The 72089-nt window shown below is 43.7% G+C and overlaps 1 protein-coding gene across 3 annotated transcripts; it reads left to right on the forward strand.

Annotated features, from left to right (window-relative positions):
* The first annotated feature begins 20547 nt into the window (after positions 1-20547).
* On the forward strand, positions 20548-52863 carry LRRC38 (leucine rich repeat containing 38). Of its 3 annotated transcripts, none has more exons than XM_074933847.1 (4): positions 20548-21172; positions 45220-45844; positions 47993-48235; positions 52711-52863. In XM_074933847.1, the coding sequence occupies exons 1-2, from the start codon at positions 20548-20550 to the stop codon at positions 45468-45470; spliced, it is 876 nt and encodes a 291-aa protein (XP_074789948.1). In that variant the 3' UTR covers positions 45471-45844; positions 47993-48235; positions 52711-52863. The 3 variants fall into 3 exon arrangements, with proteins under 3 accessions (XP_074789948.1, XP_074789947.1, XP_074789949.1); XM_074933848.1 differs by having other exon boundaries at positions 20554-21172; positions 45220-45287; positions 46138-48235; XM_074933846.1 differs by having other exon boundaries at positions 45220-48235.
* Positions 52864-72089: the final 19226 nt, after the last annotated feature.

A 72089-nucleotide genomic window follows, 5' to 3' on the forward strand; every position in this document is an offset into this window, starting at 1 on the left:
TGTGTATTCACCCTCATCAGATCTATGATGTATGGAATGGATCTGTCGGAGCTTGTTCTTGTTTTTATGCAGTTTCGGTGTTTTAAAGTGAGTAGAATGTATTAAAGCAAAGGTCTGTCATTGGGACTTCTGGCATTTTCATGCTTTCATTTCATACGCCTTGAATATGAATTTGTGTGTGCTGAGCGCTGACAGTATATCGACAGAGATTATAACTTACAGAGGCAAATAGGAAACCGTTCAGATATAAATCACTGGGGTTGAAATTCATCCCTGTGCAGAGTCAGCACAAGGCCTATGCACCATTTAAGTTCTACTATCTCCCCTGCACAGGTGCTTTCTGTTTCTTCTGCGTGGGGTAAAATTCACGCAGGGTCGCTAGGAGATGGTGCATAGTGATGCAGCTGCTTTCTTTTTGTAAATAAGCACTAGTGCCTCTTTGGGCAGAAGACGGATGTGTGTGAAATTCTGGCCGCACAGAAGGCAATGGTAAAACTCCCATTGGCTTCAGCCTGGTGTTTCTAATGCAGGATATGATACAGAGATAGTGGATTCTTCTACTTCCAGGATACAGAAAATGTTCCAGGGATAAGGGATGGCATAGAAGAAGGTGCAACGATGAACGTGAAAAGTGGGTGAAAAAGGAGCAACTGGGTGTAAAAGGTGGCTGGAACAAATGTGAGAGGGAAGGATGACATGACAGCCAAGATGTACGCAGGACCAGAGAGCTGCAAAACTTTGAAAGTAAAGAAAGGGCACCCACAGATTGGTAATTCCGGTGTCTTTCCTTGGTTCTGCAACACACTCCATACCAGTAGGATATGACTGACTCTGCTATATATTTCGTTTTTCAAGAGTTCGAGCAACAAGGGAGCCTACACATTTTATAGTCTTTCTGTGACCACTAGAGGGAGTCGTATGTTTACTGATATTGTACTTTTTAAAATTCAGTCACTATTTATATGTTGGATTCCACTGTTTCCTCAACCCCCGCCAAGAAACTCTAGCAGACAAATACACTCTAAACAAACCAGACGCATGGGCTGCAGCTTCTGTGCCACATCTTCAGATACCAGTGTTCCCCCCGCCCCCAAGAAATATTTTGGAATGGGAATGAAACACCACATGCCTCAATGAGAAGTAAATAAAAGGCAACAGTGGAAACAATTGTATTTTTCTGAAATGACAACTGCGGTAGTGATGCTGGGTGAATGGGGCCTTGCAACAAATTCAACAGTTAATAGCAATCTGAAGGTTTTTGAGAGGCAAAGCATGCCTCAAATCAAACCACAACCAGTCTGAAAACTTGAAAATTACAACAACAACAAGATCACAAATATTTGCAAGATCCAGATGTATTCACAAATTATATGCCCAGTTTTCTAATCACATCAAATAAAATACAGTAGTATTATTTTAAATCACTAAGGGCTTGCTTCCAGCCGTGAGTGCTAGTTCTTTGTCTGGGAGAAGATATTAGAATCAGACTTCTTTTTTTTTTTCCAAATAATTCATTTTTAATGGGATTTGTGAATGCTTCATTATTCTGATTTGGACTTTACTTTTCTCTTGAAATGTAATTTGATTTGATTTTTCAAATAAAACAAGAGGAGAGAAAAAAGCATCAATACGTACCTTTGACACATGGCTAGAAAGGGTTAAACATCCTGCAAAATAAATAACCCTCAAAAGACATGTGGGGAGATAATGTTTGTGTTTTTGTGTATTTACATAGGTGTGAGTAGGGTCGACAATGTAATCAACAGTCCCTGTCTATGGTGCATTCTGATAATTCAGAGGTCAAAAGAAGATCCTAGCATTTAAATGAATTGTAAACACGGCATATCTCAGTATTCATCTCTCTTTGAAATGTATAGCAAATAATCTGTGAATGGTGGAGGAACAAGCAAATTGCCTTATGTTAATTCTGTAGCTAAGTACGGGTGATGGACCTCCTTCAAAGTCCTAATTACCTTTTGTTCCCGGAGGAACTCCTAACTTGTCAAAGAAGACATGAAATTGTATAAAAGATTCTTGGGTCCTGATTCTGTCATCTCAGATCTGCTTAGGCTTTATCAGGGGAAGTTTGAGTCGCAAGACTGAGGTCCCAATTATGCTGGTGCGCCCTGAATATGAGATTTGGACATTGGACTATAACTTATGAACTATTTCTAAAAGAATTCTTTGCAACTACAAAGCTCACCATCTCTGCTATGAATCTGAATTTTAAGAATTGAACTCATGTCTGTATGTATATTTATCTTTTAACCATACTCTCTCTTTTTTTAAAAAAATAAATTTTAGTTTAGTTAATAAGAATTGGCTGTAGCGTTTATTTGGGAAAGATCTGGAATAGTCATTAACCTGGGAGGTAATGTGTCCAATCCTTTGGGATTGGTAGAAATTTTCTTTTATATGATGAAAAATGATTTTCAGAAATCATCATATTTGACTTAGGTATCTGGATGGAGTTTTGGGGCTGGATCAATTTAAGGGAACTCTGATTTAAGAGAACTGCATTGTTTGGACTTCTGAGTAACCAGTAAGGTATTGTAGAAGCTGTTTTATGCTGGCTTGGTGAATCTAAGTATTGGACTACCCACCAGCTTTCTGGGGATTGTCTGCCCCATTCTTTGCAGTTCACCCTAATTGAGTGATCATAGCTGGCCCCTACTGGGACCCCGGTCACAGTATCATAATAAGTAAACATATAGCAAACGACATCATCATCTAATGAATATTCTGAAGGGGCCAGAGTGAAAGTTGGAGAGTCAGGGCCTGATTGGTCACCACCTTGCACCTTCTGTCATCATCTGCACCTGTACAACATGAGTCCGAAGTGGGTGTGAAATGCTATCATTTTTGTTTGTTGCATTTTACATCCACGTAGCACTCATGGAAGGTGCAGAGCAGCAGAGACTTGGTCTTTAGGTGGAGGGTGGATGTGGGGTGGCACAATTAGGCTCGATGGCATATTCACTAGAGAGACCTCGTTGCACTAGCAAAGTATTTTGCTGTGATCATTTAATATGATAATATCTTGTCAGCAGTAACTTGAGGGAGGGATGGGAGCGCAGTTCAAATGCAGGATTTCTATAGCTATGGGGTAAGTGAAGTCAAGCTTTAAATTAGCGGATAAATGCTTTGTGCTTTGCTCTGTATTTACAAGTGAGACCTGTCTTGTGGAAACCAATTCAAGGACGCTAAGGAGAGCCAGTCAGCTGCTCCCTTTGAGAGTCGTGCAGCTTTAATAGCCCATGCCGCACAAAATCGCCTTAAGATCCAGGCACCGTTACAATGACAAAGTGTAAATATTTGAGTCTATGAATTTCAAAATGGAAATACTGATAACTACATGAAAACAGGTTTCATCTAAACTTAGGGCTCATGTCATAGGGCTCATAGGCCCTATGTCAATATCCTATTTCCTGCTGACCTCTGTGGGGCAGATGGGCAAAATTGGGCCCTATAGCCTATTAATAATAATACTTAGCTCAGGGATTGGCAACCTTTGGCACGCAGCCCATCAGGGAAATCCGCTGACAAATATTAGCGTAGCACTACTAACAAGTGCTAATTTAGTGTCACCAAGTGCATGTGTAATATTACTGTAGAAGACATTGTGTAAAATCACTGAGTACAAGCATGCTACCACTGATTACTAAATACTGGGTTAAGAACTTTCTGTAACAATTATGAAAACTGGTAATTTTAACAGTTAGGAATGGGTAACAACTTGTTTTAAAAAGCAAATCCAGAGGAAGTATTAGAACTCCAAATATTCCCCTTTTGGGGGATTGCTGCACTCACTGATTTAATTTCTCCTGACATTTCACCCATCTTATTAAGAAGGCGAGTGAAATGTCAGAAAACATTAAGTCAAAATACATTGCATTCCCTGAGGGGTACAATATTTTTGTGGAGCCTGAGAAACTTGTTCAGAGCATGGAAGGATCATCTTTGTGTGAACATACTTGAGTGACCGGTGCTTGCCATGCACAGGACTGCAGATAAATTTCAAACTAACCCAGAGAATAGTAACTGAACTAATTAATCAATATGGCCCGCACCCAGCAAACACTCAGGTCCCTGTCCCTACACTGGCTATAGTCCCTTTGGCTTCCATAAGACTCTGCTCCTGTGAGTAAAGGCTGTTTGTGTGACTATGGATTTATAGAAGCAGGTCCTATATAGAGCTAAGCGAGTAATTGATTTTTTGGTTTGGTGACACGAAAATTTGGTTTGTTTCAAAGTGAAACTGATTTTCCCCCCTGCTTTTTCTAACTGAAATAAAAAACAGATAGTTTTGTTCGGCTCAAACGAATGATAGTTTTAAAATGAAATGTAGACTCAAAATGACATTTTGAAATAAAACAGTTCGTTCTGAAACAAAATGTCAAAACGGTACATTTCCAAAAGTCAAAACAAACCATTTTGACTTTTTGGAAGTTTTTTCTTACCTTTTTATTTGGCTGAAGCTATTTGCTGAATTCAGCCTGAATTAGCAAATAGTTTCAGTTGCCCCGAAACTCCATTTTTCAATTAAGTTTACTATTTTGCCAAAAATTTACTTCCAACTCTTGTCCAATCAGTGACCCATCACTCAAAAAATTGGGCACTCCTTGGCTCCTGAAGTGTGATGCTGAAGGAAATGATGCAAAGAGAAGGGAGTGCTGAAAAAGAAGTGATCCTGGAAGTTCCCCTCAGGTTGGCAGTCCCAAATCCTCTGATCAAATCAATCCAGCCTTAATTCACCATGAGGAGAAATTCATCCCTTTGTAGAATACACAGGCGTAGCCATCACTTAACTCCCACTAACATTGTAAAAAACAGGGCTGAATTTCACCCACTGACCCCAAGATCTTTACGCAGCCATTTTGTTTTGGTCTCTGGTCATTATGTGTGTGTGAAAGAACAGCGGTTTTACAAGTTTACAAAAGTCTTTAGTAAAACTTTGGGGAGGATATATTTTTTAGAATGTTCTAAGTAGCATTAAAAAGTTTGAAGGGTCAGATGATAGAAAGGGCTCCCTACAGTTAGCGGACAAAACACTTAGGCCCAGATATTTAAAGGCATTTATGGGTTGCTGTGCTCAGTATTGCAAATGCCCACTGATTTAAAATCCTAAATCTCATTTTCAATAGGGATTTAGGAGCCAGAATCCCATTGACAGTCCTTAGGTTTGTTTATTAGAAATAGATTACTATTTAATTCACGATAACCTGTTAAAATTCAAAATAGAGCCACTTCACTTTTCCTCTCGGGGTCTTGGATTATAGCAACATTTGCAACTATTGGGCAACCTTCATGGAATTTTCCCCCTTCTTTTCATGTGCCTGCAGTTCTTGCAATTCTTTCCTTAGCTCACTTTTGATTAAGTGTTTAAATTCCAGTTTGCTTAAGGGGCTAGGTCAACTTGTTTGTGTTTAAGAGCATTTTTTGTCTCTTTATCTATCAATTCATTGCCAGCTCTCCCTACGTGTGCCGGGATCCGTGCCACTACTACGGCCACATTCAATTGCGCAAATTCAGTGATTGGCAGTAATATTTTCTTAAATATATTGTTTCTGCTGTCAGACTTGCTTTTGCATAGCACCTGCAGCTCTGATAAGGAATCAGACAGGATGGCCACAGCAGCTGGCCACAAATCTAAGGCCCAAGTTAGTGCCAGCAATATCCCTGTTAGCTCGGCTGTGAAGGCGGAGATAAAGTTAGATAGTCTTTCGGCTTTCCTGAGTCCGAATGAGGGCACAGAGAAAGCTGTTCCCACTCTACCTGTTCCTTCCTCTTTGGAGCTGTCAGTATACATTTGTCAGTATGCATTTGTCGTCACCATAACTATTTCACATTTGGGGACAATGTGTACCTTCAAATCAGCGGCACTGCTATGGGTACCCGCATGGCCCCACAGTATGCCAACATTTTTATGGCTGACTTAGGACAACGCTTCCTCAGCTCTCGTCCCCTAACGCCCCTACTCTACTTGTGCTACACTGATGATATCTTCATCATCTGGACCCATGGAAAAGAAGCCCTTGAGGAATTCCACCATGATTTCAACAATTTCCATCCCACCATCAACCTCAGCCTGGACCAGTCCACACTAGAGATCCACTTCCTGGACACTATGGTGCTAATAAGCGATGGTCACATAAACACCACCCTATATCGGAAACCTACTGACTGCTATTCCTACCTACATGCCTCCAGCTTTCACCCTGACCACACCACACGATCCATCGTCTACAGCCAAGCTCTACAATACAACCGCATTTGCTCCAACCCCTCAGACAGAGACAAACACCTACAAGATCTCTATCAAGCATTCTTACAACTACAATACCCACCTGCTGAAGTGAAGAAACAGATTGACAGAGCCAGAAGAGTTCCCAGAAGTCACCTACGACAGGACAGCCCCAACAAAGAAAATAACAGAACGCCACTAGCCATCACTTTCAGCCCCCGACTAAAACCTCTCCAACGCATCATCAAGGATTTACAACCTATCCTGAAGGACGACCCATCACTCTCACAGATCTTGGGAGACAGGCCAGTCCTTGCTTACAGACAGCCCCCCAACCTGAAGTAAATACTCACCAGCAACCACACCCCACACAACAGAACCACTAACCCAGGAACCTATCCTTGCAACAAAGCCCACTGCCAACTGTGTCCACATGTCTATTCAGGGGACACCATCATAGGGCCTAATCACATCAGCCACACTATCAGAGGCTCGTTCACCTGCATATCTACTAATGTTATATATGCCATCATGTGCCAGCAATGCCCCTCTGCCATGTACATTGGTCAAACTGGACAGTTTCTACGTAAAAGAATAAATGGACACAAATCAGACGTCAAGAATTATAACATTCAAAAACCAGTTGGAGAACACTTCAGTCTCTTTGGTCACTCGATTATAGATCTAAAAGTTGCAATTCTTCAACAAAAAAACTTCAAAAACAGACTCCAGTGAGAGACTGCTGAATTGGAATTAATTTGCACACTGGATACAATCAATTTAGGCTTGAATAGAGATTGGGAGTGGATGGGTCATTACACAAAGTAAACTCTTTCCCCATGTTTATTTCCACCCACCCCCCCACTGTTCCTCAGACGTTCTTGTCAACTGCTGGAAATGGCCCACCTTGATTATCACTACAAAAGGTTCCCTCCCTGCCCCCCTGCTCTCCTGCTGGTAATAGCTCACCTTTCCTGATCACTCTCGTTACAGTGTGTATGGTAACATCCATTATTTCATGTTCTCTGTGTATATACATCTCCCCGCTGTATTTTCCACTGAATGCATCTGATGAAGTGAGCTGTAGCTCACGAAAGCTTATGCTCAGATAAATTTGTTAGTCTCTAAGGTGCCACAAGTACTTCTTTTCCATTTGATAATAGTATCCCAACTTATCATAGAGATATTGATTTGCTATATCTTGTATATTTATCATTCTTCTCCTTTTGTTTATTTTATTATATAATTCCATGTCTATCTCGGGGGGGACAGGGGATGGTTTTCAAGTGATAAAGTGCTTTCCCTCTTTTAAGCCTTTCTTTTCATTGAGATCTTTAATCCGTTTCTTTACCCTAATTGCATGAGGAATTTTGAGGTTTTTTCCTACCTGGTCTCCACTTAATTTTCAACAATCAGTCTATATTAGCATAATGTTAGCATCTTCGCTATTACCTCTACTTTGGCCCAAAAAGTTAAGTCTAAGTCTAAGTCTAGGAGGGTCATTCGAAGAGTGACAGGCATTTCTCTGGCTGGTGTCCGCATTACAGACGGACACATAGTAATGAAGGAACCACATGCAATATGCAATGCCTGTACTTGGATACAGTCTAGTTTTGTCACATTTGTTTTCAATACTGGCCTAAGAGCCTGGCAGCCATACTCAATAAAAGATCTGATTAGTACACTGTATAAATCACCATTTCTTATCCGCTCCCTGGGACGTTCCATATATACTCTTGAGTCAGATGATTCTTCCTTTGCACTTACCTATAATATTTTCAATATGGTCCCTCCAGGTGAGCTTGTTATCAAATAGAACACCTAAGAATTTGTACTTTTTCACTATACTTATCTGCTGTTCATATAGAGATCTGTAGATATATAGATAGTTTTCCCTCTTTTTTGAATCTTCCGTGTTGTGAAGATCATTCCCTTCTTTTTGTCAATGGAGAACTTGAAGCTCCACCTTTGTTTCCCCGTTCTGTACTCTTCTGAAGTGATTCTTTTGTGGGCACGTTCAAGGTTTCTGCTTTCGGGCCATATAGAACAGTCATCAGCAAATAACGTGATGCCTGTTCTTGCATTCGTCTCCTTTGGAAGTTGATTTCATCATGATGTTAAAAATCATTGGGCTAAAGCCACTCCCCTTGGGAGTTCCATTTGTAATGGAATATATGGTAAAAGAGGCTTCCCCTACCCTTTTGCCTAGGAAATCCTTTATTCATCTGCACATTCTTCCTACAGTATCCATGGTTGCCACTTTACATAATGGTCCCTTTCTCCATAGCACATTGTAGGCTTTTGCTATGTCCAGGAAGATTACTTTGGTTCTTTGGTTGTCAAGCTTTTTTGTGCTTCTGTCTCTATATATACACAACATGGTCAGGTCAGTCACACTCCTGCCTCTTCTGAACCCACTTTGTGTTCCATCTATGAACTGTTTCTTTCCAAGTGTTCTACCAACTTCTCTGTCACCAGGTTTTCCATAGTTTTATCTAAACATGGTGTGAGGGCAATTGGTCTGTATGCCTCAGGCCTAGAGTGAATCTTGCCTGGTTTCCTCCTTGGGCCAATAATCACATGTTGTCAGCCCTTAGGCATTTCCCCCTTTCTCCATATGCTATTGTATAATTTTAATATTACCCTCAGGCTTTCGTCACTTAGGTGTCTGAGCATTTCAAAGCATTGTTTTGTCTTTGTCTGTTGCCTGATTATCACTATCTGGAGTTCACTTATACTGAAGAGCAGCCCCTTTCTGCTCTCAGCTTCCTCTGTTTATTGTCCTGTTCCAGAGCTTCCCCAGATGAGCTTCATCTTCAGTCAACCCTGGCTCCCCCTCCAGGTGCAGCCTGGTATATTAATTGGCCTCTTAAGCCAATATTAATCCTTTTGGAACCTATGTGGGGAATATACTCCACCATACTGCTCTAAATTATTATGCAGTGTCACTTTGCACCATTAAACAGCTGCTGTGTTCCACCTCAGACATGGATGCATTTTGGTGATGGATAAAGCTACTGTCTATATACAGGGCCAAAGTTTCAAAAATGACCTGCGAGGTGGCAGATGCCCGAGGGAACTGTACGCCTGCCTTACTGGTGTGTGCAAACTGATGAGGGTGCAATCCTGAGGGTGCAATTTCAGAGACCAAGTTTGCAAATGTGGCCTTCATTTTGATACTCTCTTAGGCCTGGTCTACACCTAAAACGTCAGCCCTTGAGTTAAGCCACCCTAAGTCCCAGTATAGACATTGCTACCGAAGAATTATTCTGTTGATTAAGCTACCCCCTTTCGAGGGGGTGGATTTACTACAACTACAGAAAAACCCCATCTGTCACTGCAGGTAGTGTCTATACTACAGCGGCATAGGTGCAGCACTGCAGCTGTCCACTTGTCGTGTAGACACAGCCTTAGTGACGCTTGTGACGTGCCTCTGGGTGAAAGACACCGGAGAAACGTAAGAGGATTATTCTCATTCCGTCTCTCGCTCATCTCGTGCGTGGAATCCCAGTTGACACAAACAAGCGCTGTGCACACAGAGTCAGTGAAGGGTATGCAGTAGTGATCCGGATGGTGGATGGGAGAAGAGACTCAAGCTCACAGATTGCTGTGTTGGTTTCTATTTACTGGAAAAACCAAGCTGTTTTCTTCCATTGTGATTAGGTTGTATCACATCAAATAGGGGGATTTAACACAGCAAAATGTGGTGACTCAGAACATCTTGTGTTAAATAAACCCCTTTCTTGCAGTAGAGAGAAATGCCCAGGAACAGCTATAAAGACCGCAGCTACCCATTAACTTCCCTGTGTCCTCATTTGCCTGCAAAGAATTTTTTTTCTAGCTCGGTATGTAATGCGGCACACAGTTGCACAAAGCCACAACCATAGTGCACGATCTCCTTCAGTCTCCACAAGACATTTCAGTCCATTAAAATTACAGCATTAATGGCAAAGTGAATTCAAGCCCTTCGGAAATAAATGGGAGCTTCTCTTTTAGTGCTCTGCTGATGTAAAGGGCTGTGTGTCCTTGGTGATCGCAAAGTATAAAGGACGTGCATGTAACCCCAGCAGTCACAACATCCACAATCCCCATTCAACTCAGGGTCGGGGAAGGGGGCTGCACTGCAACCATTTTGCATTGCTCCTCCCTGTGTCATTTATGCAACTGGATCTGCATAGTTGTGGATCCACTAGCCACTCGCTGGTCTGCCTCCAACATTATCCTCTCTGTAGGCCTTTTCAGGGCCAGGAAGAATCCCGCCTTGCATGCACAGGAGGTGAACAGAACCTCCCATGAGGGTGCACTGCACACCACAGCCCCCTCTCCAGAAGTCAAGATTTGTTAACTTCTGGATATGCTGCAAGTCCCATCTTTTCCCCAAGTCGTATGTGGAGGGGGCGGTGGGCACTGGAGAAGTTTATTTTCTGTGGGGAGCTCTAGGGTGGGAAGGGTTAGCTGCTTCATTGCCTGGGCTGGAATGAGCAGCCTGTTCTTTTCCTGTTTGTGGATGAGGCTGAATGTTCCTGTTCAATGTTAAAGAGACAAGGTGGGTGAGGGAATCTCTTTTATTGGACCAACTTCTGTTGGTGAGAGAGACAAGCTTTTGAGCTACACAGAGCCCTTCCTCAGGTCTGGGGAAGGTGTTCAGGCCATGTCTACGTGACAAAATTATGTCAACCTAACTTACCTCAGCATCCAGCCACCGCAGTTATTAAATTGCTTGTGCATGTGCACACTTGTCTCCTTGTGTCAGCAGTGTGCATCCTCACCAGGAGCTCTTGTATCGATTGTATTGTCAGTGTGGGGCATTGTGGGATGGCTCCTGGAGGTCAGTAACAGTTGACATAAGCAACGCAGTGTCTACACTGACACTACATTGACCTAATTACATCAACCGTGACTCTACACTGCATGGGGAGGTGGTGTTACTAAATCGGCATAGAGAGGCACTTAGGTGCAAGCCAGATTTAAGCGAAGATACTTCCACACCCAGGTCAACACTAGGTAGCTTACATTGACCTAACCACGTAGTGTAGACCAGGCCTCAGTGTCACAGCTAAATCCGAGGTCAAACAATTTAGCATAAGTAGTTAGCACATATTTAAGATGAAGTGGTCCATTAACACCCCTGTTGTCACAGGACAAAAGAGAAGGTTAGTGGGTTAGAGATTGTCGTAATAAACCATAAATCCCATGTCTTTATTAAGACAGGTTTCAGAGTAGCAGCCGTGTTAGTCTGTATCCGCAAAAAGAAAAGGAGGACTTGTGCCACAAGTACTCTTTTTATTAAGACAATGATTTTTAGTGTCTAGCAAAGTTATGAATTTAAGTTCCCAGGCTTGTCTTTTGGAAGTGCTGTGCAGGTTTCCTTTGAGGATGAAAACCTATAGATCAGATATAAAGTGATCGCTTTGTAAGTGTTCATCCATAGGTGACAGGGTGGTTTTTGTCTCATCATTTTCCTGTGTGATTTCCTTTGTGAGTGCAGTGATTGCCTGGTTTCACGCACATCGTTGTTATTGGGGCAGTCAGCGGATGTTCAGTGTTGTTCCGCAGCACGGAATGGGTGCCTGTTAGCAGAAAAACACCTTTCCATAAATCAAAATAAATAAATCCCATTGCTCTGCTGCTTATGTATTTCAGTCTGGGTTGGGCTTAGTCCCCATGGAGTCAGGGCACAGGGGCCTATCCAGAATGTTTCATAAATTGCTCAGAGAGGTAATAAAAATGAGATATCACCCCCCTTGAACAACACAAATTAATCTCCAGGCTCTTCCAGATTAATTTCTTGTTTTCCCTTCTCCAAGAGCTTTTTTGCTCACTCTGCTTCCCAGAACATACACAATTTGTCATACTCTATTACTCTCAGCTTAGCCAGATCACAGAGTGACACGGTCAGACTCTGAATGCTTCTATAAAGTATTTGGAGATTGCTCTCTATAGAAAGGTTAGGCAGAATGAATGTGGAGGGTAGGGGTTACACTCGGATAAGATCAGTTGCACAAAGTCCTTAGAATCCTGTTACTTGGAGCAAACATGACATCTTTATATTGGCAACAATGGGTTCAGATCCCTTTCTTATTATAACTTTTAACTAAAGCTGCAAGAAACTCTGTGGTTTCAATTCCGAGAGGTTCAGTCAGACTTTTTTTCTTTTCCATTTTACTTCTCATGAGCTCTCTCCACTTGAGCTTCATTTTGAGTTTCAGGTTCAAACAAGCCTCAGAACTCAAAGCAACACTCGACCCAAGCTGCTGTTTAAAAACCAGTGAGTTTCATATGTTTTCCAATGAAAATAATAATGTCACATGAAGTTTACTCAAAAATTTATCTCCAGACTGCGGAGCAAGCTCAGACCCCAGGTTCACTCCAGATTTTTCAAATCTTTATGAGCCCTTCAATGAACCTGGCTAGAGATTTGCAGAAATTGGGTCAGACAAAATAGACCTTCCTTGCCACTCTAACCTTTCAGCTGTTCTGAGAACTGAGCCCAAACCTTAAACCTTTTTGAAGGTTCTAAAATATTTAATCTTTTATCCCCTCTTGTTCCATTATGTTGAATAATCATGATTCTCTGCATATCCAGGACTACACCGGGATGCACCATGATCCTCCAAGAAGTGCCATATTCCCAGCTTGACCAGATGCAGTGTGCTGCAAATCTCATGAGAAGGCCTGTTCTTGTGAGAGTCCTGGCCAATTATGCAGACCCCAGACACGGTCCAAACTGCTTATCCAAACCAATCCTGGAAGTGAGCACTCCTTTTAAAGCAGGAATTCTCATATTTTCTCATAGGGGGGAGCACCTTTTAATGGAGAGAGAGTGTCACATAGATACCTCCCCAGAGGTACTGGAACAATGTGTATAGTGGGGGTAGGGAGAGCCATTGAACCAAACTGTAAACCCTGTATATGATGGAAACCACTTCAAGCTAGGGGGTGTGGTAGCACCCCGAGTTCCAGCACCTATGCTCCCCTCTCACTTGGTATCATGCGGGTCCTGTCCTCTGTCTGTCACAGTTGCATAACATCTCTGTGGCAACTACAGAGGAAAGTAACAGTAGGGAAGTATTTAATGTATTTTTAGCTGTCTTCTAATGCAGTTGAGTACCTGGAAATAAGAAAGAAAGCCCGTCAGCTTTCTCCAACCACTAGTAGTCCACGGACCACATTTTGAGAACTAGTACTTTAAAATTCGTGCAATCTTTGGGGACCCCACACCGGGTTTTTCATTAAGCTATGGGCATGCCGGGACTGGACTTTGGAAGCTTAGGCAGTGCTGTATGGACACCTGTGTAGCACATCGTGAGCAGTAAAGCTCACAATCCTGTACCTCACTGATTTAAGGAACTCCCAGTAACCAGAGACACAACAGTTCACTCATCACAGTGCAGTGGGGACACACATTTATTCCTGTTAGGTAACAAGACAGTGTTTCCTATGAGTGGGCAAGGTGCCACTTTTAGTTGCTTATAATTCCCCTTGACACCCTGGTAATACTGGGCCAGCATGTCAAATGACCTGCTACTGCATGTGACAGAGGCTGGGCATCTAACTACATGTTGGAAGTTGTGTACCAACACCTTTTTGGGGTAGGGAAACAGAACGTACAGGGTCCTTTGGTCCATGAATGGTTATGTTGTTTTTAAAGGACTTGCTAATAACATCGTTACCATATGTCTGTCTAACCCACGTTCCCCGTGGAGCAAATGATGGAATCATTCTGATGTAGATTGCTGGACTCGTTTGGCTGCTGAACGGTGGTGTCTAAAGTTTTCAAATTCAATCATTGCCACTGTGAAGTTGATTAATTTTGAGATGTTTTGTCTCCCAATGGAGCAGCAGTCTCTGGCAGCAATGAAGGACTCTGAGCAGGTATAACACAAGCTTCAGTTCCCTTCACAGTTCCCAACATTCCTTAGGAATTAAACAAGACAAAGAAGTTTCCCTTTTCTTCCTTTTTTTCTTTTGACCTTACATCTAAGAAAGAGTGAAAGAAAAACTGTCCAATGGTGTTCATACTAACATCAAGCATCCCTGCCCAGAATGATTGCAAATATTTGTCATCAGAAGAAAGAATCTGCATCAAAATGTTAGGCAACTAAATAAGAGATTTTCAGAGGCGTTGAACACTTGCAAATACCATTCATTTCAGTGTGTAATGAATTAATTGATTTAAGTGAGGTTCTTAACTTTGCCCATCCACGCTTGAACATTTGGGCCCCAGCATGCATTGCTGATGGATGACAGTGAAGAGGAAGGGAGCTGGTGATCATCAAATGCACCTAGTACAGCAGCCCCAAGGCATGACCCATACCTTAACCCAGTAAAGCGTAAGCCTGGAATAACAACATCCTTTAAAAAAGATTGGTCTGTTAACTTTTCACAGACTTCAGTTAGGATGGGCAGCTCCTTGCTTCAGTCTGTTGTACGTAATGGTCTCTTGGTTGAAATATCTGTGTCCCTCAGGCATTTCCGAGACATGGCTGCACCGGCTCTTCTAGTTACTGAAATTGGTTGCGGTTATCCTGTACCTTTAAGGCATAGTCAGTTGTTGAAGGCAGTGAAGCAGGAGAAACACAGAAATTGGGCCACCTTCCCCAAGGGTGCAGAATCCACTCCTCTCTCTGGTGGCCAGTGAAGAAAGGGTGTAACATTAGCAGTATCCAGATGGATATTTGCTATTGATTTTATGTGGGAGGCAGTGAGATACTATGGTGATGGACAGGAGTATAAAACTCCAAGACAGACCAACAGATGGATGGCCTCACCCCTCCCTGGTTCAGTTTGGAATAGGCTGCTGCTGACAGTCCCTTGCACGGAAAGCAGATTTGCACTCAAGTCCTTGCACAAGGCCTGCCATTGTGCCCAGCCAGTGCAAGTAGGTGGTGAGGGGAGCTCTTCATTCTTCCTTTTGTCCACACAGGGGCTAGGCACAATATCCCCCTTAGTTATTTTGGAATACTTGCATGGAGCAATGCTGGTTTATCATAGGCTGGTGTGCTTTACAATGATTAGTTATATGACAGTAGTGCTTAGAGGTCCCAGCTGGGGATCATTGTGCTAAGTGATGTACAAATGAGTAAAACAAAGACGATCTCTGGCTCAGAGAGCTCAAAATATAGGACATTGACAAGGAAATTGTGACTGTAGTAACCTTCCAGGCACACTGCAAAACCCGTCTTTCCCCCCTGGCCTTCGGGGAGCTTGGAAGCGGGTGTTATGGCTGAAGATTGAAAGATGATTTGGGGCAAGAGGTGTCTCACCATGTGCTCGAGTGGGAGCAGCTTTGGTTCTTGCATGGCATGTACCTAATTGGAAAAGTTGTGATTTTTCAAAATTGGATGAATGTAAGTTTGGCCCTGGAAATGTGCGATTCCTGTGGGTGTGGCTTTACCTGTTGGGAGGTGCTGGATGGGCCCGAGAGAAATGGAAAATATAACTGAACACTGTATACTCTGAAAAATCACGTAATATTCATGGATGGAGCAGTTTTGTTTTCTAGCTCTTTGGTCTCTGGGGCCAAAGGAAAAGTGCTGAGGTTTTGCTTTACCCAGCATCAGATGCCTCTACATTTACCTGAAATCTCCATATCTGCCAGATGACGTCAAAACCTAAGCCCACCGGTCCTAATTACTGGAAGAAATGCCCAAGAGAGTTATTGAACTACCCACAGTGGGCCAAACTGAGACCTACTGTGATTCCAACGCCATTGGCTTCAGGGACTGGAGTTGCATTGTTTTGCAGTGGGCTTGAATTTTGGTTCCTTGTACTTAGAGCCAGGGCTGCTGGCAGGGAAATAGAAGCTGTAGTATATAGGAGAACTTTATTCACCCATTCTGGACAAGTCTGTAAGTGTGATCTTGCCAGTGCATAGGCCACATAGCTGGAGGAATTACCCTTGGGCAGCATAGTTATTTCAGTCTGTGCTTCTATCTGATTATAGCTCCTTAAAAATAGCCAACTGAAAGGGAGACAGCATGAATTAAATCCTGTAGTTTCATTTTGTAGTGTGTTTTCGGAAGGGGGAGGAAGAAACGGAGCTCCGAATGTAAACTGCGCATTAGAATCGGTAATAGGTGTAATATAGTGATATAACGAACTATATAATGGCCACTGACATGTAGGTAACAAGAGGGTGCTATATACTTAGCAGAACATTGGCTATGTAAATAGCACAGGGCAACTATGTCTGTGTGATGCAAATAAAGGACCAGACCAGTCACTATAGTAACTGTGTCTTACTGGATTATTAGTTCGATAATTCTGCTGCATCTCTGTCCCCATAGCAGAATTTCTGGAAATGTCTTGAATGTTTAAAATATTAATGAACGAAGTTTCAAAAGGAGGAGAGAGAGACTTTCGATTCTGAGGGAGACGGGTGAGACACCCAAACAAGCAAAAGCCAAGGAAATTGCTGAGCAAAGCAGCAAAACAAAGAGACACAGAAATGTCAGCTAGATTAAAAAACAAGTCAGGAAGAAAACAGTCAAAATCAAGGATAGTACAGGAGAGGTAGAGGGGTAGGGCTCAAGAAACACAACAGCTGCTATTGTACAGCCAAAGAGTAACACTGTTATACACAACCATCCTCTGTTAAACTTTGTTTGGTTTGGCTCTAAGCTCATTGGGTCAGGGCTTGTGTGCTATATGTTTGTACCAGACAAGAACAGGTGTTCTCTTGTCTGCTATCACACTACAATGGGATCCAAAGCTTGATTGCAATCTCTAGGCTCCTGCCTTGCTCTGCATACGGAATGTCTCAGACGTGAAGTTTGCCTTCAGGCCACCTGGAAATCTCACACCACATTTATGTGCGTGAGGTACAAAATCACAAGCTAAGGAAATCTTCTTTCACCATGGGCAGCATCTTCGATGCTGGGTAAAGAAAGTTCCTGATTTAGTGACCAACAAGGAAGTCTCTTTAGGGAAGAGGACTGTGGTGGGCCTTAGGAGTCAGGAGAACTGAGTTCTGTTCCTGCCTCTACTAATACCGTGATCCCTGGCAAATCAGGGGTTAATGTCTCCAAGCTCAATTTCCCCTGTGTAAAATAGGACTAATATTACTGAGCCGTCTTTTAAATAAAAAGCATTATGGTCCTGATTCTGCACCATGCAAGTCAATATTGACGTCAATGAGCATAGGAAGAAGCCCTATGTAAATGAAAGAAGTTAATTAATTATTATTATTATTATTTTATTATTGCTTACAGGGACTACATGACCAGGTATTGTGACAGCTCTGTCTTTTGTACCTGAAGGAAACAGGAACAGCACCAGCTCTGACCTAAAACACACATGTGAGTCTAAATATAGAGAGGTACCTGTAAATCCCAATGGGACTACTTCCTGGTAGCAGTTGTTTGCAAGACTGGGCCTTTAAAGGTTAAAAGCCTGCAATTCTGCGTAAGAAATATCAGTTGTAGTTCCTTTCTGATGCTGATTGTGGAGGAATTCCAGGCCAGAAGGGATGTGCATTTTGTGGTAAGTTAGCAGCTGTCCATTCACATGTTAATTTGGTTATGGAATTTTTAAAATCATAGTTGTAACAGTTTGTTGAACTTCTTTCTAGCCTAGTGTTTTAAAGAGATAACGGTGCCCACTTCACTCTGGGTGGCTTTATAAAGGAAATTCTAGGGGTCAGACATGAGGGATGGAATAGCACTGGCAGAGCGGCCTAGGAAGTGCAATAATAGAGGACGTTGGAGGACAGGGTAGCGGTTCGTGGCACCTTGCCCCTCCTTTGTCTCCTCTTCCTACTTGCGGTTCTGTCTCTTTCCATATGACCCCTTACATCTGAACAGCCTTTCCCATCCCCTACCCTGAGGGGGGACAGCATGTCTGTGCTGGTGCTGAACCCAAGGAGGGGGAGTGGCTTGCGCCTTCCACTTCCTAGGGCTGCTGGGGGCCGATATGGCCCCTAGTGCGGTCTAGAGCAGCCCAGAGGGCTGACCTAACTTGTGCCCCAGCTGTAATATCCACTGGGCTGTTCGCAATCAGGGAATAGCCGGAGTGTTGGGATGTCTGACTCATACCTCCTCCATCCCACAGTCCTCTCTTTCCTGCCTGCAACACACCTCCTGCATGGGTGCATGTGGGGATTGGTGCAGAGCTGCCTGAATGGTCTTTGTGCCTGCGGGAAAAATCCACTTTGCTGGGGTATTCGCAAGGGAGTGGGGCTTTATGGCTGCTTTGTGCCCTACCGTGGCCTCCTTCAAATTCCTGCTGTAAACTCACTTCCCCCAGGTAGGTCTCATCACCAGTCTGTGCAATGGTGCACTTTACTCCGGCTCTGCACCCTCATTACAACAGCTAAAGAAAACAACCCAGAGCTAGTGAGAGTGATACGAAACAAGACAACCCTCCACGGTAAGTCAGTGCACCTGGCCAATCCCTTTGTTATCATCAACACCTCAAATCCTAACGTAAAACACAACTACTCTGCAGTATCGGCAAGGCAGATTGAGTGGGGCAACGTAGAACCCAGCTGCTTGCGATTTCACTCCATCTCTCTTCCGCCAATAGTCACAAGAACTAGCGTAATAATGAATAATACGGTAAAGCAGGGCCCTCAGTCTAAAACAGCAGAGTGCATGGAGTAGTCCCCATTGCAGGCAGTCCTACACGGAGAAGTCTTCTTAAATGAAAGGATAATGGGGTGTCTATTTCTATGGGACAAGTAGCACAGACCTGGCAAATACAGATGCTGCTACCCTCACTCCTTCCCCAGACTCTGCTTTCCCTAGTCAGATTTAGCTCTAAGCACTTCACAAGTTGGGTAACAGTGACTCTAAACACGTTTCTCTAATGTGATAATAAACCAACGTGGCCAGCTCCCCTGGGAATTTAGGAAAAGGCAAAATTGGCATTTAGGTGCCCAATTCCGATCGCTCTTCCATGGGAGTTAGGTGCCTAAAGACAGGGCCGGCTCCAGGCACCAGCGAAGGAAACAGGTGCCTGGGGCGGCCAATAGAAAGCGGCGGCACTCCGTCCGTCATCGGGGCGGCACGTCCAGGTCTTCGGGGGCAATTCGGCGGCAGGCCCTGCAGTCCCTCTCTTCTTCTTGAGTGGCACTTCAGCGGCAGCTCAACCAGGCTTGGGGTTTTGGTTTTTTTCCCCTTCGCCGCTTGGGGCAGCAAAAAAGCTGGAGCTGGCCCTGCCTAAAGATCAGCTGTGCTTTCGGAATATCTCCCCCTGAGCCCTTAAACTGCTGATCTAGTGTCCAGGCCACACGTCTGCCTGCTTGTAGGACACACGCAGCTCCCTGCAGCTGAAGGGGAGGGTATGTCCTTGGGGCAGTGATACTGGGGAGAGTGTCACGAAGACACACATGCTTCTGTACAAAGGCTTGTCTGCTGGGGGTGGGGATGGGGAGAATGTCAGATATTTCAAAACCCCTAAGGCCAAATTTTCAGCCGATGTAATTCCATGTCGCTCCACTACCTTCAGTTTACTCCACCAGAGGATCTGGCCCAGAAGACATGTTTGTACCTGGCCTCCTAGGGACATGGCCAGTGCCACATTAAAAAGCAGCAGCTGTGGATCATAAAAAAGGAGCCATGTAAAATGCGTAACTGATCAAGTGCCCCTCCTTGCTATTATGGGTTCTACCCCCTTTGTGGAAGGTAGGTTGAAGCCAGTACTTTCAGGACGAGTATTCAGATAAAACACAGGTCAGTGTTCACTGCCCCAGCTGGTCTTTGCCCCCCTGCTTTACAAATGGAAAAGAAAGAGACCTTAGCAGCAGTCCAGGCTGGTTCCCTCCCCTCCCCCTGCCTGGCTGTCTTTTGGGCAGGGAGCACTTAGAACTAGGAACACAGCATGGTGCGGAAAGAAATAAAATAACTGACTTCATCAGCTTTCATTACATTCATGGCTAGTTAACCATGAACTGGTTACGGGTTAACTGCTGCTCACAGAGTCACAGGAGAAGGTCTGATTTCCCTTTTGCTGGAATAAGCAGCAAATACGCAGACAGGTTCCCTGCTTCCTTTAACCTGCAAAAACAGGGGAGTCCTTCAGAGCTCATCCATCTGCTCAGTCATCTCTCTCTTCCCTACACTCTACAGCATTCTAAATCCCTGATAGTGTAAATCCTCACATTTGCTTCCCTCCCTCTCTCCCTCAGACACACACACTCTCTCTCCCCCTCCTCCCTAGTCGGCTGCTATCTGATCTGTGATGATATGTGATCTCTTGGATACACACACACACACACACAAACCACCAGGCATTGCTACCCAGCTGAGCAAAATGTCTTTCTCCTAGCAGCGTTGCTCATCATAGCTTTCAAATCCTTGACGATGTGGCCATGCTTTCCCCTCTGCCTTCTACTTTCTCTCTGTTTCTGCCTGCTCTTCTTACCCTTGGGGCATCTTTGCCCTGCTCTCTGTAGCTGTATGGACTCCCACACTATAGACTGCAGGGATCAAGGACTCCCCAGTGTTCCTAATCTGTTTCCACTGGATGTACGGAAACTTCTCATAGCTGACAACAACATTCAGACTATACCAGCTGATTTCTTTATATTTTATGGAGATCTAGTCTACTTGGACTTCAGGAATAACTCAATCACCTCCTTAGAAGAGGGAACTTTCAGCAGTTCCACCAAACTGGTGTTTTTAGACCTAAGCTACAATAATTTAACGCAGCTTGATGCTGGGATCTTCAAGTCGGCAGAGAAGCTGATAAAATTAAGCCTTGGGAACAATAACCTAGTGGATGTGGACGAGGCTGCTTTTGAGAACCTGGAACAGCTCCAAGTGTTAGAACTGAATGACAATAACTTGCAGAGCCTCAACGTGGCTGCCCTGGAAGCACTTCCATCCCTTCGGACTATACGTCTAGAGGGCAACCCATGGGTCTGTGACTGTGACTTTGCCAACCTCTTCAGCTGGATACAAGAGAATGCATCCAAGCTTCAGAAAGGTAAAGCTAAATGACTTGAAAGGCAGCTAGTGTGTGTGTGTGTGTGTGTGTGTGTGTGTGTGTGTGTGTGTGTGTGTGTGTGTGTGTGTGTGTGTGTGTGTGTGTGTGTGTGTGTGCTTGGTCAGCTTGTCCATCTGGGTGTATTGCCTGCAGTGATCCAACCTGTGAATTCTGATCCTACCACAATTACACATTTGAACCAGTGAGTCCCTTAAAATGAAGCTGGTTTCCTTTAGTAACAACATCCCCTCCCAGTAAATGGGATATTTTGGTCCTGAGACTAAACCTATCCTGGTTGAGAAGGAGCCTTTTCAAATAGGGTAACCCAGCACTGATTCTCTTCCAGGCTTTGATTTCTATTAAGTAAATAAATAGATTTCCCTTAATAAGCCCTTTGAATGGCTGAATATTTGTGCCAGCACATGGGGGAACCTTATTTTACCCTGCCTAGATTTTCTATGAAGCAGCACAGGATAGTTCAGTCCCTGCATCCCATTTTATACACTGTGGTTGTTGACCCTTTCCTGGAATTAGTTGCTTCTGATTGCCTGCATTGGGATCTCCAGTTCCAGCTTGGTTGTTACTGGTTTTCATACAAATAACATAGCTTTTAGTTTTGGAAGCCAATTTACATGAGAGCTCAAGCTGCAAAATTTGGAACGGCATCTGGGTTTGGATCTGGACCACTTCAAATGGCAAAGCACTTGGTTCTGGGGTTTTGGCTGGTTATTTTTCAGATGTGTATTGAAATAATATTAAAGCAGCCATGTGCAGGAATCCAGACTCTCCCTGCCCAAAGCTACTCTTAATCTTACCAGCCTTAGCTGGAGATCAACCACAGTTCATGGTTCCCAACAAGCATTGGGTCATATACTCATGCCACTGAGCCCCCAAGATGCACGTGAAAGACAAACTGCTAGGAGCATAGGCGCTAACAGTGTGACTGAGGGTCCACAAAGTAACACCCCTAATGAGGTCACTGCTGCCTAGTCTGCTTCTGAGCAGGACTGCGTTTGACTGGGAAGGGGGGCGGGGGCGGGATGATAAAAGGGAGAATGGGAGGAGGTGGAGAAAGAGGGAGAATCCATTCTCTAAAGAGCATCTCTGTGTATTTCATGGAGAGTCAGAGGCAGAGGGAGGAAAACACAGAATGAGCCAAGAAAATGATTTCAGAAGCTTTTTCCCTCCTCTTTGTCACCAGAGAGGCTGTCATCACGTATGTGAGCTCTCCCTGTGCTCGTGACCTTGGGTGGCATTTTTGATACATTAATCTTGTGTGCCCTAGCTGCTCAAGGATGTCATGGAACCAGTTCCTATTAGAGATGAATGAAATGATTTGGGGAGACAAAGGGTTGATCTCCCCACCCCTGCCAGGCGTGAGCTGAATCTCGACCTATGTCCCCCACGATGCCTGGGCCACCTTTAGTCTGTCTCTGAGCTGAGTGTTGGCCCCCCTCTCCTGCAGTATCTGAGCCAAACCCTGACCCATCTCTTTCCCGGATCCAAGCCAAACCTTCATCCATCTGCCCCTCTGTGTCCCAACAGAACCTTCACCCATTTCCCCCAACTCCTTGTCTGAATGGCATTTACATTTTCTTTTGCTTTAACCTTTAACTGAGCATAAGCTGTGATCAGTTTCCCCCCTACCTCCTTATCTGAGCCAGCATTATCCCTAATTTCCATCCCTTTTTCTTAGTCAATCTTTCTCCCATCATCCCCCTAACCCAACCCGATCTGTTCCACCTTCAAAAATATTCAAATAATGAGACCCTCCCCTCCCCAATCTGCCTCCCTTCCCAGCATACCTTCCACCACTCCACTTTCACCCTCCCATTGCTCTTATGCCTGTTCCTAAGTTTACCTGTGTTTCTTTGGCCTAGAAATCCCAGAGATCAAGTTTTCTTACAGGATTCCCCATGCTTCCTGGGGTCAGTGAGGCTAGAAACACTTTGTCACCATGTTTTGTTTCAGCCATTTTCAACCCTAGATGAACCCAAGAATATTTATATATTTGTTCTGAGCTCCAGAAGGAGGTGAGAGGAAAACCACTTGGAAGTCTCTGGGTAAAGATAAAAGAGGTAAATAACAGGGGTAACATCATGATAGGGGTCTACTCTAGATTGCCAAATCAGGAAGAGGAGGTGGATGAGGCATTTCTAGAACAAATAACAGCGATATCCAAAACACAAGACCTGGAAGTAATGTGGGACTTTAGCTATCCAGGCATCTGTTGGAAAAGTAATACAGTAAAATACAATTTCCAGTAAGGCGTTGGAATGTGTTGGGGACAGTTTTTTTGTTTCAGAAAGCGGAGGAAGTAACCAAGGGGCAGCCATTTTAGACTTGATTCTGACCAGCAGGGAGGACTTGGTAGTGAATCTGAAGGTGGAAGGAATTTTGGGTGACAGTGATCATGAAATGATAGATTTCATTATTCTAAGGAAAGGAAGGAGTGAAATCATCAGAATAAGGATAATGGACATCGGAAAAGAAGACTTTAACAAACTAAGAGAACTGGGAGGTAAGATTCCCCTGGGAAGAAAATCTAAGGGAAAATAGACTTCAGGAGACCTGGCAGTCTCTCAAGGAGTTGATATTAAAGGCAAAACTGCCCACTATTCCAATGTGAAGGAAAGATAGGAAGAATAGTAAAAGAATATGGCTCCATCTTTAATGGCCTATAAATCAAGGAGGAATTCTACAAAAAGTGGAAACATGGACAAATTGCTAGGGAGGAGTACAAAAGAACAGCACGTAGGGACAAAATTAGAAAGGCTAAGGCACAAAGTGAGACATAAAGGGACATAAAAGACACTAAGAAGAGGTTCTGTAAATACATTAGGAGCAAGAGAAAGACAAAGGAAAGTATAGGTCCTCTACTTAATGGGGAAGAAAAGCTAATGACATCAAGAGGGCTGAGGTATTTAATGCCTATTTTGCTTCAATTTTCACTAAAATGGTAAATTGTGACCAGATTCTTAACATAATTAATATTAACAACAAGGGGGAAGGAACAAAGCCAAAATAGGGAAAGAACAGATTAAAGAATAAGGGCTTGGCTACACTTGCAAGTTAGAGAGCATTAAAGCAGCCCCGGGCGCCCTAACTCCCGACCTGTTCACACTGGCAAGGCACTTATAGCGCCTGGACGCTGCAGCTGGAGCGCTCCTGGTAATCCACCTCCACGAGAAGCATAACGCTTGCTGCGCCCCGGCTGAAATGCCCTGGTGTCAGTGTGAACGAGGTGTTGCATTACTGCCCTGTAATCGGCCTCTGGAAACGTCCCATAATCCCCTTAAGTCAAGTGGCCATGCTTGTCATTGTTTTGAACTCGGTTGTAGGAATGCGGATATGCCCTTTCAATGCTCCATTTCTGACAGCCGGCTGCTTATCTGCTCCGGGACAAAGCAACCATTACTGTGGACTGCTGCTTGCTGTGAGTGTGTAAAAGAGAGGGAGGAGGGTCTGCTGCTGTCTGAACTTACAAGACAGCATGCTGACACACTCTCAGTCCCCCCAAAACCAACTCTCTCTCCCCACACAGAACACACTCCCTGTCACACTCCCCCCCCTCCCCCCCCCACACACTGCAGCACTTTTCCTACTGCGCTCTCTGAGGGCTGGTTTAACTCACAGCTCTCTACATCTGCAAGTGTGGCCATGCCCTAAGTTAGATGTATTCGAGTCAGCAGGGACTGATGAAATTCATCGTAGGGTTCTTAAGGAACTAGCTGAAGCAAGCTTGAAACCATTAGCAACTATCTTTGAGAACTCAGGGACTATGGGTGAGGTCCCAGAGGACTGGAAAAGGGGCAAACGTAGTATCTATCTTAAAAAAGGAGAACAAAGAGACCCGGGGAATTATAGACCAGCCAGTTTAATGTCAATATGTGGAAGATACTGGAACAAATGATTAAACAATCAATTTGTAAGCTCCTAGAGAATAATAGGGTTGTAAGAGAATAGCCAGCATGGATTTGTTAAGAACAAATCGTGCCAAATCAAGCTAATTTCCTTCTTCAATAGGGTTACTGACTTAGTGGATAAGGGAGAAGCTGCAGATGTGATATATCTTGATTTTGGTAAGGTTTTGGGCCACAAATAGAATACGAGTTAACAAGGTTATGCAAATGCGAAAAAGGCTAATACCATTCTGGGGTGTATTAACATGAGTGCTGTATGTAAGATCCAGGAAGTAATTGTCTCACTCTTCTTGGTGCTGGTGAGGCCTCAGCTGGAGTACTGTGTCCAATTCTGGGCACCACACTTTAGGAAGTGTGGACAAATCACTCTTCTCTGAACTCTCTTCAACAAAAATGATAAAAGGTTTAGAAAATCTGTCCTATGAGGAAAGGCACATTTAGTCTTGAGAAAAGACAACTGAGGGGGACCTGATAACAGTCTTCAAATATGTTAAGGGCTGTTATAAAGAGGACAGTGATCGATTGTTCTCCAAATCTGCTGAAAGTAGGATAAGAAGTAATGGACTTAATCTACAGCAAGGGAGTTTTAGGTTAGATATTAGGAAAAACTTTCTAATTATAAGGGCAGTTAAGCGCTGGAATAGGCTTCCGAGGAAGCTGGTGGACTACCCATCACTGGAGGTTTTTAAGAACAGGTTGGTCAAACACCTGTCAGGGATGGTCTAGGTTTACTTGGTCCTGCCTGAGCACAGGGAGCTGGACTTAATAACTTCTCAAGGTCCCTTCCAGTCCTACATTTCTATGATTCATGAATCAACAGAGCAGAGGAGCTCACCAACTTACCGAAAAAAATTCACTAAACTTTTTCAAGCTTTCAGAAGATTTAGTTTTATTTGACTTTGGGGCAAAGGTTTGGGCAGGTTCTTATTTTATCTGAAATGGTCTCCCTGTCCCTATACCCCAATCCTGTGAACACCTGCTTAGCTTGCCTGACAGGGCAGTGCCATTGACTTCACTGGGACAGTTCACATGAGTGAATTTAAGTACATACATTCAGAAGGGGTTGGAGCCCTAGTTCACATTGCCTCATCGAAGCTACTGCTTGTTAAAAGTACAGGCTGTCTATTTCATTAAACGTAGGAAAGTATTATTCAAGGAGGTGAGGGCAAAACCAAGCCACAAAGGGCAAGATTTTCTTTACTATACTTTAAAATCATTGGGCCCCCTGCCCCCAGTCTGCTCCAGGTCCCACCCCTTCCCCCAAGACCCCACCTCTTCCTGCCCAGTTCCGCCTTCTTCCCCGAGTGCGCCCTGTCCCCGCTTCTCCCTCTCCCCACCAGCACCTCTTGCATGCCGCTAAACAGCTGATCGCGAGGGGCAGGAGGTGCTGGGAGGGCAGGGGAAGAGTTGATCAGTGGGGCCACTGGTGGAAGGGAGGCGCCGTGGGGGAGGGGAGAAGCTGGCTGCCTGTGGGAGCTAAGCACCCAATCATTTTTTTCCGTGGATGCTCCAGCCCTGGAGCACCCACAGAGTCAGCGTCTATGCAAACAGCAATCCACCTGGACATTTGGCAGTCAGACGAACTGAATTCCCTGATGTGCTGCTGCAAGTCTGGAGTCACAGAGGCGTGTGTTCTTGCTGTCAGCACATCCAGATAAGTAGGGCAGCCAGCATTATGCCGGGAAACAGTTTAGAAAGGAAAGACAGGGACAAATTGTGTAGGTTTCAAGATAAAGGTCTGAATTCAGCACCACACTTTTCCTTTTTCACATTTAGAGCAATTCCAGTGCTTGAATATCACAGCACACGTTAATGGGGAAAGCTGAGATGTGGGGAACTGGCTGGTGACTATCTCCACTTGAAATCATTTAGGTATATGGCGGGATTAACAACACAGATTGTCAAGGGACCGAGCTGTAAAATTATTGAGCCTGGGAATCTCATATGCCTTTCATTCACCAATACTGAGTTCCTGTTTAAAAAGAAAAGAAAAGGAAGACATCCCCTCCTGAAATATAGGTGGAAATTTAAGGGGGGAGGGACTGATTCATCAGTGCCCTGTGCCTCTTTGCACCAGCTATAATGCCCCATCCATTTCAGTGGACATCCTTGGCAGGCTCAACGCTGGTTCAGGGCATAAGGGTGGATTGGAGTAGGAGAAAGCATGCCAGAAGAGGTACACTCCTGCTATTCTGTGGCTGCTATAACAACCGTAGGGGAATCCCTAACCTGCACTAGGGAACTGAACTGGGGCCCAGGACTGCAGCTTTCGGATACTGCTGTGAAATATGGCCCCTGTAAGGATCAGAGACAGGTGGAAAGAAACAGAAACTAAGTGGCTGGGGGAGAGAAACTTCAGGATACAGTCAGACGCTGTAAATTACTCTTGATCGTGAGCTTAAAAAGAGACTGTTGAAAATGCAGTTTAATGTGCCCTGCCTCTCCAGTATAGCAGAGAATGACACAAAATGGAACTGTGTATCAAGTCCACCAACTACCCCATCTCTGAAATTTGGGCATTTCCTTAAAATGGGATCCTGATCCAAAAAGTGCCTTGGGTTTGGACATAGCAAAATAGACACCAGCTGATGAAGTTCAACCCCTGGTTGATGAGGTTTGAAAAAAATTCAAACCACCCTGCAGTGTAGCCCATCTGAATAGAAATTCCATTCTGCTGCAGCAGATAAGGGCCAAAACCCAGAACAATTCATCCGAAACATCCTTCTTCCCCCTACACTCCAAATATTTGGGTAAATCGGTGGCCTGGATATGAACCACAATTCAACCCTGACGTTTTGCAAAACCGACATCCATTGTGTCTGATTTCTAATTAGCAGGGCAAAGACGGGAAAAGGCCTCTAAAGTTACTTTTTCTGCTGCTCTGTCTTTGACGGTTTGACTAGAAAGTCTCTTCCCAGTTATGCTGCTCCTGCCTATCTGGCTCTGTTGTGTCGCACAAATATCTGCCATTTGATTCCTTTTACAGATCTCAGCCTTTATGCACCCAACCTTTCTTTCTAAATAAAGCATTACTCAGCAAAAAGTGCTTCTTCTCGCACCCTCAATTACAGGCAGGCTTGTGACAGGAGCTGTATAAAATGTTCTATGCTCAAAACAAATGGCTGCTGATCACTTTACCAGTTTTATGGAAGGCAAGTACTTTCTTTTTTTTAAATGTACAATGTTGAATTTTCATCACAATCCAGAACAAAGGGCAATTTTTACCCATCTAAATGGTTCCAGCTTTAGTGAAGGCTGAACTTGTGCAATGCATCAAGCTGTCAGAAGAAATGAAGGTCAGTGTAATAATAATATTTTGATTGTATATAGCTGCTTTTATCTGAAAGGATCCAAAAAGTGCTGTCCAAACTATGGAGGAAATTCAACCTGATGTATAAATCTTGTGCAGGCTCTCTGCACGGAGGGTGAATTTCATTGTACATACATGTGGCACCATTGAATTGCAGCAACCAGGTAGATGACGGGTGCACAGAATGCTAAGAATAGTGAGGGAGAAAACCAGGGCAAATATCTGCTCTTAAGAAATCTTCCATCAGATCTGTAGAGTCTATACAGAGAAGACAGGGTCTCTTTCATTAAAGGTCTCATTTGGATCAAGGGCTGAGCTGACTTTGCCAGGATTTGATCTTGTTGTCTGAGGGAGTCAAGGGAAGTGCACATTTGAGGCCTATACCATTATGTCATTCCCTCGGCTTCGTTCTATTGACTCCATAACACATTTCATTTTTTGCTTGCTGGGTTTGAGTGACAAGGTCCAGATTCACCGGAGTGGAAACTTTAAGAGGGAAGGAGCTCACATGGGCTCCTTTAAGGAACCTTTTAGAAGTAGGGTAAGAAATGTGCTATTAAAAAAGTGAGAACTAATGCAGGGCATTTGGAGGGTTGGTGTGAATAACTTTCAGAGGCCTATTCAAACCACCCAAGTCTGTTGGGTATGCAGGGCTGGTCTAGGGAGATCTTGGAACGATTGGATGAAATCTTGACCCAGCTGAAGTCAAAGCAAATTTTGCCCTTGACTTCTGTAAGGCCAGGATTTCATCCACAGTCTCATGAGATTTAAGGTATTTGCTGCTTCATGTAGAGCTAGCAATGCCATGAAAATACAACCCTGCTGTTCCTGCTATCGGTAAAAACCTTCCTATATCTCCAGACTTCATCTGCTCTCACTCTCATGTCTGGTCACAGCTGAAAAGACCTAAACTTCTTAATTTCACTCTTCCAATGTATTATTTACTACTGCAGGCCCTGATGCGGCAATTTGCTGCTTGCAGATGTGCCGTGAACTGCAGGATTGGGGCCTAACTCTGCCATTTCATCATTTAAACCCATAAAAACTTTTGGGCACACAGCTTGGAAGGAAGATGCGATTTTAAAAATTAAAGGCTGTAAAAGGACCCCATTGAGTCTCCCCACTTGCATACAAAAGGTGGGTTCCAATGAAATGCAAGTCCTGAAGGGAATTCAAGTAGCCTGGGGTGCCCATATTTAATTAAGTGCTTTGTAGCGGTCTCTATTGCTATTTTATACCTTGCATGGACATGCCTTGGGTAGCCGTGAGCGTGACCTTGTTTACTAATGGCTAATGCATTTTTAACATGACTTTTAATTAGAGTTTAAATAGTCCTTGAAGTGTGACTGTGGTGTCTCCTTTCTGTCATCTTGCCCTCTTTTTTTTTTTTTTCCTTTCAGTGTCTTAGGAAAAAGTCTTTTCAGGAAGGGTGAGGAAGCTGGTGAGCTGCATTGGTCTTGCAAAGAGCAGCCACTGTGCCACTAAAACTAGCCTCAATAGTACGGGCATTCTCATCCTGTTGCTATTTAATGCATATCCCACTTAAAGTCCCCCCTACGCTTTATGGGAACAAAAGGCTTTACGGTCTTATTTGCTAAAATGCTGCAGCTGTGGAACTATGTGAAAGATTTGCACCAATTTAAGCAGAAGGTGGAGACTGTGAATGGCTACTATCAAAACAATATGGTCTGGTATAATCCCTGTGATTCACCACCTCCTTTTCTGGGGTAAGATGTCTACTGTGTTGGCCACTCACAGACTCCCTAACCGATTTTCAGTGGTTATAAATGTAGGAAATCAACGGTGCCAACAGAGGGAGCCCTAGTGCAGATAGGGAACTGGTTTTCATTGTTGCACTATTTACCACTGCTTTGAACGTGGTTAGATGACACGGTGGTTTAAATGACAATGCCGTCTACACTTGTGCTTCTATCAATGGTCTCCTCAGTGGGAGAGCAACAGAGGGAGATTGCCCATCTAAGCCTAGTAGAGACACGGCCACATCTCCTGTGCTGAAGTAACAATGGAATCATAGCTCTCTGGTTCCCTTTGAAAATTATTGGAAGGGACCCCACTGGTGGGAGGAAATCGCACGTGAAAATACAAAGGCCCTGGCCTGAGCCATGTCATTCTCTTGTTTGCCAGGCATTCTTTTGATCAGCTGTTGCTCTGTTGTGTGCACAGGAGTCACGTATGACCTGAAGAGAGCCAAAGGGTATTGGCTTCGTATCGCAGCTGACGTACACCCTGCTGTGGTACTGCCATGAGCAGTTTTGTCGTCAGCTACCGCCCCAATATAGACCGCTTAGAGATGAGCTGCAGAATAGAACTGGGAAGAAGGCTAAGAAGGAACAAGGGAGTAGGAGAAAATGAGAGCCGTGATACACAGTAGGTGGAGATGAGATTATGGGCAAGTTTTCCGGAGTGAGGAAGTGGAGGTTGAATTGAATGTAGTAACAGGAAACCAACGTGGGATTCCAGGGGTGGAGCAATGTGGTTGGAGCATGGAAAAGAATAACTTTAGTAACGGTGGTTTTTTTTGTAGAATGGAGTGGGGAGAGATCAGAGGGAAAGGTTACAATGGATGAGAGTCAAGAGATGACCGAGTCATGGTATGTAACCTAAAACAGTATGCTTCAGTTTATCTGCACTCCTGATGTAGGTTCTTGCTGCCAGCAGCCAAATCCTGGCCACATTGACATCCGTGGCCCTAATGGACTCAATGAAAATGGTAAATGTTAATTTCAAAAGGTGCCCTATATGTAAAGTTTTATTTAAATTTTTAGCCAGGTGGAAAGTCAGTGAAACTACTGAATTTTTTGTCACTCGTATCTTCCTGCCAGTAGCATCTGGTACCTATTTATCTGCTGTACACACAAGGCTGCCTTTACACTGCGTGCTAGTATAGAATTAGATCGAGCTTCCACCGAAAAGGCAGGAGACTACAGTCCATTTCCATAGCACAGTGTTTCATCGGGTATCAATGCATATACTAACACATCAATAACTTAGTATGTAATATCCAAGGCCAGGAATGGAATTAAAAGTTCCGAGACATCTCACACATTCAGCAGCTTTTAGTCTATTCAAGCAGAATCCCCTGACAGAAATAAGTTTCCTCCACAAGCGCCGTGCACTGGTTTTTATCTATACACTGAATTCTGCTCAGTTGCAGTAAAATGATCTGTCACTGGCTTCTTTTGTTGTGTTCCTCATTTCTGAGGATTTTCAGGAGAATAATGGTCATTCCTATTTTGCAAATTCACTCTGGCCAAAAGTTTCAGGCTAAATCTACATTTAGGATCCAAAACAAATAGTCTGATTTTCAAAGGTGATGAGCAGCCAGCTCTAGCTGAAGGTAAACTGAAGTCAGTGGGAATTGTGGGCACTCACCTCCTTTAAAAAAAGTATGCTATTTATAGGTCCCTAAACGTGGAATTAGGTGCCTAACCTTAGATGCCCAGCTTTGAATTTTTTTTGCTTTTCTTTTTTGGTAGCCATAGGCAGGAGCTGAGTGGCAGTTCAAATCTCTTCAGAGCAGAAGTCTCTCTCAGTGCTTATTAATACAGCTAAGACATTAGTGACAGTGTTAAAGTAGAAGAAAGGGATATGTAACTAGAGGCAAAATACAATATAAGGAATAAAATGCCACGTTTAAACATTTCAAGGCTTTGTAACCTCAGTAACATCAGCGAACAGCTACAATTTTACCCAAAATGACAAATATCAATTTTACTTTTTTTCCAGAAAAGCTGCTATGGAATATTCCAATGCTCTTGCAATAATCTTCAGTAACTCACTCATGCAGATTAAAATAGAGTTGAGGAAAATATTTGCAGTAAGCAATAATTGTAGTCCCTCTTTCTGCTGGCTAATTGCCTGCCGACATAGGTTGGTTTTTACAAATTTATCAATTATTCAATGGATAGTTTACATGTAATATTAACTAAGGCAACAGTAAGTTTCTGGTATTAGGGAATTATAATTATTAGTAGAAGAAGTAGTAAATATTTATATTATGGTAGCACCCAAAGGGCCCAATTGGGATTTGTGTAGGGTGCTGTATAAAGAAAAGAGGCAATCCCAGCCCAAAAGGGAAAACAGACTAAAGCAATGGTATTGCAATACTAATGGGTTTCAAAATATTCCTGATAAAAGGTGTAAGTAATACAAATACTTCCTACAACATCCTAAGTATTAGGAATAACCAAGGACACAGCATGTACTCGGAAGGTCCTTTAAAGCAGAGTCAAGTTAACCTGAGGCCAGTTGTGCTATTTGCTGCTTATCTTGAGCCAGAGGAACATAAATCCAAATCCGAAGTTACCATACAATATAACAGGTTTCAGAGTAGCAGCCGTGTTAGTCTGTATTCGCGAAAAGAAAAGGAGTACTTGTGGCACCTTAGAGACTAACCAATTTATTTGAGCATAAGCTTTCATGAGCTGCTCATGAAAGCTTATGCTCAAATAAATTGGTTAGTCGCTAAGGTGCCACAAGTCCTCCTTTTCTTTTTGCGTACAATATAACATCACTCGTTGCAGATGTCTGGGGAAATATTCACCTCAGATCCCAGAGCAGGCGATTTCAAAGCAATCAGTGGGCCAACTGGTGTGTAGCTAGAAACTTGTTTGGCTAACCAGCCCCAGTGACAAATATGATTGAATCATGGATTTCAAGTGTTGCAGATTTTCTACACAGCTTACATGTATCTGGGTGTTTTGAGTGCTGTTAGGATCGGGTAGGACGGCAGGGTCACATCTCTTTGGGTGGCACAATATTCTACTGGAGCTGTTTTTAAAAAAGAGAAACAATTTTTTGCTGAGACTTTCTTCATTTTTCATCCCTCCCAAAATATGGGGGGATATAGATCCATTTTCCAGATGTATCCATTTTCAAAGCACTTAAGCAGATGCATAGTCCTCCTGCCCCCCTCCACAGTTAGGTATGAATTAGCTGCAGTGTGAGCAGATTGTCAGGGCGTTACCCCATTGGAGGCAAAACAACCAGCAAGACTCCTTAACACTTCCCCTGCTGTCGTGTGACAATAGTAAAGCATCCCTGAGTCCCATTCTTTGAACACTGAACAAGGAACTTTATTAAAATATGTACAGCTTCTGCCTAGACCAGGGGTAGGCAACCTATGGCACGCGAGCAGATTTTCAGTGGCACTCACCTGGCCACCAGTCCGGGGGGCTCTGCATTTTAATTTAATTTTAAATGAAGCTTCTTAAACATTTTAAACCTTATTTACTTTACTTACAACAATAGTTTAGTTATATATTATAGACTTACAGAAAGAGCCCTTCTAAAAACGTTAAAATGTATTACTGGCATGCGAAACCTTAAATTAGAGTGAATAAATGAAGACTTGGCACACCGCTTCTGAAAGGTTGCCGATCCCTGGCCTAGACCCTTCCCTCAGCACTATCCTTCCTCACTTTCTGCTATTTAAAGAAACAGTACACATATCCTGATGTGCCTCAGAACACACCTCCTTTCAAAATATGGTTCTAGAGTTCCATCAGTCCCAAGCTTCCCACTTTATTTACACTGTCGGCTCTTTAAGACACAGACCCCAACCTTGTTGTCATGTGTACATAAAGGCCCGAGTGCAATGCCCAGCTACTGCCTAGTGCCTGATCTCTGCCTGGGGTTCCCATAATAACAAGAATGAGAAACAATAGACTGCTTGCAACATGAATACATCTGTCTCTGCAAATGAAACACCAGAAAGGTACAGAAGGTACGACCTTGTCCTTGGGACAGCTGGAGTTTAAAAGATAAAGGGTGACCCTGACCAAAATAACGTACGTGACATATTTATAACACTTGTTATTTCATTTACAGATTTGTGTTTGGTATGAAGAAGCGGCTCTTCTGAACACTGGGTGGGAGCAAGTTGATTTATAGAACGGTCATCTTTATTAGCTCCAGCTAATTTTTCAACTTCAAACTTCCACAGCCCCCATGAGACACCTTTTATGGGAAAGCCTGGTAGAATTTTAAAAGGGGTGAAATCAACAGGGTTCTATAGAAGTTACTCTCAAAACCTATAGAAATTAACAGTGAATGAGATCTTCTCTCCAGTAATTTTAACCATTTTATGGACTTGTGTAGGAGGTGGCTGGGTGTTCAGGATCTTGATCACAATCCTGAAAGTTGCCAGTTCAGATCTCACTCATTTTCCCACTGGATCCCCATCTCCAGTGCGGTTGGACATAGTGCTGGCCACAACCCTCCCATGTGTGCCACTGGCCATGAAAACTGGTGTGCCTTTGTCACATGAGCCAATGGCTCGGGGGGACCTTACCTTATAGAATTGTGTAGCCAGGGTAGAATTCTCTATTAAACTGAATAGGATGGTTCAAAGACCCCTAGAAAAGGTAACATTTCTATTACATCCTATAGAACTTTTCTTTAAGGGACTGTGGACTTATAGAAAGAAACCGTTCAACTGCTAGGCTTTTCCATTTTTGCCCATTAACTGAGGTTTTATCTCCAAGGGGCTGGATAACTTGGGTGCCTGTTCTTGGACCAAAATCTAGAGCTGCACTAATAAAATCACTAAAATCTTGGACAGGTCAGCATCTGAGATTGGTGACTGTGTAGTCTATTGATGTACCTGACTATGGGCTTACTATTTGTGTCAAGTAGCATAACATAAATGGGACCTGTTCTTGGTCAAGTTTTAGACATTGCAGTGGGGCAAGTTCTTTAGGGCTCCGGAGCACAAATGATGCTCTGTTGAGCATCTCTGCACACATTTTGCCCACTTCTGTACAGTTTGTCTTCTGGCAAGGTTGTTACAATTTGTTAGGAGACTCAAAAGGATTTTTATTACTCACCAGAGAAGATCCTATCTCCCATCTGGTGATGGAAAGACCTAGTCTAAACGATCTGCATGTAAAACTGAAGCTTCATATTATGCAAGCACATAAGTAATGCAAGCTGTGCATGTCTTGATCTTCTGTTATCTTATGTCCTATGTTCAGACCTCTCTGTTGCACCAGGAATCACGCATAGGAAACAGTGCAGTCGAGGTGTTTGGGCTTGAACTGTGGCTCTAAGTCATATGCCATGGTGGGGACGGTGTGCAGACACACCATACCAATAGCCTCTCCAGTGCCTCCTAGAAAGCATGACCGCAGCACCACCCTTTGACCTGAGTGACTCGACTGGCTGTTTCAGGAGGCAACCCTTCCCCAACCACTTTGGGGAACCTAGGAGAGTCCTCAGGGCAGATTTGTCCTGGTGCCTACACAGGCGCAGGTACAGAAGGGAGTCAGCTTGCCACCTTCCACATTCAGAAGCATCTGATATAGGCCGGGGAAGCCCTAACTTGGATCCCTGTTGTAATGACCCCTGTCTTCAACCATTGCAACAGGATGAAGAATCACAGGGGCTCAGGTCTATACTGACCACGTCCGTCTCTCTTTGAGCCCGCCCACACCATGCTTCACATGCAGGGAGATGGGAGAAGCACAGAGCTGGTGGAGGTGACTCTATTGTGGGAGGCTGCTGCACTCAGGGGGAATTCACAAACAAATAGCTCCTCATGCTGTCGCCCCCCCACCTCCTTTGCACACCCATGTAGGGCCAGGCACAGCCAGCCCTACCTCATGGTGCACGGCTTCTCTTTCCTTCCTTTCGCTCTGTGCTTGCATTCCAGTCAATGTGCTGAAATTCCCACTGAGTTAATTTTTTAGGCCTTCAGAATGGCGACTGTATCTTCAGACATGTTTGCGTGGTGTGTCCCCAATCCTGATTGGAGCTCTGGGCTCTGTTAAACAAATTTTAAACATGATGATTAAATAAAAGGTGTGGGGGTTCTCAGTCAAGACCAGGACACTTTGCAGTGCTTATTTTCAACAGCTTGTTACTGCAGCCCCTGGGATTCACACACATTTAAGTGACAAAAGGATTGTCTAAAAAAAGTTCCAAATCCTTATGCACTGTGTATTTATGCCTTTGCTCGAGTGGCTCAGTAGGTGTTAATACCTGTGCAACCCATTGCTGGAAAGTATCTCAGTGTTTCTCTGTTATCATGGTATAATAGATCAGTAAGGGTTAAATCATCCCTGCTGATTTTCACTGCAGAGAGGAAGAAAGAATAAATCGTAGACAAATGGACAATACATCTGTCAGAAGATGAGGAGCGGAGCTTAAATGTCATCATTCTTCTGTCCCTCTGGCCCAGGCGGGTGGAGAGGATACGGACTAGGTGGGGAAGCCACTCTGTGCAGCAGCCTCCCTGCCGGGAAATAACCATTGTTATTAATGCTGACCACTTTGCAGCAGGCTGTCTTGCCCTTCCTTCCTTCACAGAACCCCCAGGATCACTTGTGGGAGGGAGTTCCATGTAGAGAGGAGACAGACCAGTGGATTTAAGATCCACCACGTGGATCTGTTGCTAGATGGGAGATAGGACCTCTTCTGGAACGCAGAACATCTGTCCTTCCGGTATAGTGGACTCAAGTTTCATGATGATGAAGACGACTCACATTTAAATCACGTGAAGGGTGTGACACCAAGCTATGAAAGGCAAGAAAGGAATTGTTATGGTCCCCACATCTTACTAAATTCATCATGTGTTGCCCAGGTATATAGAACTTCCAATCAGCAATCAATAGATATGATGCAATTTGTATTGGAGTAGTTTTCAACCTGTGGTCCGCAGACCCACTATGTACAAGATTTCCAAAGGCGTCTGCACCTCCAGTCAAAATTTTTTAGGGGCTCGCAAATGAAAATGTTGAAAACCCACTGGTGTACTGCATTATCTTGGACTCCACGCATCCCTTGGGGAGGAGAAGCACCCTGCGCAACTGGAGATGTTGCTATTATTATCACTTCTGTTAGAAATGAAGGACCTGATCCAAAGCCTCTTGAAGTCAACAGGAAAACTCCCGTACTTTAATGGGCTTTGGAACAGCCTCACAAAGTTAATTCACCAATTTGAATGGAACAATACATGGTTTCTCTCTCTCCCATCCCCGCCGACTCCAGCTCCCAATGAGTAATGCAGTCACGTTAGGTTATTCCCAAAAGAGCTTTAGCAGCCTGTTTTTTTCCCCCTCCTGGTCTCACCCAGAGGAAGGCACATACACAGTGCGGGTGAGCCACAGCTGGGAGCTAGCAAGGCTTCTTTTGTCTCAGGTCGAGCTTTGCCCGTGGCATCTATTAGTTTCCATGACTAAGAACTCTGTGAAAACTCCGGGCTAAATTAGATGTTGGAGTGTGTGAGAATAAAACAAGTAGAAAATTCCAATCTAATCTGGTTTGTTTGAGAGTTTGACCTAGATTCCAGGACCCACAGCTACACAAAGAGGAGCACTGTGTGTGTGTGTGTGTGTGTGTGTGTGTGTGTGTGTGTTTCATTTTATAATCAGGCTTTCCATCACTGCAGCACACTCTAGTTCACACACAGCAGGAAATATTCCCCCCGGGCTCAGTACGGTACAAACTCTCTTTGATTTGGATGCTTTACATCCTGATGTAAGGTGAAGACAGGGAATGTCACATGGGGAAAGGAACAGAGCTGACATATTCCCTGTGGGCTCAGTCCTGCTCCTACTGAGGTCAACAGTAAAACTACTATTGACATCAGTTGTGCAGGATTGGGCCCCAATCTTTCCCGGTACCACACAAAGAAAATCTGCCTTGTAGATACGAGGTGCACCACCATGCTGAGTTATTCCCAGGCTCCAGGAGGTGATGCACCTAGGAACAACGTTTCTTTCTCCTGTTTCTCTCAATTTCTTTTTCTCTCAAGAAAATACAGTGTATATCTTGGCTCCAATATGCCTGTGCATGGAGGCTGCTTTGTGCCACTCCAGCTAGGGTAACCAGATAGCAACTGTGAAAAATTGGGACAGGGGTTGGGGGTAATAGGCGCCTATATAAGAAAAAGTCCCCCAAAAACAGGACTGTCCCTATAAAAACTGGACATCTGGTCACCCTAACTCCAGCACACAACACAGCCCTAATGCTGGTGGATGCAGTCCGTGAAGGATTCCCCCTGTATAGAGACTGCTACATGCCAGGTTAGGGGGAGCAACCAGGATGTACTTATGCCAGGCTGATCTCTGGTTGCTGGAACAGCGCCTCGGAGAACAGTATAAATTAGGCTGTTCTAAGCTAAATTGAGAACCAGGTCAGTACCCCCACTGGAGCCCAGGATTAGTGGGCACAAGGGTGGCTTAAAGTCACCTTCTGCACCCCTCCTCTAGACTTGTGCTGACTACAACTCAGATGTACCAGAAAATAGGAGTCTTCTTTATTATACAGGGATAAGCTTTCATGGGCTAAAATCCACTTCATCAGATGCATGCAGTGGAAAATACAGTAGGAAGAGAGATACACAGAGAACATGAAAAAATGGGTGTTGCCATACCCACTATAATGACACTAAGGTGCCACAAGGACTCCTCGTTCTTTTTGCTGATACAGACTAACACGGCTGCCCCTCTGAAACCTCTTTATTATAGCACCACTTACCATAACACTGTATCTCCAGGCCCCTATTTTTTTGCCTGTTTGCTCTGTGTTACTATAATTGGAAAGGAAAGCTTTCACTCTGTTTTCTGCATGCTGTCCCCTTAAATGGATTGGAGTTCCCTTGCCTACTGTACGGGATAGCTGCTGGTTTGAATTTTAGTCCAGAGGGCAGGACTGTGTTCTGTCTCTACTTGGAGATTTCAGTGCTGTTCTTTCTTTCATTCTTTCTTTTGTTCTTTGTCTGAAATAAATGTTGTCTGTGCCAGGGCATGACAGAAAGGTGTGCTGGCAACAAACAGGAGTCAGTATTCAGGGACTCCAGTAGCTACTGTTGCAATCGAGGCTGAGAAATACATGCCTTGAATTTTGTGTATGGGAAAACTTAGCCGTTTGGAACTAGTTTCTCTGAATGGTATTCACATGCTAACTGCAGCTATGGAGGCTGATAGATAGTCAGCCCAACCTAGAACATCGGATCTGACCACCTAGCTGTGCATCCCAACTTTATGATTTTCCTAGGTGTGTGCATATGCTAAGAATTATAATTACAACAACATTCATTTCATGGCACCAGAGATAATGCTCTTGATAAGGCTGTATCTGTAAAATGAAAACAGGAAAAGCAGGCTTACACATTTCAAAATAACATACTCTTAACAAGTTTTGACCTAAGAGGTCATATCTGGCCTTGACTCTCACCACTGGCTTCAGTGGGACTGCAAAGATGTTAGATTGTATGCTCCTTGGGGCAGGGACTTTGACTTTTATTCCATTTTTGTACCATGTCTAGCACATTGAGACCCTGATTCTGATTTGGGGCCTCTGGGCACTTCTGGAATACCACTAATAATATCAGTAAGTCAGTGCAGAATTGTATTCCATGGATGAAATTCACCTCTGTGCAGAGCCCCAGCACAAAGCTCATCAGTTACTTAAATTGCATTTAAGTCCAGTGGAATTTAAGGGGTGCATAGACCTGGTCCTTGTGTAATACCGACAAACCCCAATCATCAGCGGGTGGGATTGAACCTGGGACCTCGAGAGCTTATGTATGAGCCTCTACTGCATGAGCTAAAAGCTACGTGCCTCTTAGCTTCAGCTGTAGCAGACTCCAATTCCTAGAGGGCTAAGTATTACTAGAGGGGGACAGAGCACCACACCAAGCAGGCATGGGTTACACTTGCCCTCTGAATTTGGGGGGAGTTTCAGCATCAGTGAATATTCACGCACTTGAGCTAAACAATGGGCTGCTCACGAGTGTTCACGCTAGTAAAGCCCAAAGGCTCAGAAAGGGTCACAACCATATTCAAACTGAAATTCGCTTTCACATTTGACTATTTGCAGATTCTGTCCCCTCTTCCGCCCTTCCCCCATTTTCTCAGCTGTACTTAACTGAAACCTTCCTATGTCCCCTTGGAGCAAACTTTTCTGTCACAGCATGGTGCTGATCTCCTCCCCATAGCAAACATCTTCCTGTTAATTCTAATTTGCAATATGTTACCCTGATTCGCTTCTGGCTGCTCCCTAATTATGTTCCAACGTGTTTTAACCGTTAAGATATAATTAGTGTTTGAGAAGCAAAGAGCAACTAGATTTCATTATTTCTAGTGTACAAATTGTATTAAATAAATCATAAGGAAACTGGATGGCTCTGGGGAACTGCTTATGTAGCCTTTGCTGTCTTGGTCCCTGTTTCAACTCTAGTCTATTTTGATGGGCTGTGTGTGATGAGTTGATGGTCTCAGGCCAATAACTCAGAAGTAACTCCAGTATCTGGGAGCAGTAGTTGGGGAGCTCCTGCTAATTTTAACAGCAGAAGGGGAGCTATGCTTCTCACCCTGCTGCTCCCCGTTACTTTAACCCTTTAACCCCTGCAGTCCCAGCAGAGAGGCCCAGGAGTAAAGGTCAGTCCTGCAAATTGAGGGCACTGAGCACCCTGCAAGATGATATCCTCATAAACGGATGCAGAGACTGAATGGTTAAAACTGAGGGAATCGTGGAAAAAGAATATCTGTCAATATTAATTCAAATTAAAAAGTGAATTGTGATTCAGCCACATGCCAGGAACCAGAGCTTCCCTCAGAACATGGGGGAATGTACTCAACTTTTGGCTAACCAAGAGTTTTGATCAGGTAGGGTTCAGAGAACCAGCGTGTGAATGGGGCCGCAGTTTAGGGATCGTAGATGCTGCTCTGCTCTGAAAATGGTCCCATTTTGGCAGGATAATTTAATGGAATCAGGACTGACTTTCAATTTGCAATGAAATGCATAATAGCTCAAACTCCTAGCCTTCCAAATGATTCACCACTGATTTGCTACAGCACCCATTATGAGCTTGCAGTGCTGTTCAAAGAAGTTCTCTTTCAGCACTCTCCAACACCCCGTTTCATTTCAGAAAGTTTCTTTCTCTCCCTTTGTTATTTCCTGTCCATATCACCTTATGATTCGTGACTTGACTCTTTTGACCCAGTGTGACGCATCAGCCAAGAAATTTTAAAAGACAGGATTTTTCTCAAAGGTTCAGATGATGAAAGTCTGATTTTCCAGCACAGTTGGCCAGCCAGGTCCTTTTATGTTACAAAATGTGATTGTAGCAGCCTGACATGAAGCATTTTTCAGGATACAACTGAACAGCAAAGAAATTTCTCAGAAGCAGGAGGAAAGAAGAGGTCCTTTTGCTTCTGAGAGAATAAAACTGAATTTACAACGTATGAGGCCTTCTCTGCAAATTACCTGACCAGCGGACAATTAATTTCTAGGTGCAAATGTGTGCAAAAGTTTTGCAGGGTTCAGGGCCACTGGCATCTACTTCTCGTCTACCACTGATGCACTGGAGGTGGTGTGCTCTTTAAAGCTTGGTGCCTCAGTTTCCCTATATATTAAAAGGGAATAATACATGCCTCACAAGGGTATTAAGGAGTTTAATAATTTAGGGTTAGATTTTCAAAAGCTCTTAAGCAATTTAGGAGCACAAGGCCCTTTGAAAGTCAATGGGAAATGTGGTCCTAAATTACTTACATGCTTTTGAAAATCACAACACTAATATTCATAAAACATATTAAGATGCTTGCATAACATTAAATCTATTTGAGGGTTTTCTAGGTTGGACTTCACTGGCAGACTTTCGAAACAGCTCAGGGCTAGATTTTCAAATGTTCATCGTCCAAAATTAGGGTCTGATTTTCAGTCATGCTCAGAACCCTCTAGGCTGGGGGCACTTTTGAAAATCTGGCCTTTTGTTAGCTAAGCCTCACATAGGTAAATTAGGTTATACAGCAGACTTCTGCTCTTCTCCTTTCCCAGATTTTAGGAAGCCTGTTTGGAGTATACAGGTGCATTGTTTATTCACAATATAGGAAAAAACCTTTCCAGTTCCATTAGAAAAGCTTAAGCAAAAACCTGTGTCGGGCCACGTGTTCTAAATGTGGCCAAATTTTGGCATAGTCTAATCCCCACTGGTAGCTCATTCCATAGCTAGACCTTCTTCTCCACGAATGCCTGGTGTCCAGCTCTCATGTGCTTCATCGGGGACTTTTTTAGTTGCATTGTCCCAGAGCACTAAGTGGCTCTTGCATGGAAATGAGGCTTACATACACGATATTATTGGTAGTAATTATTTTATCCATCTGAGTGCAACTAAAATTCTTACTTGTGACAATCTGGTGAGAAGAATGTAAATCACTAGCTGTGTGTGTAAATGGCAATGGGTTATTTTATAACTGTTCACGGCTTTAACAGCTGATAGAATTGAGAGAGAGAGAGAGAGAGAGAGAGGTCCTAGGGCTTAGCCTCCCTGGCTGAGACCTCCACATTTTCTCTTCACCCTGGTTTCTTTCCCAGGGATCTTGGGATGGGAGGGGCTTCTGTTCCTATCTTATTTTGCTTTTCGCCCTTCTTGTTACCACTGAATAAATAACTAGGTTAGACTGTCTATCCCAAGTGCATCATTAAGGGCAAATGCTAGCTAGACCCAGTGCAAAGCTCTAGTGACCAGGCTGTGCACTAGAAAGGTCTGCCTAGGTGCCTGGAGGGTACAGAAAACACCCCTGCAAGCTATGGAGAGGCAGTTCCTTCTCTCCTACCTCCTCCTAGTCACAGACATTATAATTAAATTGTACCCTACTCCCACTATCTGAGTGCGCCGATCCATCACCCTGCCTGCACAAGTTCTAGAGAACATTTATGGACCTGTTTAAATACAGGGCAGCGCCAATTTGCTGAAGGTCTCAGAGGACATTTGAACCCTTTGGCTTCCACAGCTTCATAGGATGCTGGCTAGTGGTGCAGACAGGATGCTTTCAAAAGGTCCACATAGCCAACCAGTCTGCGTGGCTGTCCGGCACACATTTCCACTGCACTCCAGGCTTAGAACATGCAGCTCATGCTCCCGGTGGCAATTTGTCAGGTGGAAACCACTCAGTATCTTCCTCTGCCACCCAGCCTTGGGCATGCAGACCGGTGTCCTCTTTTGCTGACTTGCTTTGGAGAAGCTGGCAGGCAGCTGCATATTGTGCTGTGGGTGAGAGGAACATGGGGCACAGTGAAGATCATAGAACCTTGGGAGGATTAGCCAGGGTTGTGCCGAGAGGTTTAGGAGCCAGAATTTGGTAAACCAGGGTTGTAACACGATAGGGTCAAAAAGACAGTGGAACAATGAGTCTAGGATGGACTTCAGCCTAACCACATCCCAAATGAAGCAACTAACAGGTAACAGCTAGGCTGAGTCTAGACTGTCTGTGACATCTAGATCACTAGCTTCAACTGTCCCAATCTGATAGTCATAAACACCCCATGCAGTCTGTTGTAACAACTCTCCATGTAATTAAAACGAAGTGGGAACTGTGTTCATAGAATAATGAGCAGTACTGCCCCAGAAACACACCTTGAACTGTGAGCACGCAATGATGCAGAGTCAAAACCTGAGAGGCCAGGTGCCTTTCCAGCTATTCTGTGCTCACCAGCAGACAAAGGGAAGAATGTATCAAATAGACCAGTAGCGGCTCCCTGGCCATTAATACACATTTCTCGTATCTCCCCTTTGCATTCCTATCCTCAGTAGCCAAGTAGATCCATCATGCTAATACCCCTGAAGAGTTCACTCAGTTTACCCAACAGTCCATCAAAGCACTTCCTTGGCACCATTAGAAATACTCTCTCTAGTCTGCTTGCTCTGCAAGATTACTTTTACTGGTGTCCTCATGGTCTTTATCAAGCTATATTCATAGTCATTTCTGCATTTGGATTTCCTAATTTCATCATAAAGAAAGCAAACTATTAGGCAGCTCTAGGCATTCCTCAATAATGCATGGAGGAATACTATCTTATAACAAAATGTAAAGGAGAAGGTGAAAGCAGATCACAGAGTTAATCAAGCATCAGTTAAGCCCAATCTGTTATCTTGATCAGAAGGAAAAACATCACTATAGTTTTAGCCACAGGAAGCGGGGGTGGAGGGAGGGCAAAGTTCACAACATCAGTAACAAGAGCAGTAGCCCTGTGCATCTTTCTGCACGTCCTTTGGCTTAAAGGAACAGTGATCTGTTTCAAACAAGATAATTACAAAGGGTGAAATTTACCCTCATGCAAAGGGCCGCACAAGACCTATGCATTATTCAGATCTCACTTTAGCCCTAAAAATAAAGTGTAATTGGGATTTAGATGGTGCATACCATTGCTCACCCTTTGTGCACAGGGGAATTTTACCCAAAGTAACCTCCTGGTTGGTTTTTGTTGCTGCACACAGGGGGAAAAGGTCACACAGGAGAATGCACAGGAATTATAGGGTGGTATATGAAAATAATACGATGACGTAGAGTTTGAGGCTTACATTTAAGACTGTGTTTTATTTGTATAGGTGACTGTATCACAAAGAAACATACCCAAAACAGACAGCACTGAAGACTGAAGTCCTGTTGTTATTTACAGAACATGCATGTTGCAGGCTTTCCCACTCTGACTCACTAATATGTCTCAAGCCTGGCCTGAAGGGGTAAAGAGGAGTGCATAACTCAGCCTCCATGGCCCATTCCATCCTTGCCTTCTTTGCTGAGGTCAACACGAATGTTCTATTTTGGGGATGTGGACACTTGTCCAGATACTCCCAAAGCTTATTTTGCACAGGCTGCGTAACAACAGCCATCAGATGATATCAGCTTTTAGTCATTTCCTTCCTGGACTTGCTGAATACAAACTTAGAAACCTAAAGGTGATCCCCATACAAATCTCCCCAGCTCTCCGGGTCCTAGCTTGAACCAAGTAAACGGTCAGCCAATGCGCTTCTCGTCTCCTCCCTCTTTTATTTTTTTTCTTTGCAGGACTACGTGAACTCCAGTGTTCCCTGCCTGTTGAAAACAGAAGAATCTTTCTGGACGAATTATCTGAGGTCAGCTTCAGTGAATGCAAATTTAGTTTGTCGTTAACGGACCTGTTGATCATCATCTTCTCTGGAGTCGCGGTCTCCATCGCTGCCATTCTCTCAAGCTTCCTCTTGGCGACGCTGGTGCATTGCTTCCAGAGATGCACTCCCAGCAAAGATGACGACGACGAAGAAGACAGTGAGGACTGAATCTTTCCTGTATTTAAATATCCCTCGTTTATAGATTATTGGATCAACAGCCAATGTCAAAGAAGAAGAAGAAGAAGGAAAGAAAACCAAACCTAGATCTCTTGACACTGGATCTGTTTCTGTGGAGTTCAGTCAAACGTTGCATTTAAACTCAGGGTGGGGCTAGGGGAGGAAGAAAGAGGGGAATGAATCCAAAAGAAGTCCCAGTGTTTGAAAAAGATTGTCTTAATGATAGCATATGTACTTAATAGATTGTTCTAACTGCACCCTGAAAAGGGCCCATTATATGTAGCATAGACACAGAGCTTTCAGTTGGAAATACAGAAGCAATTTCATATGGTCTCCTCCCTCTGCCTGGGGAGGCGGAGAGTCAGGTAAATGTACCCAACTTCCCAAATTCAATTACATTGGTTTGTAGAGCTGTATAAACCATTATAGGAAGTTTGACATTTTCTTACACATGGTGTCTCTGTAAAGATTCTCCCACAAGTCAGTGATCCGAGTTGTGAGCCTCACTCAAGCAAAGAAACATTTTAAATAAGCCAATACTGTTCTAGATCTCAACAACAATAAAAACCCTCTCAAGCATTAGCTGCTGTTAAGCAGCTGCCCAGCATACCTCTGGCCAGGGTATATAAATAATGATAGATTTCCTTTTTGGTTTCAGGTGTAATGAAGCAAAGACAACCCTTATCACTGCAGTACTGGGTACCAGGCTCTTTATCCTAATGTATCATTCAAATCCTGGAACAACGCTGAGTGTCATTAGCCACTTGAACAACTTCACTATGATCAGCAGAGGGCCACTTTAACTGGATTGCAGTCTGCACACAGCAATGTACTGAAATACTCTGGTGCATTCATTCTACTTCAGTATAAACAGAGCTTCATTATACCCAAGTTCATGACAATGAGACCTGAGCATGAAACAGAACACTGGATTTGAACATCCCCAAAGATTGAGAGGTTTCTTCTGAGCTTGCATTTTAAAATTGGTTCCCTCAGCTGAACTGAAAAAGCCCCAGTCTCAGGGCATTTGCAATCTGGATCAGATCTGTCTCTGAGTTTTGAAGCTCAAGGCTAGGTCAAGCTAGAAGTGGGTTCCAAGTATGAGTATACGAAGTTCTCATTATGAAATACAAAACAAACCATTAAAACATTCATGCTTAGTGCAATGGTTCTCAGAAAGTTGAGAAATCATTGGATCTGGATTGTGAATACCCACAATATTGGAGAGTTTGGCATGGAGGTTTTAGCTTGGCCCAGCATTGAGATGAGGCCAAGGGTAAAACGTGGCTGTGGATCTTGGTGCAGAATACAAATCCCCATCCATATTTAGTCACCGATTCAGGGCAGGATTTAAATATGTGCTGAAGCCCCAGTGATTTCAGTAGAATTGAAGGACATGCTTAAGTCCTGTCCTGAATAAGGATGTTTTGATGAATCAGGGTCTTAGGAGGTACTCTCATAGAAGAGATGGCTTCTCCCCGCTCTCTGCCAGTCATCCCAGCAGCGTTGTCACTGGATAGAAGGTTTATGTTATGTTTCCATGAGGCAGGGATCACAAGGGAGTTTGTTCAGAAAGGGGGTTGAGTTTATTAAAGAATGTTTTAAATCATTTATTTCTCCAGTGAGTCAATATTGAATAAATAGACATGATGAAAAATTATGATTGCAATGCATGGAACTGGGGTGAGATGTTAGAAGAACTGGGGATCTTCTCCTACTCTTGCTCTGGCAGCATGACATAATCAATGAAAATTATTGGCCAGTGAGGTCCTGATCTTGCAAGCAGATCCAGGGAGGCTGATCCTGGCATTCACACACCCCTTACTGACTTCAGTTGGACTTCAAGCAAGAGCAGGGGTCTGCTTGCAGAATCTGGCTCTAAATTATTGTTTTGAAATACTAAGGGCTCTGTTCTGCTCACAGTTGCACTGGTATAAATCCAGAATAACACCAGTGAAATCAATGGAGTTAATCCAGATTGGCACCAGTGCAAACAAGAGTGGAATCTGGCTCTAGGATATATCAATTCTGACTGTATTATAGGTCTTGTCAAAACTTGATTTCATCTATAAAAGGGCAGATATTTTTGTTAAAAAGATAAATGAACATTTATTACAGGAGATTTTTGGAATAGCACTGGATAGCTTTTTTGGACAAGTATATTTTTAAAAAATTTGTCATGGAAATATTTTTTTAAAAATGTACATACTGAAAATATTATTTAGAAAAGCTAGGAAGACTGAAAATAGTACAAAAAACCAAAAACAAACAAAAAAAGTCAAAGCAAGCCAAGAACTATGCTCTGTTGTAGAAGACTCAGATGTGACCATAAGTAGCATCTAACTACTGTAAAAACTGGTATTGTTTCTGTAAAACTTTTTTTTGCTATGATTTTGCCTTGCACAATTCATGCGGATTGATTTTTATTGCAATCATCCAAATCCCTTGTATCTATATTGTGTGCTAATTGCTCAAGCTGATGGAAGTGAAATTTAATTTTCCTATTTTGACAGGTGGTGTGGGTCAGTGGATAGGGAACAAGACTGGGACTCAAGAGACCTGCGTTCAGTTTCCAACTCTACCACTGACCTTTGACAGGACACTTTCCATCTCTGTGCCTCAGTTTCCCTATCTGTACAAGGGGGATTAATACTTATTTATCTTTACAAAGTGCTTTGAGATCTGTGGGTGAAAAGCACTATATCTTGGGCTATGTATTATTATTACATAAGCGAGGCTGGAGCACAAGATATACAGTAAGTCTAATTCTGATTTTACATCAGTATAATTCCATTGATGTCAGTGGAGTTACTTCTCATGTACACCAGTGTGAGAACAGAATCAAGCCTAGTGTAATTCAGTTTCTCATTCCACCCTATCTCTCCAGCTTCTTCAACTTGATGTAATGTTACAGTTGTAATCACAAGATTATTCTTTCTGGAAATACACTGAAACAAAATTAAGTGGTCCAGCGAAAGAATATGCTGCATCAGTTCTCTCTTACTCTCTTCTTGCTCTTTCAAGAAAATGAAATGACATGGTTTTCACTATGTAGTGCCATGGTTACAAATTACACAAATATATTTCTAATGAATACATTGCTGCTGTTGTTTATTTGTACATGAAAATGATCCCCCCACCCACCCACAAACAAGCACCTGATTCTGTTCTTATTAAAAGGATGCTTTTCACAATGAGTGGAAATACACAACTCCATTGCCCTACGCACTCAATTAATGAAAAATGAGCCATTTGCAGCATACACAGCTACGTCATCAACAGGTTTATCGTTAGAGCTGTGCAAACAGCTTTTAGTGATACATCAACCAAGGTGACACTTTTCTGCTTTCAAGTTTTATTATGGCTCCAAAGCTTGGTCCAGAGTCACCCAATGTTTTGTTCTGGCAAATTTTCAAGTGAACCTTCACTGGGTTTGGGGGGGAAATCCTATGGGGATCATCTTTTTGTCTGTTTGTACAGTGCCTGGCTTGGCAGGATCCTTGCCCATGATGAGGGCTCATAGGTGCTACGGTAATGCAAATAATAAATAATATTCATAATACCATTCAAGGGAGGGATTTATGGTTTTTCTTCCATGTCCTGTGAAGCTCAGCAATTCTGTGTACTTTTTGACCCAAACTAGGCAAAACTTTGGCCATTTTGATGGGGTTTTGATTTGAATTTCTAGGTTCATTCTAACTTTTTAGAGATGGCTTCACAAAAGGAAGATCTGGACTGAGAATGCTCCCAGGTTTAGGGCTGTTGGCATTTGAAGATTTTGGTTCAACCCACTGTAAAGATAAAGTCTTTTGAAACTCTGGTTTTGGTTAGGGCCTACGCCCACTTGAAACTCAGGGGATGAGAACCAAGCCAAGCTGAAACCCAAAATAGTTTGCAAAACCAATGGTAGAGTTTAGCAAAGCTCTGTTTATAACACTGTCACTGTCTCATGTTAAAGTGACTTTTGCAAAATATGTTATTTTCAAGATAAGAGCATTTCATAACATAGTACACTGCTGAATAATATATAATACGTCGGTATTATACTCAACTGTTTGGAATCATTTTTGCATTGTGAACATATGCACTCACATGCCATTAACATGGGTTTCACATATTTTTACTTGCTATTTAATGTGTCAGAACTTGGACTTAGTTCTCACTGGGTTTTTATTATTATTATTTAATATCTATATTGAAAGGAATGGTGGTCTGAAGCTAAAACACTGGGCTGGAATAGAGAAGACCTGGGTTCAATTCTGCCACAGACTTGACTGTGAACAAGTCAATTAATCTCTCTGTGCCTCAGTTCCCCACTTGTAAAATGTAGGTAGTCAAATTTCCTTGGTCGGTTTTGTCTGTGTAGACCATAAACTTCTTGGGGCCGGGACTGTCTATTCGTGTGTGTTTATACGGTGCCTGGCATGTTGGGACCCCTATTTCAGTTGGGTGCCTGGGTGCTGCTGTAATATAAATAATAACAATAATGAATAACACTCGATTCTCACTGGTGAGGTCCAAATTAAAAGAGGAAATTTTCAAAGGCATCCCTTATCACCAATGCTGTTTGCTGGAGCAATGCTGCTGCTGGCATGGATGCCCCGTGAGACCAACTGTGGTTACCATATCAGCAAAGGGCGAAGACCAGTTGACTATTTGTTATACATGGATGATCTATGGACTATCACAAGAGGAGACACAGAAATTGATGATGTGGTCGATGCATTTGGCGAAGATATAAATCTACAAGTTGACTTGGCTAAACATGCATCCGCATCTGAAAAGAAGGGCAAACTGGTACAGACAGATGGCATACAAGTTAACAAAGGTGCTATCCAAGATATCTCTCAGAGTAGCCCCTACAAATACCCTGGAATCATGGAACTGTCGGAGTTACAACATAAGGAAGTCAATGAAGAGGTGAGGAAAGATACAGACAAATAAGACCTACTCTAAGGACGAAACTCAACTGGAAGAATTTGATCCGAGCTATTAATATGTGGGTGATACCAGTAGTACAGTACTCTGTGGAGGTGATGAAGTGGAATCAAGGGGAGAAGAAAAAATTTGGAATCCAAACAAGAAAGCTCCTGGCGATGCACAGAGTAATGAATATCAATCAAGACGTTGACAGGATGTACCCCCAACTTCTTCTTCTTCATATGACTGATGTGGAGCAACAATTAAAATTTTACATTTAGATGGTTAAGCCAGATCATTGCATTTGGAATAGCAGAGTTTATTCCTGTGATGCTTCCTTTGTATTTGTGAGTAGGGCATTGAGTTGTTATACGTTCCACGGTCTGTTCTGGGTGACCACAGTCACACACTGGAGAGTCTTTAATTTTCCATTTGGCCAGCATGTATCTGCATCTGCCATGGTTTGTGCAGATACGTTTTAGGGTTGCTCAGGAGCTTCGTGGGAAATCGAAGCCATGGATCGATTGCGTTGGGTCTTTCACTGGATGTTTATTTGTGACTTCTTGTGAAGTCCATTTGGCTTTCCAAGCTGCCTCAGGGTTGAAGTTGCATTGCTGAAGGTTAAATGCGTGGGTCCAATTCTTGTGACTTCAAGCGGGGGTGAGGGATGTTGTTAAGGTCCTGGTGGATGGGAAGACGTTCATTTTCCAGAATCCTCTAGAATTCCTGAAGGGTTGTGGCATTGCAGCAAATGGATGGGGGAACAATGTACGACTGCCCTGGCAGCCAAGGTCTGGAGGTCCGACCATCTGATGGAAGAAAAGTTCTGCTATCTGTGGAGGAAGCATCTGACAACGTAGAGTATAAGATCAAAATATATTACGAGCAAAAGAGAGTAAAAGATCAACTGGTCATGATAACAAGTGATGTCTGAGTGCATCCAAGCCCAAGAAAGCATAAAAGAAAGGAGAAAGCAGATCGCCAAAGAAAGACTCAAAAGATGTACACAGAAATCACGGTATGGACAGTGGTGGAGAGAGATCGAACCCATTAGTGATCGAAAACTAACCTGTTTATGGCTTGTAGAAGGATGCCTCAAAAAAGAGTCAGAGAACCTCATTACGAGTGCACAAGAGCAGATCTTCAGGCTTAATTATATTCGAAGCAAAACTAACCGACAGCACTGCTCCCTGAACTGCAGACTGTGTTCCGAAAAGGAAGAGATGGTGGAGTATGTGCCGAGCGCCTGTTGGAGCCTGGCTGGGAGAGAATATCTGAACAGACACAATGAGGTCACCAAGTGTCTGCACTCAAGCCTCTGTGGCAAATACAGATTTAAACGAACCGTGCAGTATTATGACCACCTAACTGAAACTGCTCTAGAGAATGAGGAGGCCAAGATTTTGTGGGATCTGGCAATTGCCACAGACTGAATGGTGCTGTCAAACAGGCTGGACATAGTTGTTGTAGAAAAGAAGACAAAAAAGACCGTGTCCATTGATGTTGCGATCCCAGCAGACAGAAACGTAAAAAAAGAAACAAGAGGAGAAGATAGTGAAGTATGAATAACTCTGCCACCAAGTGGAATGATTATGAAAAACTAGAATAAAGACAATCCCAGTGACTGTTGGAGCAACTGGAGTGATCCCTAAGGATACAGATGAGCAGCTCAAGAACTAATTGGGAGAGCAAGACGTCAGGATCGGTGACCACTGGAAGACAGCGCACTTGGGCACTGTGAGAATTTTAAGGAAAGTCAAGGAGCCCCTAAAATGCAAGAATTCTGTAGAGGGTTTAACAAAACTCCTGACTACTCAAACCTACAGAGCCAGTTCATGATCAGGATTTATCGGTGACTCATGGGGATAAATTTTAGACAGCAGAGATCCCTTTTTTATGCTTAAAGATCTTGTACATTGTGAAGGCTATTTGTTTAAAAAATGTCCTGAATGTAATATGGAAGAATAACATTAATAATAATACAGCTGAAGCACATGGTCTCAATTAGAACCAGGCCTTTTTTTGCTAGGTGTTAAATAAACGTATACAAAGACATGGTCCCTGCCCCAAAGATCTTACGATCTTATGAGGATAAGGAGCAGGTGGAGAGAGGGGGTTACAATCAAATATGTACAATTGTACATATGTATGTATAACATATATTAACTAGCTGGTAAAATATGTGAAACCCATGTTAATGTCATGAAAATGCATATACCCACAATGATATGTGTGTGTGTGTGTGTGTGTGTGTGTTTGTACAGTTGCAATTTTTTCCCCTGTTAACTAGAAATCACCTCCTGTGCTACAGATTGCACCTGGAAGGGAAGATGCAGGATACAGTGGCACACCAGCAGTCAGGAACTGGGAGTCCATCCTTAGCTCGTCACAGACTTGCAGTGGGAACTTGGACAAATCACTGAGCCTCCCTATCCCTCAGTTTCCTCACCTGCATACCGGGATGAAGAATACTTCCCTACCTCAAAGGGAGGTTGTGAGACATAACAAAATGTTTGTAAATTACTGTAAAATTCTTGGATGCAAGGTGCTGTGAAAGTCCAAAGCATTCCATTCTTATGTCATCACTCACTTTTTCAGAACCATTTGTGCTCTACTAATTGCCAGCCAATTACTCTGATTTATTCCCCATAACTGAAATGACTGATTATGCTCTCTCTGACTTACTAAAAAATAAGCATGGAGTAGTGGCTTATTAATCAGGGGAGACTGGTGGCATTTGAGAGTGGGTAGGAAAAATTGTCATGCAGAAGTGCACTGAGAGACACTGGCCGCAGGTAAAGATAATGGGACATATTCTATTGTCAGTGACTCCAGTGTAAACCCAGAGTAACTCCATTGACTGTGGTGGGTGTAGTGTTCTCGAGGATCAGGGAGCCTTGGGTGTCAGTGAGGGGCTTTTACCTACCAATTACATCAACATCATAATGGATGAAACTGGGTTCAGCATCGATGCAGAGAACCCCTAAGCTCTATCTGTCTGCATGTCTCTCTCTAGCCTACTTACTTTTAGATACCCATGGGATCCACAGTGGAGATACTCTGATTTACACCAGTGACAATGAAAGGAGGCTCTGACTCCATAAGGCCAGCTTTTGGGTTTGAGCACCAATTCTCACCCTGCAGAGCCAGCCATCAAATCATGTCGGTCTTCTGGGCTCTGTGTAGAAATAGGGGATCAGAAAGAGGCCAGGCCCACCTGACCCCATGCCTCTGTCCTGGCACTTGGCACGCCTTCCCATCCCTTTCCTCATAATACAGCTGCAGGGGAGTCCCATGGGGGGGCCGCCCCCTCTTTACGGGGGAATCCCACCATGAAGAGAGTGACGATGATTAAAGAGCCTGTATTATCTTTTCCATCCCTAGCTCTGTACGGCTGGTAGGGTGTGGCTAATCCCTTCCCTTCTGTGCAGAAGCAGGATATTTACCTGTGGATGGGTCTGATTGGGCCCTCTCTTCTCAGTTACACTGGTGTTAATCTAGAGTTAAACCCTATTAAAATAAGCATGTCACCAATACAACCAAGAGCGTTAACTTTCATTCCCTAAGCAACCAATTCAAAACAACGCACAAGAAGCTTTATCAGTAGCTTATTACAAACATTTCTGTAATAGTGGAGCGGGTGCATCCTAATGTACAATTTCTCTTGTAAAAATGGCTTTGAGTTTGCAGTATTGTCTCCTGCTGTCACCTGAAATGAGCAAATGTTTTACCTGCTTCAAGAGAAGAAGCGATACTTCACGTGACCCAGATAAAATGTTGCAAGCTGAAAGAGCCAGGAAGCAGCTGTGAAATTGCCTGAGGATATATCTCTTTGACGAAATGCTGGAGCATCATGGGGCTGTGCATAAAGATCCAAAATATTGTGCAGGGAAGCACATCTGTCCGATGAAATTGTGAGAAATGGGCACTGGCTTTTTAGAAATATACACATTGGTTAAAAAAATTGGTTCAACATGGAGAATATTTAAGTAAAATATCACCTGGAGTGACTATATGAGGCCAGCATTTTATTCTTCATCAGCCAAGGTGTTCTGAGCTGACTTTCTCCTTGCTGTGGATCATATTCAATGATGGATATGAATGGGCCAGTTTTTGGAGCAACATAAACATGTCTTGGGAAAGCAAGTTGAGGGGATGGGCCTGAGAACTGGTAAATGGCAACGTAAAGGCCAAATCCTGCTTGCCAGTCACAGACGTATAGTCTAATTGAAGCCAATGGCCTGTAGGTCCTAGGCTGCTAATTTGACTCCTGTCCAGGACACACCTAGTAATAACAAAAACTTGTTACCCACTGTGAGGTTTCCTATGTGCAACAGATTGCGTGGCCTTAGTTAACTTGCCAATGACCAGCTGTCCACGCAAAATGCCACCACACATGATTCTGATCAGTGCTGAGTGGATCCTCCAGTTTGGCTGTCCCACAATTCTGTGAATTTTGTCATTGGGCCAGTCCACATGCAAATTGCATTCACAAACGGCTGATATTTGTGCTCAAGCAAAATCCCATGTCTGTGTTGCATAAATGCAAATTCCCATCATTTGTGGCTGGATGAGAACTTCTGGCATTACCTGTGAGTTCACTTGAGTTTGCAGGATCCCACATTACTGAATCTGATCTTGTGCTCCGTTCCCAGAGAGAGAGACAGCACTGAGAAGGAGCACATGAAAATCGAATAAACTAATGAACAGAGTTGCTTGGTAGAAGCAGCAGCATTATTAAGCTGGTCTTCTCCATAGCAGAACGCCACCGAAAAAAACGCAAGTCACATTTGTGTAATAGGTCAAATTTCAGTAATGAGACCCAAAGTGGAAAATGGATCTATGCCACCCCCGTGCAAAGAATTTTCTTTTCCTATCATGGAATAGCTGATACAATCCGCATTTGTATCTACACAAATACAAAAGGTTGTGCATGTGTGTGTGTTTCGGTGCACTTGTGAAGCACAGAGAGAGTGCAAAAATTATAACCTGTACATTAGCTAGTAAAATGTTAGTGCACTGAAGCTTTTGCCACCCCCTTCTGTTCATGAGTAATATACAGAGTCTTGGTCTGATGGCAAAAGAGAAATCGCTGATACCAGTAAAACAGATTACATAAACTGGGAGGTGCTGTGTTTATGGCCAGGCAAATATAAAGTAAAAATAAGACAGTTCCCAGAGGAATTAATGAAGCCCCTAAACGTACTAGGCCCCTACCTGATGGAAGCAAACAGACCCAGCTGCTAGGATTGAAAGAAAATGTTTTCCCCCTCATTTTTCCATCTGGATTAGAGAACTCCAACACAACGCAGCCTCTGAAAAAAACCCTAACAATGCTATAGGCCCATTACTAGATAGAGATGATAAAATTGTGAATAATGATGCAGAAAAGGCCAACGTGTTCATGGACAATATTACCCATGGGCAGTATTTGGAAAGAAGCATGATGATGAAGTACTTTCCAATCCACTAGTAACTAAAGAGGATGTTAAACAGCATCTGCTAGTGATCAACATTTTAAAATCAGCTGGGGTGCACCTCAGCTTGAAGAGATCTCTTGCCTGCTGACGTTAATTTTTAATAAATCCTGGAATATGGGGGAAACTCCGGAAGACTCCTTCTGTGCTAATGTCAAGCCAATAGTCCAACAAGACAAGCAGGATAACCTGGGTAATGATAGGTTGGTGAGTCTGACATCAGTTCTGGAAAATATAACGGAATAATGATATGGGAAATAATTTCCAGAAAAAGTAATGGACTAATAATCCCATGATGATATGGGATTCAATCAATAAAGAATTCAAATATGGGAGTCTAACTGGTGCCATTCAACATGAATTTATGAAACAAATTTATGGATTTGCAACTTTGGTTGACAAAGGGAACTATGTAGATATAATACATTTAGACCTTTGTACGGCATTTGACTTAGTACAGCATGACATTCTGATTAAAAAATTATAACTATACAATATCAGTAAAGAACATGTTAAATTGATTAAGAACTGGCTAACTGACCAGAAGTATTTGTCAATGGGAAATCATCACTGGATGAAGGTATTCCTAGTGGGGTTCCACAGGGATCGGTACTAGGCTCAGTACTATTCAATATTTTTATCCATGGTCTGGAAGTAAATATGAAATCAATACTGATAAAATTTGCAGATGACACAAAGATTAGCAGAGTGGTAAGTAATGAGGAGGACAGGGAAGTCAAACAGAGTGTTGTGGATTGCTTGGCAAGCTGGTCCCATTCAAACAAAATATGTTGTAAAACAGTCAAATGCAAGGTCCTACTTTGGGACAGAAAGAATGCAGGCCATGCCTACAGAATGGAGGACTGCCTACTGGAAAGCAGTGACTTGGGATCATGGTGGACAAGCAACTGACCAGTGCAATGCTGGAACAAAGAGGGCCAGTGCGATCCTGGGAGTAGGGAGTATGAGGTGATTTTACCTCTATTTACAGCATTGGTGAGACTGCTACTCGAAAATTACATCCAGTTCTGGTGGCCACATGTTAAAAATGATATTGAAAAATTTGAGTGCAGAAAAGCCACAAAAATTATTCAAGGGCTAGAGAAAATGCCCTACAGTGAGCATTTAAAGAGACTTAAAGAGATCATTCTGTTCAGTTTATCAAAAAGGAGATTGAGAGGTGTTTTGACTACAATGCATAAGTACCTTTGTGGGGAGAAAATACTTGGTACCAAAGAGCTCTTCACTCTAGCAGAAAAAGGCAGAACAAGAACCAGTGGCTGGAAGTTGAAGTCAGACAAATTCAAATTAGAACTAGGCACAAATTTTAAACAGTGGGGGTGAGGAACCACTGGAACAAACTACCCAGGGAAATGGTGGATTTTCCATCTCTTCTCATCAAATCAAGATTGGATGCCTTTCTGGAAGATTTACTTAAGTCAAACCCTAGTTATTGGGCTCAGTGCAGGGGTTACTAGGTGAAATGTAATGGCCTGTGTAATACAATACATGATCTAAAGGTCCCTTCTGGCCTTAACATCTATGAATCTCTACTGAGACAACAAATTATCAGACAACAAATCAGGAACACAGCAAAAATACCATGTATCCCAACAAACTGAACATGAATGCCAAGTGCCCTGTGAACAGCAGTCTGGGAAAGTCTGGAGGTATCCACAATAGCTTTCAAAATTTACAAGACCCTCAAAGTCTTTCCCCGAAATCTTGTAGACTTAAAATTGGAGCAAAGTGCTGTTGGTTTGCAGGCACAACCCTACCTGGGGGCTAAAATAATTACATCGGCAGTTGGCAGAGAACTTCCTCTAATTATCTCCCTTGTAGTCTGTCTCAGTAGAATGTCTGAAGACCGAATGGGCCATGGGGCCTGAAATGGCCATTCATGCCTCCAGACAAGGACCCGAGCACATGGGCAGAGCCAGATGGGGAAGTTTACCATGCTCTCTACCTGCCGTCTACCATTAGTCTCCAGAGCTGCCAATCTGGCATATTTCTTGAGCACTAAATTCACATGCCTACAAATAAAGGAACAGAACACCGACGTTTATTTCCATGTTAAATCTGAATTTGTCTAGGGTGACCAGATGTCCCAATTTTATAGGGACAGTCCCGATATTTGGGGCTTTGACTTATATAGGCTCCTATTACCCCACACCCCCTGTCCCAATTTTTCACACTTGCGGTCTGGTCACCCTAAATTTGTCTGACATTCCTGGCAAGAGTTCTCACTGTGTAAAAATGTTATCCTTTGTCCTGGAACCTGTTTTTAGTGACCTCTAGTGGCAATAGAAGTGCTTTACTAGGGAGTGAGAGTGATGTGGTTCATGGTACTGTTTTTAGATTGAGGTGTTGAATGCCCCTACTCCCTTTCCAGAGAGATAGCTATACAAATAAACCAGTAAAATTGCTTGTGGAACAGGAAGTGCCATGGGCTCTGTGTGTCAGGCACTTTGTAATGACCACAAGCCATCAAAGGCTTCCTGGTTCCACCGGCAATTCTATCAAGTGTGTAAAGAAAAGGATGGTTTTGTGTCCCAAGCATGAGAATATTCGCAAAAAGAAAAGGAGTACTTGTGGCACCTTAGCGACTAACCAATTTATTTGGGCATGAGCTGTAGCTCACGAAAGCTCATGCCCAAATAAATTGGTTAGTCTCTAAGGTGCCACAAGTCCTCCTTTTCTTTTTGCGAATACAGACTAACACGGCTGTTACTCTGAAACATGAGAATATTGTGACTCAAGATCTGGGTTCTATTTCAGACTCAGCTGCAGACTGGATTAATGCAAAGCATTATTTACTTATGTATTTGTGTAATTCCCTTCCAGTGTGTCCAGTTGCCTGAACTTTTAACATGCTGTGATGTAGTGCAGAAGCACACATGAAAATCAGCATGCAGGGTGGAAATTTCCCACCTTTCTGTAGTCAATCACCTGTGAGCAATTTGACTGCTTTAGTCAGAGGCTCCCTACTAACTTGGAAGAGGAAAGGACCAGGGTTTCAGATCACAAATTGTGATTACTATGATCACTGCTACTGATCAGCTACAGATTGTGCATACAGCTAATTTGTGCTGCAACATCCCACATCCTCCCTCCCTTTGCTCACTTGTTTGCTTTACCTACTGGTTATGTCTTATCTTTCACACTGTAAGGTCTTTGCATCTGGGACTGTTGTTTACTATACTTTTGTACGGCACCCATTACAATGGGGTCCCAACCTGGTTAAAACCTCTGAATGCTACAGTGATATAAATGATCAATCAAACGGAATAGTAATCATTAACCAGAAGACTAAGGAAAGCTCCCCCATAAAGCAGGCTTTTGTTTATACTGAATGACTGTCCATGTACGGATACCTGCAAAGAGTTTGGAGGGAAAACCCACTGGATTTCAAGCTTTCTGACAGTGCAAGCCTGCAAGAAAGCCCTCCTGTTGCAATGCTGAATGTTTGAATTGCAGCTGGAGTCTCTCTTGGCTCATGCACTTTCAGCCAGCACTCACTCCCCGCCACCAGCCCTGTGAAGCCACGTGGAAATGTGTAACATTGGGTTAGCAGCGCATAATGTGCTTTTTCTCAGGCTGTCAAAAAACATCTGAGTAAACACTGCAGAGCCACCTTTAGTTTTAGCATCTTGGGAAGAGGAAGGTTTGCAGGAACGAACAGCAAACAGGAGATACTGTTTGGTAGATTCAAGGTTGTCCCACAGGCCATGTTTTGCTTGATTGCTGAGCGCCTTTCCTTGTACCTCCTGCTACAAAATGTGAATCCTGAAGGTTAGAGTAGCCACATCTGGCTAGGCCAGGTAGAAATAGACCTGAATCAAAATCTCAGCTTTACACCGCTCTGAACTGAAACACCTGCCAACTTCAAGAAAGTTTGAATTGGGAACTGAAATGGGACATGCTACCTCTGTAATGGGCTGTACCAAAACTCCAGATCTGAGCAACCCAGAAATGAAAGAGTCCAAATCCCCACCCAGAATATGAGACCGGAAGGCTGCTCTAAGTTGCATCAATGGTCTACGGGCCCCACGGGTCATTCTGCCAACCAGGAATCATTGAAGTATAAAGACACCTTAACCACACCTCCTTTTTCCTGGTCACACCCCCTGGCCCCATTGCCAGGGGAGGAGATGGTAACATAGGAGCTGTTAAGGCAGCTGGACATCACCCAATTATTCCCCTGTGCAGGAGGGAACTTCCATGGCCCGCTATGCCTGTGCACTGAACTAAACTGCCCAACTGTATGAGAGCTTACAGGCAACTGGTCTCTTACGATTGGATACAGACAATACAGTTCAGGTACACCTTTTTAGTGGTTCATTGTTGAAAAGCTTTGCAGAAGAAATGAAATTTAGTCCTTAAAAGCCTTTAATAGGGAATAAAATGACTCTGCAGTTTGGAAATCTATTTTTGCTACTAATTTCCCCCCAAATTGAGGAACTCTGTCATTCTCTCAAGAGTAGATTAGGTCGCACAATCTGTGGCGGGTTAAAGTATTACCCTTTATCCTTCGAAGATCTGGCTTCAAACATGGATTTAGATCACAGAAGAAAATGATCAGAAAAAATCCCTTAAGGTCATTTCGATCAGCTGGGCAAACACATTTGAGACCTTTATTAAGAATGTACACGCTGCACCTGCCGGGCTGGGGAGCTCCTTTGCAACCTGTTTAGTCTCTCATATAAATATGGACTCAGGTGGTTTTTGAAAACCCTGGGTTACTTAAAGACTGAACCAACCTTCTGAGCCATCAATCTGTCCAAAAAAGTGTAGAATTTTCCCATTTACTTGAAGTGGTGCATTGGGGGACAGAGTCAGCACATTAACTGCATATTTAAAATCCATAAGGAAAGTCATTGTAAAAGTTTACATACTATTCTTTATTTCTGGTGGTGCTCACAATGTACTGGGGCATTGAACAAGCAGGTACAAAATCATGGTCTCTGCCCCAAGGAGTCTATTTCGGTCTATTTCTATTACCTTGTCTGGTTCCTTTTTTAAACAATTATGTCTTAATTTAGTTCCATGGAAGGCTATAATAATATTCATTTTCAAGTTATCTAGTTTCTTATTGATTTATTATTTATACTTGAGACAGGGGAAACATAATAGAATGTTTTGATTTCTCTATTAAATGTCATATTTTACACCTAAATCCACGACTATAAAAGCTAGGTGGTCTATTTTTCTTATACATTATTATTATTATTTTATTAAGGGTGTACAACAACCCTTAGCCCTTAGCACACCTATAGGGCTTTCCATCCATAGATCTCAAGAACTTTACAAAGGCAGGTACCATACGCATTATTATCCCTATATTACAGATGGGGAAACTGAGGCGCAAAGAGATTTACGGCCAACATTTTCAAACCTGGCTGGTCTTTTTGAGTGGCCTGATTTTGGGGTGCATCTCAGCTTGCGTATGCCAATATTAAAACCTCCAGAATCAGAGGCCACTTCTGAAAAATTGGACCAAAGTGATATCTCCAAAGTCACATGCCAAGGCTGTAGCAGAGCTGGGATTAGAACCCAAGTGTCTTGACTCCTAATCCTAAACTGTCCACCTGTCTATGCTGTCTTCCCGCTCAACAGGTGTAATTCACCCTTCAGTTTTCATGATCATTACACTCACAACTTTTGGTTTTAAAATGTGCATTGCTTCTTTAAAAAGGGAAGGGAGGGAGTGTTACTTTGCCATGAACCGGATTAATTCTTTTCTTCTTATGGCAGATCCTAAGTGCCATTCTACTTTTTGACCTTGGCTAGCAGCTTGTTTGGCAAATGTGACAAGAAAAGTGACCTCTAAAACCTAGTGCCAGAAATGTTTTAGCATCATATAACGTGGTGTCGAAAATTCTCACAATCCAATTGTGGGACAAAATTTCATGGCTGAAGTTGTGTTAGAGAGTGTCCAAACTTCACGAACATTGTTCAAAACTGTAAGAAATAATCTTTAAACCAGACCTGCAAGAAAAAGCAGCTGTTGGCATTATTCAGTCCGGAATGGCTTTTTTTTTTTTTTTGCAAGCAGTTGAATGAAAATACACCCTGAGAGATTGGTTTATGCATGAAAGGGTTTAAAGGAAACCATAGTCTGATGAACACAAAACTATGATATGACAAGATAATGACTATAAAAATTTAACATGGTCTCATTAATATCATCCCCTAAGAGCAAAATACACTTCGAGCTGAGAGCTTTTTGCTGTTTCCAGAAGAAAATATACAATGGGGACTGATTTCTTTGTAATGTTGCAGAGCGCACATTACTTACTGATGTTTGAAGGTGTGTGCATATATCTGTCTGCACGCCTGTGCATGTGTGACGGGGGGTGAGAAAGAAAAAGAACAACTGATTGGTTTCTTTCAGAGTAGCAGCCGTGTTAGTCTGTATCCGCAGAAAGAACAGGAGGACTTGTGGCACCTTAGAGACTAACCAATTTATTTGAGCATAAGCTTTCGTGAGCTACAGCCCACTTCATCGGATGATTGGTTTCTATTAAACTTCAAATAGGACTTTTTAAAAATTCCTGAAGACCAATATCCCCTGTATAGCCTCACACTAAAATACAGGACCAATTCTTCAGCTGATATAAACAAACGTGGATCTGTTGACTTCAGTGGTACAGAGCTATGCTGATGAGGACATAGGCTGGAAAATGTAAACCCTTATGGAGCTTAGGAGCTTTTGTATATGTTTATTCCCTTCTGCACATTTTGTCGCAGGAAGGAAACGAATAGTCCATAGCTTGCACATTTTACAACGAAGAACTATACATCTGTCATTTCCATACTGCCGTGGAGTGGTTGCGTCTTCTTGTTTATGATGTCAGATAGCACTGCTTAGAGGGTCCCGGTTCTGCACAAACATGGGAGTCAGTTCTCCGCACAGATGCTCAACGGGCTTAAAATGAATTCAGTGGAGTCACTGCAGGGTCAATGAAAGCGGGATCAGGCCCCAGTTGTGAACAAATCCTTGAGTCATTGCCATTCCAAGCACATGCTCCACATCTCATCATCATTGTACCTCTATGTATCTTGTCCTAGTTTGACGATGGATTTATTCTGAGCGTCTTTGACCTCAGCCTCGCCCAGCTATCTGCTCTGCCAGGCAGACTGACACATCAAGAGCCATTTCTTGTTTCAAGGTGTCTTCTTGTGGTCTGACAAAACAAGCACTGAATCATGGTCTTCCCTGGCATAGGGCAAGATTGTGACCTTCCCAAGTGTGGGTGCCCAATCGAGCAGACAGGATGCAAGGAGCAGACAGGTCCAGGCTCCTGACAGCTAATAGCACTGCTGTAGCTTGCATCTCATCAAGGACAATAAGGGGACGTGACTGGGGCTATGCCCCACACTCCTCACTGCACCAGTCAGGCTTGCAAGGGGTTGTTTGATGCATGCTCTTCAGGGGTGGCATGGGGGCTGCACAGTGGGGCTCTGGAAGGCCTTTCAATTGTGTCACTGACCGTGAAGGGATCCAAGCTTATGTTTCAACGGAATCTAGATATTTCCTCGACTTAAGAGGCCTTCCGTAGGTGTTTGTTGTAGAAATGAGCAAAGCAGCGAGTGATATTGATTTAGTAAAATACGTATTAGAGAGGTGCTCAAAACAAAGCTTTGTGGGGAGGGGACATTCAGATTCTGAATCCCGATCTCACGTTTGAGCCCCACCTTTATCATCTGATCCAAACCTCCAGCTCTGAACTTCATGACATTCAGAATCTGGGGCCAGATGAGGATTTTACATTTTAGGCCCGTCTCTAACCAAGACCATAACTGTGGGGTGAGTCAGATACTTTGGGGATAGAGGCCATATAAGCAAATAGAAGGGTAGCAAGAGTGTGGGAAAGGCCTGATCTAATGCCCATTGACATTTATGGAAAGACTCCCAAGCGTTACAAGGTTGTAGCTACCTAGATCTTTTATCAGAGCCCCTCAAATGTAGTGTTTCCAATTTTGCTCCCATTCTCTTTTACTGCAAATTCCCTGGGATATGTATTACTGAACATATGCCCCAAACGTTAGCATGACTGGATCTCAGCCAAGTCACAGGCAGACGACATACTAATCCTGCCACGGGATGCATTAGGTTATGGGATTGTCCAACTTCTGTGACGTATGAAAGGGAGGGATATTCCTGTGTCGGGCTGATCTCAGATTAAATAAAAAAGCAGAAGATAATTGTTTTGTCTGGCCTAATCTCTCTGAGGAGCAGCTTTGCCATCCTGGTTTAATGTATTACTTCTCTGAATGTTGCATCAGAGGGATTTTTTGATTGATTTTTTAAGGACCTTTCATTTGATAGATGGATATGAAAATGATTTGTAGCTAAGAGGCCATTACTCTGATCTCGTTTTCAGCCAGACACCCTCACCAAGTTCCAGGGAGCTGAGGTAGCTGTCAGAAAACCCAAATTGGCCTAAGGTTGTTTTGTGGGGCTGGCGGGGTTAGAATCCTTTAGTACAGTGCCCTGTGAATGTCTTTATAAAATGATTTTATCCTGATCATGTATGCTTTGAATTGACAAAACACTTTTCATCTCAGGGTCTCAATACAATTTCCAAATTTAGGACCAAATCTTGCTGCTTTCACTCACACAAATGGCTTTACGTGTGGAAGGAAGGAAGGCCTGGCCCTAGCTAGGAAAGCTTTACCATACTCATATGAAGCAGGCAAATATCACTCTCACCATTTTAGAAATAAGGACACTGAAGCACGAAGCTATGCCTGTATCCCATCCAAGGTCACTGTCATGGGGTGTATTCCCCACACTAGCCCAAGAAGAGCTGAAATAGGCCAGGCAGGCCCAATCAACTAATGAGGCTGCAAACAGGGGAGCTTTAGGTTGAAAGCAGCTAATTAGGAACAGGCAGGACCTGTATAAAGCCAGGTAGCTGGCTGCAGTGCAGATAGAGTACTGCTGCTAGGGAAGATGGCAGGGAAATAGACTGCAGGGACTCCCTAGGTGCAGTGAGTTGAGAGGCTGCAAAACCCAGAGAGGGTAGGGGCCTGTGATGTAGGAAGAAGCACAGGGAAATAGCAGCAAGCGGTAGGACTGTGCAGAGAATTTGGTTGCTTGTTATGGGGTCCCTGGGCTGGAACCCAGTGTAGAAGATGGGCCTGGGTTCCCCTATCTGCCACTGGAAAGCGTCAGGGGTGCTGGAGCTGCCAGCCAGAGAGCAGGTCTGGGAGGACTTTGAATGCCCCAGAAGGGGAGGACTGTAGTGACCTGGCTGGAGGGCCAAGCCCTGAAGAGGAGACTGCAGTCCCTGGAGTGAGAGCGAGACAGCACGGGGGAAGACACTGCCGGAGCATGAGCGCAATGCAGGAGGTGCGGCTAGTGGTGAGTGAACCCCATGCCAGTCACCCAGCGAGACCGTGACACAGGTGGGAATAAGTCTGGGAGTCCTGACTTCCATTTTTTCTGTTCAGATCGCTTGGCCACCATTCCCTCCTTTAGGGCCTGTTCCAAAGCTTGCTGAGATCTATGGCGAGGCTCCTATTCACTTCAATGGATGCTGGACCAGGAACTCAGTTGTTAGTGTCTCGGAGGTGTGAGTTATTCATATCTCCTTTATTTGTGTGGGGACAGTTTGCTGGTCTGCTGCCATAGCTGTGCTCTGGCTGGATGCAAGCAGAAGTTCAATCTCCAGGGCTGTCATTCTAGCCCTGTGCACTGAGGCCCCCACACATCTCCCTTCTGCAACAAGAGGGAGAGCCTGGCACATGCCTACCTGCAGTGTAGCAGATTGGAGCCCCTTTCCTCATGCACTTCTCCCTGCACCTGCTCCTCTGTGCACTCCCCATTCCTTGCCCCACAAAGTCCCAAGACGACCTCCCAGCAGCGGTTAAGAGGACCATTTATCAGTCCTGGCAGGACAAAGTTGGGTGGAGGTGGGGGGGTTTCTGTGACTGTGGGGCAATTCCCCAATCCCTTGTCCATGCTCACATCCAGGCAGAGTTCCTTTGGGCAGCAACCACTGACTCCTTGGACTCCCTAGGTTGCTGTCCAGAGCTCTCTGCTTGGTGTCCCCATCTGGATCTTTTGTGTTGATCCTGTGACCTACACCCAGTCCCTGTTTTTTTTTGCATTCACTGTATTCTCCTATTTTGTTGAGTTCTGGGCTCTGTGGCTCATCTGAAGGGGGGGACTATTCATGTCATCTTGTAGGACTCTACCTACCGACTCAGGATTCCAATAGACTGGCACCTTTCTGCAGCACTAAACTCACACTGGTTATGTTTGTTTGCTTGCTTTGTTTTTAACGCAAATAAGAGAATGTTTGCTAACATACAGCTGGGACCCAGAACTGCCCCCCACCCCCATTGTTGCTGCTATTGTAAGGCCAACAGACCCCGGTTGTCAGTGAATGGGATCGAACCGGGGACCTCTGGAGCTTCGTGCGTGATCCTCTACCGCATGAGCTAAAAGTTTAGCTAAGGCTGTAGAACAAACTCATTTTCTTTCTCTCTCTAAGTGGTCTGGGTGCCACAAGATGGGACAGAACCCCACACCCAGGAGGTGTGGATTACACTATGGGTGTATGGGTTACACGATCACTGATAGAGCAAACAGGGCTCTCGGGTTTGTCTTGGGTTTTTTTTTCTACGACTGTGCTGGAGAAATAAGCAAGTAACAATGTTAAATGGAAAAGGAAAAAAATGCTCAGCCTGGCATCGTGTAACACTGACATGGTGCTTTTGTTTTGGGCTAGTCTTTACACAATGATTTCCCTGCCTGCTGCACTTCAGATGAATGTGATTTAAAATGGCCAAGATATGAAACCTTCAAAATAAGGGTTTATCATATAATGCTGTCAGAACTTTAATGGGAGCAGCTATTGTGTCTGCCAGCTGCTGAGTAGACTTAATTACTTAGCAGAATCCCCCATCCAGAGACTGGGTTTCCCGGGTGTGTAGTCTGCCCTCTAACCAGGACGCCAGCCTCGGCCAGGTCTACACTACAGACCTATATCAATACAACTACGTCGCTCAGGGATGTGAAAAATCCACACCCCAGAGCGACGTAGTTATACCGACCTAACGCTCCGGGCAGAAAGTGCTATGTTGGCAGGAGGGCTTCTCCTATCGACATAGCTACTGCTTCTTGGGGAGGCAGATTAACTACGCCAACCAGAGACGCTCTTCTGTCGGCATAGGAGCGTCTTCACTAAAGCACCATAGCTGCAACAGTGTAGTGCTAGACATGAAGACAAGCCCCTAGTCTAGAACTAGACGCTTTCTTGTAGTCTGTAGAGGGCAGCTCTACCAGGGGAGCTAAGGAAAGGGACGTCTGCTTCTGAGTGAGACAGTACGGTCCAAGCTGCTGCTGAGCTCGTCTGAGCTGGAAATTGCTCCCTGAGGTCCCAAATCAATGGCATGTGCTTAAGTGCTTTGCTGAATAGAGATGAACTTAAGTGCAGCTTAAAGCTAAGTGTGTTCTTAAGGGCTTTGCTGCGTCCCAGTCTGGATGTTTTACAGCAATACCAGCAAGCAGAAACTTTTGGAATCTATTTTCAAAGATTCCAGATTGACAGATATGGGGGGAGACGTTCTTTTTCTATCCACAGTATTGGTACATTGCAGACAGAGAATAAGGACTCTTGCTCACTACTGATCTAGGCCAGTGACTTTATCCCAGTTCCAATCCCAAGAACTGTCCTGTCCACTTACCAATAACCATCAATGGTGAAAGACCGCTCATCCAAAAACCAGTCCCCTGAATCATTTTCACGGGACAACAGTGACTCTCATTCTCTATTGGAGTCTAATGATCATATCAGTGGAGTAGAGGCCAGAATTCCTGGGTTCTTTTCCCAGCAATGCAACTGACTTCTTGTATGACTTTGGGCACATCATTTAACCTTTCTATGCTGCATTTTAACCATCTCTACAACGGATATGAGACTACTTGCCTGTCTGGCATGGGTGTAGTGAGGCTTAATTTTTAATTAAACTTTGTACGGCACTTTGAGCTGTCCGTGTAGCAGATGCTCTTTTACTGTGCTGCAAAATAGTTTCACTGTCCTCTCTTTAGCACCAGAGATAGTGTGCAACCTTTCTTTGTTCACGTCTACATTCTTCCTCTCACTGTATAATATACGAAGCCCTGGCCACATTCTAAGAAACCACATAGAAGAGAAAAGCAGGTCTAGGGAAGGAAGATGTGCTGGATGGAGGCTGAGCTCTCTGACAGTCTAGGGTTCCTTCCTCTCTATTAATTATACACGTGGAGCCACTTGTTAATGCAATTCTAAAAACATGTCGACACAACCTGAGACTTCTGTCCTGGCACACGTTCCTTTGAATTAATTTAACCCTAGGATCAGCAGGAACTGGACAACCTAGCTGAAGGCATCTCTATAACCACAGGAGGCTGTCATTCGCAACACAGACTTCCTGCCTCAGTGAGAGGGAACAGGAAGTAATGTTACACCTTAACAGAGAGCTCATTATGAATAATTTCTGTGAAAGGGCTTGGAGTTACATTTCAGGCTGATTGTCCATGTAACACGACCAGCAACCGTCCTGGGTGTTTTTCCCCCAAGGAAATTAGAAATGGATTGTAACTGTATTTAATTGTACTAATAAAGTAATTGATTCAGTGCTGGAATTATGTTTAGGGTAAAATATTATTGCTTAAATGTAACAGCCAAGAAGCCAGAGAATCAGTTATGGCCAAATTGCCAGTTATATGTGATACGCTATTCAAAGCTTGCCTAATGTCTTTAAACAAACTTGACAATGTCAGTACTTTAGCGTCCACAATCACGTATAAAATTACTGTGTATAGAGCACGGTGTAATGTTTGAAGTGCAGTTTTGCTATGAAAAGCGACTGCACACCTAGGATTGTGAAGTTTCATCTTTATCGTCTCTCAAACCTCCTACCAACTGTGCTCTGCTTACAAGTAGAAGGGTATTTTTTTACAGGCTGACAACTGCAAACTCAGCCTGGGATCAGAACGTGAAGCTGTTTTCTGCCTCCCCCCACCCCATTAGCAGCAGAACAGAGGTTCCACATGCCAGGTTAGGCCCTCAGTTAAGCAGGTGCTACCCTTTTGTCTTCAAACTGGTCAGACTACAACTATGTTTATTATTATATTGCATAAGTGCTCGGGGGGGGGGGCATTGCGCTCGGTGCAGTACAGCGGAAGACTCTGTCCCTGACCAGCCAGTGTCACTAGACTCAGCAGGTCTGACTGAGCGCAGACAGGAAGCAGGTCTCCGAAGTGGTGTTTGTACAGTCGCTCTTCTGATTGAGAACCTCACTTTACGGCAAATTCTTATGTCGCCACCTAGTGCCACCTGTGTTTAGTGGGAAAGTGGAAGTTCCTTTAAACCATAGATAAGCAGGATGTGCATGGAGACTGGAAACTGGGTTTGGCTGACTAAAGACCTGCTATAATATGAAGTCATTACACTGGGTGGGATCATTAATCCTCTCTAGGGCAGGGACCATCTTTCTGTTGGCTGTTAGGACTGAGCCGATCAGAATTCGGTCCTGGCCGATCACTGCAGTGCCTAGGAATCCTAAGTAACTAGGGCTCCTAGAGGTTACAGTAATGCCAATAATAAAATCTAATTAAATAATAAGTAGCAAGATTTTCATTACCCTTTGTAAAGTCACCTGGAGAATTCGACTTTTCAGCACCCTGGATGGCTTGTTCTGCAGTAAGGAAAGAATTCAGGTGGAAAATACACCCTAAAGCATTACTGCCATTATAAAAGGCATCCGTTTGACTGTGAGTGCTGACTCCTGCCGATTCATTCCCAGTGAGGTCCCCCAAAAGGGATTTAATTAGCACTGATGGTGCCTTGTTACAATTTGTAATATTGACATTTAAAAAACATATCCTTCGTTAAGACTTTCAAAACTAACTACCAATTCTGGGTTCCATTAAAGGACTTGATCTTCAGGAAGTGCTGAGCTTCCCCACTCTGGCAATTGGGAGCCTAGAAGGAATGTCCAGATAGACCTCCAGAATCATTAGTCACACTTGACAATCTTGGTTCCTGTTTTTAAAACCTAAACTGATACAAAATAGTTTGCATAAAAATAATTCCTAAAGGGGGGGAAAACCCCAAAACTGGATAAAAGAATATTAGTAATGACTAAAATGTTTCAGTTTTTAGAACAGACCTTGTTTTCCCCGTTCTTTTCAGACCCTGCTCAGTAATGACCTGTATAAGTCATGTAGCTCAAACCAGTTACAGGGCCTAAGTAGACATGGAACCACCTAAAAGATTTCCTTGTCACACAAATGCATTCGATGAATGCCCCACAGAATTCAAGACAAACAAAAAAAATCCCAAAAACTTCAAGCAGGATCTAAGTAAACGGTGTTTGACTCTAGTTTTCAACTTCCTGGAGAGAGCTGATCAAATTAGTTGCAGTTAGCCCAATCTTCTGCCTGTAAACAGGCTGAGATTTTCTTAAAAATTTGCTGGAGAATTTTTATGAACATTCTCAGTCTCTGGGTTGATTGTGAGCTGCTTTCTGTGAGCATTCATTTAAGTGTTCACCCAGGGCTGGCCTTATGGGTGGGTGACGTGGCGACTACCCAGGGCGCTGTGGTCAGGGGGCGCTGTTTGAGTGCTGCAAACTGGCAAGCCTGGGCTGCCAAAGCAGGGGTCAGTGCAGGTGAGTCCGGGGCTGGAGCCCCTGGCCAGCCGGGTGGGGGTCGGGAGAGGCGGGCAATGCGGCCTGGAGCTGCCAGCCTAGTGGAGAGCTGCAGGCAGCGGGGCTCGCCCCTGCATAACCAGCAGGGCAGTCCCTGGGGTCCCCCCCCATTTCTGTGGGCATGGGTGGTAGCCGCACACCCTCTCTCCTCCTGCTGCTCTCCCCAGCTCCCTCTCAGCAGGGGTCAAGTGAGACTGTGCTAATCTGGCTTCCCTGGCTGCTGCTCTTGGAAGCCCCCTTAAAGTCAAGGGCTCTGCAGGATGGCGGGAGTGCTGCACAGAAGTTAGTCAAGTTCAGCAAAATGTACTTCATTTTATATAGCTGCTTTTTTTACCAAGGTCAGTATCAAAACAAAACATTCAATTGAGCCAAAATGTCTTCTCCCCCCCCCCCCCAACAATTTTTTTTTGTGGAAAAACTTCAAAAATGTTGGCTTTTTGTCCCAGTTTGGGACAAATCATTTTGAGCAATCTCCATCTTTTTTGTGGGAGGGAAAAATCCACTTTCCAAGCAGCTGGACTTGCTGCATTCCCAGGCTCCCACGAGAGCTGCTCGAGGCTACAGGGGAGGCAGTCACGGAAGCGGCACCCCCTGCTGTCTCCCTGCACTGATGGTGCTGATTCACTTCTGCTTAAAAAGCCATGGGAGTGGCCTGGGCAGCACATCTTCAATTAATACTCGGTGGCACGTTTTCCTCTTAACACAGTCACCCTTGAGGGCCAGGGGGACTGGACTAGATGACCCCTCGAGGTCCCTTCCAGTCCTATGATTCTATGACCACAATTCAGAGCTTGGAGGGCCACGTATGGTGAGACACCCCTACTCTGGGAGCCAGCCAGGCATTCAGAATTGGCATCCTACATGCTAGTATATAACAAATATCCTCTTAATGCAGTGAAACCACATGATAGCCCTTTCTGGTTAGGGAGACCAGACAGCAAGTGAAAAATCGGGACACTTTCTTTGGGTGTCGTGTGTGTGTGTGTATATATAAGACAAAGCCTCTAACATGAGGACATCCCTGCCACCTTATTTGAGGTAGGGGCCCTGAGCGGGGGTGATGCTCGGTGTATCGGAAGGAGTCCCAGCCCTTCGAAAGACAAAGAGTTAATGTCCTTTAACTCTCTCTCACACACAGGCTCTGAGCGCTGGCTTTCCTCTGAAGGGCACAACAGGTGGGAGGGATGTTCACGTGATACCAGTGATAGCCGCAGGGTAAGCCTATTTCTGAGTGTGGCAGATTACTATTCTGAAGGCCCAGGACGTTTGATTGCGGAGTGACTTCCCCGAGGGGTTGCGCGGGTAGGAGGAGACTCCGTGGCAGAGACCGTAATGCTTTACTCAGCAGAACAGACTAGCCAGAGCTCTTTACGCCAGACAGCTTGGCAGCTTCCCAAGTCATAAAATAAAATAGAATCTATTAGGGGACAGGCAAACATCTGCCATCTTATTTGAGACTTACTGGCAGTGCTCCCATGTGGAAAGTGTTTGCTCAAGAATTCTT

The sequence above is a fragment of the Natator depressus genome, chromosome 18 (genome assembly GCF_965152275.1).
Source record: "Natator depressus isolate rNatDep1 chromosome 18, rNatDep2.hap1, whole genome shotgun sequence".
NCBI classification, from domain to species: Eukaryota; Metazoa; Chordata; order Testudines; family Cheloniidae; genus Natator; species Natator depressus.

Coding starts and splice junctions, on each gene's coding strand:
- LRRC38 (XM_074933846.1), top strand. CDS start 20,548: ATGTGGCCATGCTTTCCCCTCTGCCTTCTACTTTCTCTCTGTTTCTGC. Junction 21,173..45,219: donor TGCATCCAAGCTTCAGAAAG/GTAAAGCTAAAT, acceptor TTTTCTTTGCAG/GACTACGTGAACTCCAGTGT.